This window comes from Henckelia pumila, chromosome 3 (assembly GCF_033568475.1).
Source record: "Henckelia pumila isolate YLH828 chromosome 3, ASM3356847v2, whole genome shotgun sequence".
Taxonomy (NCBI): domain Eukaryota; kingdom Viridiplantae; phylum Streptophyta; class Magnoliopsida; order Lamiales; family Gesneriaceae; genus Henckelia; species Henckelia pumila.
Genome location: NC_133122.1, coordinates 133,786,372 through 133,858,460, shown reverse-complemented (window position 1 = coordinate 133,858,460; position 72,089 = coordinate 133,786,372). Strand labels below are relative to the sequence as shown.

The 72,089-nt window shown below is 38.2% G+C and overlaps 2 protein-coding genes and 3 long non-coding RNA genes across 10 annotated transcripts; 3 read left to right on the top strand and 2 right to left on the bottom strand.

Annotated features, from left to right (window-relative positions):
- The first annotated feature begins 19,581 nt into the window (after nucleotides 1–19,581).
- On the top strand, nucleotides 19,582–24,141 carry LOC140892437 (uncharacterized). Of its 6 annotated transcripts, XR_012152827.1 has the most exons (9): nucleotides 19,582–19,903; nucleotides 20,008–20,230; nucleotides 20,323–20,440; nucleotides 20,555–20,737; nucleotides 20,968–21,055; nucleotides 21,137–22,470; nucleotides 22,849–22,944; nucleotides 23,034–23,077; nucleotides 23,972–24,141. It is a non-coding gene; the product is annotated as an uncharacterized lncRNA (long non-coding RNA). The 6 variants fall into 6 exon arrangements; XR_012152828.1 differs by having other exon boundaries at nucleotides 19,582–19,860; nucleotides 20,011–20,230; nucleotides 21,137–22,944; XR_012152829.1 differs by having other exon boundaries at nucleotides 19,582–19,860; nucleotides 21,137–22,944.
- A 4,979-nt stretch (nucleotides 24,142–29,120) lies between these two features.
- Nucleotides 29,121–29,876, top strand: LOC140889534 (uncharacterized). The gene has a single exon (XM_073297248.1). The coding sequence runs from the start codon at nucleotides 29,121–29,123 to the stop codon at nucleotides 29,874–29,876; it is 756 nt and encodes a 251-aa protein (XP_073153349.1).
- A 12,258-nt stretch (nucleotides 29,877–42,134) lies between these two features.
- On the bottom strand, nucleotides 42,135–44,618 carry LOC140893417 (uncharacterized). Its single transcript, XR_012153133.1, has 5 exons — nucleotides 44,484–44,618; nucleotides 44,019–44,123; nucleotides 42,994–43,080; nucleotides 42,696–42,744; nucleotides 42,135–42,314 (listed from the first exon to the last, which is right to left on the bottom strand). It is a non-coding gene; the product is annotated as an uncharacterized lncRNA (long non-coding RNA).
- Nucleotides 44,619–44,812: 194 nt separating this feature from the next.
- Nucleotides 44,813–46,793, bottom strand: LOC140893418 (uncharacterized). Its single transcript, XR_012153134.1, has 3 exons — nucleotides 46,673–46,793; nucleotides 45,362–45,556; nucleotides 44,813–45,091 (listed from the first exon to the last, which is right to left on the bottom strand). It is a non-coding gene; the product is annotated as an uncharacterized lncRNA (long non-coding RNA).
- A 3,514-nt stretch (nucleotides 46,794–50,307) lies between these two features.
- On the top strand, nucleotides 50,308–51,999 carry LOC140889532 (uncharacterized). Its single transcript, XM_073297247.1, has one exon. It carries the CDS (start codon nucleotides 50,308–50,310, stop codon nucleotides 51,997–51,999), a length of 1,692 nt encoding a protein of 563 aa, XP_073153348.1.
- Nucleotides 52,000–72,089: the final 20,090 nt, after the last annotated feature.

Below are 72,089 nucleotides of genomic sequence, written 5' to 3'. Positions count from 1 at the left end.
GGATTTTTCATTGATCTGTGATTGTCTGATTAGAATTTGTATCGTCAGGCATAGCAAGAGCTACAGTAGATCAACTTGATTGATCAGAATATTCCAATTGGTACTGATTGGGATATAGTGAATCAAGAAGTGCTGGAATAGTACTTAAAAATGGTATGCTATGATATAGCGATTCAAGTGCATTTAGGAAATTCTTTAGTCGCTAAGGAATCTCCAGGGATGCGGGAATCGAGACTTTTGGATTCTCCGGATCACGAAAGTGGTCATTAGTTTTCTTTTGCGATCGTAGTTGTTGGTAACGTTGCTTTGGCTACCAGTGACGGATTTTGATCTGAACATTGCTTGGTTTAAGCAATGATTTATTCAGTTTGCGGAAAAAGGATTCAGTGATTGTTCCAGGGTTGTTAGTGAACGAATTTTGGAGACTGTTAGTCGGAATGATCAGCTTGGGTGCTTCCAGCAGATTTCTCAAGAGTTGTTCTTGAGCGGTGATTCGACAAGTGCTTTTGGATTTCAATGAGCATTAGCATGATAGCATTAGTTGTTTCATGGGATGAGACAACAGCTGAGACTTGTGTTCCTGAGTCTGGCAGGATTGTTGTCACCGATATCCCAGTGCGTTCTGATATGCTGTGTCATTGAAAGGATTTGATAACGTAATTGACATCCGTATTGATAGATTCTGTACGGGATCGCGGTGAATCAGTTTGGTTATCCCCGCTAGAGAGCCAAGGGTTTGGTTATCTGGAACAGGATTAACCGGAATCGTTTTCGTTGATACTATCTCTAGTTCTGATATGGAAGTAAACATCTGATTGAGACTACTGCTGAGGATGGTGTGGTCCATCTGGGAGTTTCAGCATGATTTTAGTAAATTTCGAGACGACGACCTCGAAGAATGCTTTTAGACAAGAAATTGTGTATAAGGATCTTATCACAATTGGGGTTAGTAATCTTTGTTTGCTAGTTGTTGTTCTTTGGGAACATTTGTTGGCCAATGGCAGGGTGAGTACTGAAAGTACATACTATGATGCCAGGAATTGTCAGGATTTTGTTGTTACCCATGGCAGAATGACTAATGTAATCGAGTAGATGCTATCTACGATGGCGAGATTCGGATCAAGGTTTATCGCAATTATTCTAAGGATTTCAAATGGTTAGAGTCGCGTGCAGTGGTGCGATTGCTTTGCGAGTGGGTGGCCGGTGGCTGCCATTTTTATTCGCATAAGGTACTGTTTTGGAAAATATATTTTATCCTTCGTGATAAAAAGTAACTCACACGAGTTCTTGGAAAAAGGATATCTAGGATTTGACCGAGAGTTGAATCTAGGTCGATTGTTTAGGGCTTTTCGATAACATCAAGAGATGAGATGTTACCGTTAGACCAGTGAGATACAATGTGTTGTATCTTGTTCTCTAGTTGGACTGCGATGGAGTTCGTACATATCTATAGATAACTGCTGATTAATTACTATCTTAGCAAGGGTGTCATCGCTAAGATTTGTAGGCAGTGTGACTGATTCAATGGGCAATTTGGACCGAAGGTGCCGTGTTGTTGAGGTTATCGATGGATAACTGACGGTAGTCAATAGTGTTACACTATTTTATCAAGGATTGGGTCTGTCGAAGGTTATTCGACCCAATATTTGGAACCGGAACTATTGCTGAATTGGACAAGTGGTTTGTACTATATTCCGAGGTTTACCTTAGATTTCGAGGACGAAATCCTTTTAAGGTGGTGGGAATGTAGTGGCCCGTATCCAAAACTAATGAGTAATGAGTAATTAAATCGTATAATCATGTCGGGATTAAGTGAAACATGATTAAGGAAATTCCAGAAGGGTTAACGGATTCCAGAAATGGATCCAGGACACTCGAAAATGGCTTAGAGGGTTTCATGACTCGAGTGGGATCGGAACCACCGATCCAGGATCGGAGCCTCCGATCTTGGTGAGTTCGGAACCACATCGGAAGCAGGGAGATCGGAACGTCCGATCAGGATCGGAGCTTCCGATGGCTGTCGATGACAGTTGTGTGGTTGCATGTGGACCGAATTGACACGTAGCGAACGGAACTTCCGATCGGGGAACGGAGCTTCCGATCTAAACGAACGGAGCTTCCGATCGAGGAACGGAGCTTCCGATCGATGCCTATAAATATGAGGTCCGAGCTCCTCATTTCTTGCCAGTTCCGAGTTCCTCTCCTTAGCCTAGTTGCTCTATTTTAGGGCTTTGGGTACTCTTATTTTAGAGTTGGAGTAGGGAATATATTTTAGTATAGTCAGACAGTGTTTGACATAGTAGCGGAGCGGTGCTCGAGTAGCAGAGCAGCGCTCGTGTAGCGGAGTAGTGCTCGAGGCTGTGGAGCTGCAGCAGGGGTGTGCCCCTAGTTGTGGGATAGTCGCCATCAGTGGGCTAACGACGGACGCAGGTATAGCTATGGTCTCCTTAAATTATTTAGGAGTATGCAATAGCTTAGTTAAGGCTTTTAGAGCTTATTGAATGATGCATGGGTATTTGCATTGTAGACTTGATGATAGGCTTGGAACCTAGAGTGGGACTACTAGGACTACCTTAGAAAGGTACGTAAGTACTGACTGAGATTGCCAGTGGATATGCATGCTTATATGTTGCATTTATGTGTTTGCATGTTATTATTGTTATGCGGCATGTGCATATCATCTTGTGCCTGTACATCTGTATACCTTTCGAGATGAGCCAGTTAGGGTTGCTCAGCCCTGTTAGGACGTTTGATATCGAGTACCCCTAGGTACTGATACCGGAAGGACTCCGTGGTCCGCGTCTGTGATTCGGGAATGAGTGGTCGCACACAGTGGTTAGCTACCCCGATGTGACGAGCTTATATCCCAGGCGCAAGTTTGAGTAGTTTGTATACAGTTATCCCAGATATGGATACCCTGTCATTTGCATGCATCATATTTGTATGTTTATCCGTGCTTTCGTATTGAGCTTAGAGCTCATGTCCAGTATTTTCTGTATATTTGGATACCCTATTCGACGGGGCAGGTGTAGGTGCAGGATTGAGCACCAGGAGTCTGGAGTAGCCAGTGACCTTGAAGACAGCAGGATTAGCTGTAGGTTTTATTTAAATTCGATTGGGTTGTATAATCGAGTTTGTTTAGCCGGTTGTATTCCGCCGGTCTTTTTGCATTTAAGACTTCCGCAGCGATTTATTTAATGCATGCTTAATTATGCTCTTAACTCTGATTAGATAGTGGATCCGGGATGGGTCACTACATAACCACTTGGAAAATCCGAATAGGGTAGTTCGATCATTCATCATATGAATATCCATTTGCATGCTTTGAACATCTCTATGTTCCATACCAATGAAACGTGGTACTCGGCATCGCAAATGCTAGTCTCAATCTCGAGCGATCCTTATCCTTATTTGCGGACGGCTCAATTGACTAGGAACAGTTTAGAATATACAGTGACTATAAGATGTGTTTAATGATAGCCATCCCCATGTGCTACCACATCTTACATACACTATAGTATATTCAAGGTCTTTATCAAAACAACAATAGTATATCATAATATAACAATATGAAGAAAGTTAAAGTCAATGCCATTATAAAAGTGTAAATTATATTAAACAAAAGATTGTTTTACATAGAGTCATAAAAGCCCTTAGCCACAAGTTGGCTAACCGGGCACCCACTCTTTCAGTGACGACTCACCGACTCTCCCAATCGAGGTGGTGTCACGTATCCCACTCCTCTAGACTTTGAGCAACTATAATGAGTATGCTAGCACTAGGCGCAACGACTACGTCCTAGGCCACTCGACTATAGCTCCCAAACGTCTAACAAAAGGGCTGTTCTGCCCATCGAAAAAATAGTGCTGGCTCAATATGAATGCACATGGGAACAAAAGGAACTTAACCATATAATTCATTCAAATAATCAACAAAATACAGGTTCCATAAACTAGAACCAGTATCGATGCAATATGTGATTTTAAGGAAACTCGATAACCAACTGTCCCGAGTATGCTATCCCACTACGATGACTGCTTTTACCTTTCAATGTCGTAGATCCAACTCCGGACAAGCTACAATAAAAGATTGTATCAACAACTATACAACCTAAACAACAAACAACGGTTCAAGGAAGTCTCTTTACCGTTCTTCGTCCAAAACTCAACGATCAAATGTTGCTAACACAGGACTCGACAACTCCAACGAATCTATACGAAGATAAGAGATGATCAACTACAATGATCACTCACAAGCCAAAGCTTCAATCAATACAAAAACGGTTCGAAATCTCCAAAACTCAAACCGACGGCATAACGGCTATAAACTGAACAAACCGGAAACACAAACAGCAGTTCAATACTGATATAACCTCATATCAATGCCCAAAACAACAATAACAAAGCAAACCCATCAATCTCAAAATCCACATTTTCGAAAATGGCTTCCAAAAATCATAACAAATCCGAACGTCGCTCTAATTCAAAACCGACAGATAATAAACGATCAGAACTCCGCCAAGAACAACATACTAGAATCTAAATCGATTCTAACAACCTCCGAAAAACAAAACATATCCGATCGGAGAAATACTTACGGTATAACGGAGCTCTCGTTGCAGTGATCGCTAATCTGCCTTCAGAATTAATTTGTAGTGGACGGATCGAGCTCGGACTGGATTTTGAAAGCTTGAAGAGGGTTTGAGGCGTCTCTAATGGTGTTCTCGGTTTGGGGGAGGAAGAAGAGTGGATGACCAAGTCAATACAAATGTAGATAATATATAAAATCCAATAATTATGTTTTAGTCCCTGAAAAATCCAATTTTTGCAAAAAGGACCCTAATCAAAATCAAGTCGGCTCGTGAACTCTGTAAGCTCCGATTAACTCAAATAAACTCATTTAAGATAAAAACGGGGCGTTACAGAAGTTCTAGCCGTCGCATCAAGCCGAAATGTGGCACTCCACTAATGCTTTGTTATTCCTTTTTGCATCAATTCTCGGTGCTTAAACTCTTTTTTTCTCCATATTTTTCCTACAACCAATCAAAAATTATGTGGAGTGATCCGAATGAAACAAATTTTCAATAACTAAGCTTCAATGACATTAACACAAAATCATGCAAAACAAATGCAAAACAATGCAAAAAAAAAAAACACGTAAAAACGAAACCTATCACATCCCCATACTAACCTTTTGCTCGCCCTCGAGCAAAATAGATGATAAACTAACATGAAGACACAAAAAAAATTAATGAAACAAATCAAATTACAGATGATCCCATGGACTTTCTGCCTCAATTAACAACAAAATATCCTCGAGCCTTTTCGCAATACACCTTTTCGATTTCACGTGAATGTGTGCGTGATATTATTCCCGTGTGATACACTTCAAGTAGAATCAGTTATATGACTGCAAAATAACCGGAATAACACATTGTTGCAAATATCCCTCGCATGTATCCCTTCCTTCTAGCTACTCCTAGCAGTCACACCTCCCTCAATCTTGGTATATATAAAAAAATACGGGTGATTCATATTTTTAACGCACCATCGAATTTTACACCCGTTTATTCGCAACCCCGTATATTACCCGCAAACTTAGTTAAGATTCGGTTGGATTAGGATTTTAATCCCCTTGTCTATAGCCTGATTGGAGCTTTAACCCCATTTATTGCCCGCAAACTTAGCCTTGAACTTAGGGATTAGGATTTCAATCCCTTGTCCATGATCCGGATGAAGTTGTTTTTTTCACCTTTTTTTCACATGGTGCGCATAAAAAACACATTTTTTTGGAACAAAAAAATAACGAGACCATAATTGCACTATTATAGTATCACCAAAGTTCACAAGACACATTTTGAGTTCCCTAAACACGTAGTGTCATGCAATGGTCAAGCAGTCTCAACTTAATCACTCTTAGTACATTCCACAGGTTTAACAGTTGTGCATAATGATATTCACAGTACAATTCAAGGTTTTCAAATTCAATTCAACGGTAAAATTTTTCTAATATTCTTACTTATGTGTTGTTTTTCATTTACATCATAAGCTACCATGTTTTCATCCGATTTCAGCACATGTACGAGACTAAACAAAAGTACGATACTAAATTATGCATGCAAAAAGGAATAACTAAACACAAAATTTCAAAAATTACTCCCCTTTCCATACTAAAATCTTGCATTGTCTCCAATGCAAAACATCAACATGACTATGAAAAAGCACAAAAATGCAATAACACACAATGCAAACAAAACAAACCAAAAAATGAAACGGAAAACTCCTCTAATCAATCGTCGTCCTCATCGTAATGCTGCACATCCAACTTTTCCTGCTACTCCAAATTCTTAGGACATCAATATTCTCATATATTAACCGTGAAAGTCCAAAACTTTGAGGGATTAAACATGATCAACTCAATATGGCAAAAACTAGAATAAAAGTAAAATTAAATAAGCAAAATAAAGTGACGTAAAAATCTTGGGTTGCCTCCCAAGTAGCACCTGATTTTCAGTCTTCAGCTTGACCCTCAGAAACACTTATCAAAAAGCGGCCGACGCCCAAAATAAGTGTCATATGACACCACTATGGGTCTTTGTTCCATGTGCCCTCAAGATTGACTGGATGTAAACATGTTAAGCTCGGCATCTCAAAAACACTCCATAACAGATGATAAACATGGGAAAAGAATAACTCTGTGGGTTCTCGGAGAATAAATTCTTGTGAAATTGGTGTTGACGGTGTATCTGAATATATTGTCTCCTTTAGAACTTCTTCCGGCTGAGGTTCAATGGGAAAAGAAGAATTGAAAAACTCTATATCTTTAGCATTAATTGATTCTTACTCCAAATACTGGTTCTCTAAGTCATCATCGAACCAAACTTGGAGGATCACTGTTTGAGTATCTTTCTTCACTTCATGTTCTCGGTGATCATGGAAAATTGATCTTTTCATATTCTCTATCTGCTCGACAAGGTGGCACCGAGAATTGATTTTATTTTCTATAGCTCTCTCCGTCAATGCCATGTACTTGCTCACCATATCCTCTAGTTAATGTAAGATCAATTCAGAGCAACTTACCTCCTTTTGAAGCTCAAATGGTTGGTCTATAAAATATGGGTAATGAGTATCTTGTGGGTATTGGTGGTTTTGAATCTGTGGTGAAAGATCACAATATCGATTGTAGTCAAATTTTGCCATATCATCTAATATGTGTATCACACTATCATCATCTCGGCAAAATAGTATACAACCAATTTTCAAATCTCCATTAATTACCCATTTTTTGTCACAGCATCCAAACCATTAAGAACAAATTTAAGGAGAAAATAGTTAGAAAATTCATTATACCAAAAAGTGTCTGCTAAAGTATTGAATCTCTCCCATGCTGCGTAGAATGGCTCTCCATGTTGCTGGGTAAACTCGCGAATACTTGTCGATGGAACACCTCAATGTATTACACCAGATGAATTCCAGCAAAAATAAAATAGAAAAATGTAGATAACACATGAATAAAATAAAATAAACAAAAAGAATAAATTAACTAAAGAAAATAACAAAAAGTAAAAATTGTCAATTTCAATCACCGTCTGCGGTGCCAAAAACTTGGTCGAGCAAATACTATCATAGAAATCAACTTATATATATATATATATATATATATATATATCAATTAAGCTTGAATAAATCTCAAGTGCACGAGTCAAGTAATAATATAATGTACTGAGTACGAGTATCGATCCACATGGATTGATTTATGACAAAATCACCTCAATTATTATTCTTTAATTAATTAAGATGACAGAGAGAATGAATTAATAAACTAAAATAAAATAATGAAACAAAAGCAAAAATAAAGAAATTAAACTCAGGAAATAAATAAAAGATTGTTAGGATATCGGTTCACCTACCTTTTAATTATTTTCAAACGATTGAATTTCAATTCTCAAGCCATGCTTTTAACAAAATTCCTAATCTATCAATATAATCTGTCGAGCAATATTAATATAATTAACAAAATTTAATAACCAAGTGTCCTTGTGTTATTTAGCAATTGCAATTGGATTAGCGAATCGTGGAATCCTCTAGCTTTCGACATATTGGACTATAACTGATAAGTGTATTTTATACACTTAATTTATATATGATTTTAATTATTAATTGTTTGTTTCGAGCAGATTTATGTGGGTGTTTTGTTGTTTTTGTGATTGTAGGAAATTTTGGAAAATATGTGGAAAAGAAAAGAATTGAGAAAGAAAAGAAGAATAAAATAAAGGAAAGAAAAGAATAGAAAGAAGAAAGAAAATAAGGAACGTTCAGAGAAGAAAAGATTGAACAGTTAATGGGCTTTTTGTTATTGGGCCTTAAAAGTTTAGCGCTAAAACAAGCGCTGATGAGGAAGGGAAGAAGAGCTAACGCGCAAGATTTGGAAAATCGAGAGAATTGAGATTTCGAGATAAAAGGGCGCCCGCGCCTTCACTTGAGCGCCCGCCCGTCGATGTTATTTGGAAATTTTATTATTTCGGGCAATTAATCTTGGGCTTGATTTTGTGGGCTTTTGTGCACGCTATAAAAGGATTTTTGTGAGACTTGAAAAAAGGGGGAGCCGCCATAACATTAACGCAGATATTAGAGAACAGAGATTGATTGTGATCGTGATTTTCCTGAGAAGATTTCTGGAAGCTTAACTGAAGAACGAAGACGGAGTTTGATAGTCCGGACACGGCGTCGACGGCGGATTTGTGTCTTATCTTTTATTTAATTCTGAACATGTTTGAATTTATTATTTATTGTTTTCAGAATTTTAGTATGAACTAATTTTTATAGTCTAGAGGTCGGATGGAACCTGGTGTAGACGCTTTCATGAATTTTTGATTTTATTGAATTGGATTTCTTTTAGATTAATTGTTTTTTCTAGAATTGATTGTCTTTTCAATTATCTGATCAATAATTGATTTGTTATATTTATTTGAAATCATTGCTCGGGAGAGGGGATTTTGAATAGGACATTAGAAATTACACTGTTAATTATTTATACAGCTCGGGAGAGTGTATGATTTTAGCAGAGCTTTTAAAGAGAACATCGTTTTGTGTTAGATCACTGCGATAAATTCTTAATAGGGATATTGGAATTTAATTGTAGTTGATAAACATTATTTATTGCTCGGGAGAGGGAAATAATAAACTTAAGTGTTCTTGGCTATTAATTGATTGAAATTCATGAAGATTAATTAATTAAGATTGATTGTCGTTGAAACCAGGTGAAATCTATACCTCTAGACCATTTTTCTGTGATTGATTTTTAATCTGAAAGTTGTGTGCGTGCTTTTAAATCATCTGATTATTTATTTTATTGCAAAATTCTCAAAGTTTGATTTTCTAGATAAAGTTTGGACTATTCTAATTACAAGTACTAAATATTTTCATTTTACTCCCTGTGGGATCGATATCTGATTTAATCACTATATTAAAACTTGACACTCGTACGCTTGCGAGGAATTTTCACAAGAAGTTTTTGGCGCCGTTGTCGGGGAGTAAATTTTGATTATTTTTTAGTCTTGTTACCAATTAGTCTAGATTTTAATTTAGAGTTCTTATTTTATTTTTTTTAAGTTACTAATTAATTTTTTTCTTATCTTTTAATTGCAGTCTATGCGACGATCTCAAAGTTCTAATTCTCTACTGTTTGATCCGGAGATCGAGCGCACTGCACGTGCTTTAAGACGAGCTAGAAGAGAAGAAATTGAAAGAATGGCTGAACAAGAAGCAAATCAAGCTCCCCTAGTGCCTATTAGAGATCACTTCAGACCGACGATCCAGGCTCACTATTCTGGAATCGCTCGAAGAACTATCAATGCAAACAATTTTGAGCTGAAACCTGCATTGATCAACATGGTTCAACAGAACCAATTTAATGGGAGTGCCACTGCCGATCCTTATCTACACCTACGTACCTTTTTGGAGATAACCGATACGGTAAAAATTAATGGTGTGTCTGAGGATATTATACGCTTACGCTTGTTTCCGTTTTCTCTCAGGGATCAAGCCAGAAGTTGGTTGCAATCACTGCCGCTTGGAAGCATCACTACTTGGGAGGTGATGGCAGAAAAATTTCTTGCAAAATATTTTCCTCCTGCCAAAACCACCCAACTGAAGATCGAGATCAGCACCTTCCGGCAGATGGACACTGAACAGTTATACGAGGCGTGGGAAAGGTATAAAGAATTATTAAGACGTTGTCCTAACCACAATTTTGCAGATTGGGAACAGATCGAGTGGTTTTACAACGGACTGAATGCGCCTACAAGGATGAATTTCGATTCTGCTGCTGGAGGTACTATATTTGCGAAGGATCATGTTCAGGCTTATGATATGTTGGAGGAGATGACGGTCAATAGTTTCCAATGGCCATCGGAGCGTATAGGAGTAAATAAGCCAGCTGAAGTGTATGCAGTGGATCCTCTCATGTCCATCACTGCTCAATTATCTGCACTGACTACACAGGTAGCTTCTTTGAATAAAATTAATGTTGCAGATTCAAATGGAGTTGAAGGATCACCGGCTATAGAGCAAGTCAATTATATAAATCCAAATGGCTACCGAGGTTATGGAGCGTACAGAGGTAATCCTATTTCCAATACTTTTCACCCTAATTTTCGAAATCATGAAGATTTTTCTTATGCTAACAATACTAATAAGGGTGATGGTAAGTTGTCTTTGGAGGATGTGGTTAGTACCTTTGTGCAGGAATCAGGTAAGAGGATGGCAAGAACTGAGTCTCGCCTTGACAGCTTGGAGACGCACATGACCAACATGGGTGCTGTGTTGCAATCCATGGAAACCAGCATAGGGCAGTTGGCGAACGCACTGAAGGACAACAATCACGGCCAGTTCCCTAGCAATATTGAGGTGAATCCCAAGGAGCAGTGCAATGCCATCGAAGTGCGGAGTGCCAAAGACATTGGAGTCCAAATTCCTACTGTTGCGGATAAGAAACGTGAGGAAAAAGTTGAGGAGAAAGAGAAGGATCTTGAATCTGAGCCAAAACCGATGTATAAACCTTCACTTCCATATCCGCAAAGGTTCAAGAAGAAAGCATTGGACGAGAAATTTTCCAAGTTCTTGGAGATTTTTAAGAAGATTCACATCAACATTCCCTTTGCTGAAGCTTTGGAGCAAATGCCGAATTATGCGAAGTTCATCAAGGAGGTGATTTCCAAGAAGAGGAGGCTGCTAGAGAACGAGGTAGTGAATTTAACGGAAGAGTGCAGTGCGGTGCTCCAAAAGAAGATACCACAAAAGCTTAAGGATCCAGGGAGTTTTACTATTCCTTGTTCTATTGGTGGTTCTTATTTTAATAATGCACTTTGTGATTTAGGGGCCAGTATTAATTTAATGCCATTATCTATTTACAGGGCCTTGGAGTTGGGAGACATGAAATTGACTAAGATTTCATTGCAATTGGCGGATAGAAGCATTAAATATCCACTAGGAATTGTTGAAGATGTTCTAGTCAAGGTGGATAAATTCATCTTCCCAGCGGATTTTGTGGTATTAGATATAGAAGCAGATCATGGTGCTCCGCTAATTTTTGGGAGACCATTCTTGGCCATGGCGGATGCAAAAATTGAAGTGATGAAAGGGGAGTTGTCAATGGGTGTGGAGTGCGAACGAGTAATCTTCAACTTATTTACGAAAGCACCTAATCCACCCATCGAAGAATTATGCTTAATTGAACCGGTTGTGAAGTTGGAGAGCTGTCAAAGAGCTAATATTGCGGTTGAATTGTCAAAGAAGAAAGCGCCAAATTTACCAACAAAGAAAGCCACGAAGAACAAGAAAGCAAAATTTAAAAGGCGGTTCGTGGAATTTATTTGGCGAGTGAAAGAGAAGGGGAAGAATTAATCCCGTGAAAGTCGGGCTGACGACTTTAAACCAAGCGCTACTTGGGAGGCAACCCAAGCATTTTATTTTATTTTATTTTATTTGTTTTTATTTTCGGTTTATTTAATTTTTGTTTTTTTTAATTGTTTTAAGTTTTTTATTTTAAATTTTTGAGCTAATTTTTCTTAATTTTCAAAAATTTGCTGGCTCCAGAAATCTCAAATTCGAGCAAGAGGTGCGCCCGCCCCATTTATGGGAGCGCCCGCGCCTTACTGGACGAAAGTGTAGTTATTTTGCGACTTAAAGGCGCGCCCGCGCCACTCCATTCGAGCCCCCGCTCCTTCCCTTCGTCACTAATACACAATAGCTCATCCACGAGCGCAATCGCGCCCTCTCAATTGTGCCTAAGACAGCGCTAACGCGCATCCTCTACCACACAAGCGCTAACGCGCTCCCTCTACAGCGCCAATCTAAGCGCTATCGCTCTCCGGAACCGCGCTACACAGGCGTTATCGCGCACGTCAACCGCGCTTAATCTAAGCGCTATCGCTCTATCTGTCTGCGCTACACGAGGCGCTATCGCGCAACATCTGAGATTTAAAATCCTAATTTGCTCCTCACAGACTTCAAAAGTCACGATCTCTCTTTTGAGTCCCCTCTAAATCTCACATTTTGGCACAATCATCGAACATCTTGCACTCAACAAAATGTCATCATCTCTGGGATTTTGATCTTCATTACAAGGCCATTGTAAATCTGGGATTCTTAGAATTTGATCTTGCTCCATCCACGCCTCGCACAGAACATAGGAATCTACCGGGGTTTGGGACGTTTTCGTTCTTGAATGGTACAAATCTAAAATTTTATCTATTACATTTATGCCGTGATATAAGTTGGTGTGTTGAGGCTGTTTGGGTGTTTGAATTGTGGGGTGAAGAACATTTGGCAGTGAACTTTCTATATTATTGTCTTCATGCACGCCAAGTGTTTGTTAAATTGTTTGGGTTAAAGTTGTGTTTGCACATTGCTGGAGTCGGTTGAAGTTTAGTGTTGGGATTGTGAGAATTCCATTGTAATTGATTTGAGTTGAATTATTGAGTTTTTGAGTTACAATGCCACCGAAAACCAAAGGGAAAGGAGCAATTTCTTCGTCCTCTGCTGCTTCATATGATAGACACAGATTTTGGAATGCCACAGCAGAGGAATATTGTTTTGATGTAATGGAGCGAGCGATGCACAAAGAAAGAGGAATGAGTTTGAGAGAGCATAGTGCACCGGCGTTAATTGAAGCTAAGAGAATAGGTTGGGAGACATTTGTTAGGAGTCCACCAGATGCTGTTATATCATTGATTCATGAGTTTTATGCAAATTTGATGGTCAAAGACGTGAATCTGAAAGTTCGAGTTCGAGGGAAATTGGTGCCTTTTGATAAGAGTACAATTAACCGTCTCTATGAAATGCCGGATTTGGACATTTCTAATGATGAGTATGAGGTGTTTAAGAATGAGTCATATCCAGAGAATATTATAATTCAGACTTTGTGTCATGATGGGGCGGAATGGAAGAGGAATTCAAAGGATGAAGCTGTTACATTTCCATCCATCTTTCTTAGACGAGAAGCGAATAATTGGCATGAATTTGTGGCTGCCAGAATTTTGCCATCTGGGCATACATCTGATGTGACTAAGGTTAGAGCTGGTCTTGTGTACTGCATTGTCACTGGAAAATCTGTTGATGCTGGGAGGGTGATTCAGGAGTCTATTATTGCTGCAGTTAGGGGTTCCTCGACTATCAGTTTACCCCACTCGTCTTTGATTACTCAACTTTGCCGGTTAGCTGGTGTTGTGTGGGATGATACGGAGCAGATTCTTCCAATTCGAGGTCCTATAAGAATTACTGGTGCATTGAGACGGGACAAGAAGAAGAAAGCAGCCAGTACTTTTGAATAGGCAGCTGAACCACCGCAACCCTCGGAGCCACTACCACACTTTGAGCCAGCACCTTCCCATTTGGAAGGACCTATGTCACTACCGACGCATCCGGCCACTGAGTATTCTACTCGTGATGATTCTACGGCCGTGCTTTCTCAGATGAAGAAGCAGTGGAAGATGATGCAAGCACACATGACATATATGCATGACTTCACTGCCGCTCTTGCCCAAAATTATCCGCCCACTGTTGTGCCTTATCCAGTTCCTCCGCAGTGGTATTCTGATGATACTGCTGCTGCTGCACCTTTGTTCCATGGAGATGATGATGATGACGCCGAGTCCTGATGCTCGGTGTCGAAGGTATGAGTCCCTTGTTCTTTTTATTGTTTTTAATCATTAGGGACAATGATTACATTAAGTTTGGGGGGATGAATCAATGTTTGATTTAGTTTGATTTAGTTGTTTGATTGTTTGGTTGAAAGTTGAGTTTTGAATTTCATATATAAAATTTTTTGTTGAGTTTAGTTGTTTTTTGTTGAGTTGAGTTGAATTTAAAAGAAGTTGAGAAAGAAATGGATGCATGGCCAATGAAAAATATTTTTGTGCGATAACTGAAATCCATGATTGTCTGCCTATCTGACAAATATTTTTGAAAATATGGAACCAATTAGATGGACAATTTCCTATATACTCTGTGATTAATGCTTGAATCCGATTTTTGAGACATACAGACATAGATATGATTGAGGCATTGTTTGAAATTTTTGGGCCTAATTTTCATTGAATTTATCCTTAGTTGCCCATTTGAGCTACACGTATATTAGTACATTGAGGTACGAGAAAATCTGAATTTTTGTGAAAAATCATCGTTAACTGCTGATGATTATTCTTTTTTGCACTGATTGAGATTTGTATGATTTAATTGTGGATTGAGACTTGTCTAGAACTAGTTCGAACACTCTTCGAGGCAAAATACGGGCAAAACTGAGATTAAGAATGATTTAGGCAATTTTTTTTGAATTCGTTTGAGCCTTTCAAGCTACCTATTACTATTTTATCCCTAGTACCTTGTTTGAGCTTTATTGAAAATCGAATGGCATGCGTGTAAACGTGTGATAAACCCCAATTCGTAATTATTTCAAGGTCCTACATTGACTACCTGAACAACCTATACACTATGTCCTACCTTTAAAAGGAGTAATTTGAATGCTAAAATGTTTTATGCTCCTAGTTTTATTTGTGAGAAAAAGGATTGGTGTAGTGGATGAATTGAAAAGATGAAAAAAAAAGGTAGTAGAAAAAAGAGTTCAAAAATGTGGTTGAAAAAGTTGTGAAAAAGAAGAGATTGTGAAAAAGTTGAAATGAAATGAAGTGAATTGAAATAGAATTGAATTGTGAATGAAAAAGGAGTTGAAGTTAGAATGAGCATAAAAATATGAATTACTCCTTATTTTGAATTCTTATCCTTCATTTGTAGCCATGAGCCAGACCTTACATTATAAGCTGAATAAGTCCTAGTGACCGAGTCTCAGTTGCCCAATATACTAGTGGAGAAGAGTTGCGAGAATTTAGCCTATGGACTGTTGATTGATGCTTTTAATGATTATGAATTTTGATCGAAACACGCACACACTATTATTCTTTGCATTTACCTATTTGTGAGTGTTTTTTATTAATATCCTATATTTGATCCTATGCTATCCTTGAAAAGTCCTCATGATCTATGAATGTTTGAATTGAATTCGGATGATGGTGTTTTGAACTTGAGTTGCGGAGATTGTGAGTTTATGCGGTTATTATTTTGTGATTGGCTAAAACTTTCAAGTGTTAGTAGGTTGGATATGATTTGGATTTGATATTTTTGAAATCATTTATGAGGCCATTGTTCCATAATATTTCTTGACTATTCTTGTTGGTTTTTGATAGAATGAGTTTTTGGAATTTAATAGTTTTGCTCGGGACTAGCAAAAGTCTAAGTTTGGGGGTATTTGATAAGTGTATTTTATACACTTAATTTATATATGATTTTAATTATTAATTGTTTGTTTCGAGCATTTATGTGGGTGTTTTGTTGTTTTTGTGATTGTAGGGAATTTTGGAAAATATGTGGAAAAGAAAAGAATTGAGAAAGAAAAGAAGAATAAAAGAAAGGAAAGAAAAGAATAGAAAGAAGAAAGAAAATAAGGAACGTTCAGAGAAGAAAAGATTGAACAGTTAATGGGCTTTTTGTTATTGGGCCTTAAAAGTTTAGCGCTAAAACAAGCGCTGATGAGGAAGGGAAGAAGAGCTAACGCGCAAGATTTGGAAAGGCGAGAGAATTGAGATTTCGAGATAAAGGGGCGCCCGCGCCTTCACTTGAGCGCCCGCCCGTCGATGTTATTTGGAAATTTTATTATTTCGGGCAATTAATTCTTGGGCTTGATTTTGTGGGCTTTTGTGCACGCTATAAAAGGATTTTTGTGAGACTTGAAAAAAGGGGGAGCCGCCATAACATTAACGCAGATATCAGAGAACAGAGATTGATTGTGATCGTGATTTTCCTGAGAAGATTTCTGAAGGCTTAACTGAAGAACGAAGACGGAGTTTGATAGTCCGGACACGGCGTCGACGACGAATTTGTTTCTTATCTTTTATTTAATTCTGAACATGTTTGAATTTATTATTTATTGTTTTCAGAATTTTAGTATGAACTAATTTTTATAGTCTAGAGGTTGGATGGAACCTGGTGTAGACGCTTTCATGAATTTTTGATTTTATTGAATTGGATTTCTTTTAGATTAATTGTTTTTTCTAGAATTGATTGTCTTTTCAATTATCTGATCAATAATTGATTTGTTATATTTATTTGAAATCATTGCTCGGGAGAGGGGATTTTGAATAGGACATTAGAAATTACACTGTTAATTATTTATACAGCTCGGGAGAGTGTATGATTTTAGCAGAGCTTTTAAAGAGAACATCGTTTTGTGTTAGATCACTGCGATAAATTCTTAATAGGGATATTGAAATTTAATTGTAGTTGATAAACATTATTTATTGCTCGGGAGAGGGAAATAATAAACTTAAGTGTTCTTGGCTATTAATTGATTGGAATTCATGAAGATTAATTAATTAGGATTGATTGTCGTTGAAACCAGGTGAAATCTATACCTCTAGACCATTTTTCTGTGATTGATTTTTAATCTGAAAGTTGTGTGCGTGCTTTTAAGTCATCTGATTATTTATTTTATTGCAAAATTCTCAAAGTTTGATTTTCTAGATAAAGTTTGGACTATTCTAATTACAAGTACTAAATATTTTCATTTTACTCCCTGTGAGATCGATATCTGATTTAATCACTATATTAAAACTTGACACTCGTACGCTTGCGAGAAATTTTCACAACAATAACTATCAACATGTACCCAACCTCATATGTCTGTGCAAGTTCTAGATCCATGAATTATATTACTCTATCATGTTATAAATCTCTTTTCGGTATCAATTATAGCATATAAAATTAATTCGCAGGTGCTCAATCTTCAAAGATGCAATAAGCAAAATAATACAATCAAGAATGCATAAAAATCAAATTCAATCTTCAAAAAGAAACAAAACATAGTTTTGGGGGTAGGATCCCCTAAATCCCAAAAAAAAGAAAAGAGAAAAGAGAAAACTAGTTTTTTTCGGATGTTGTTCTTCCTTGAGTTATTCAAGTTTTTCTCCCTTCTCCGCTCTCGTTTTCTCTTGATCCTTGGCTGCCTCCTCATCTCAATCTGCGTCTGATGTCATGTCCAAGATCCCTCTTAGCATTCTTCTATCTTCTTTTTATATGTCCTTGAAAGCCCGTCAAATAAAGCCCACGAATCAAGACTTTTAAAATATCAAAAATTCTACATTTTTTTCCTTCCGTGTCGCGCCTAGGCACCCAAAAATCTATCCCAGGCCACTAGAGCTTCGTTTCCAGCACGCAAAATTCTTAAAAAAAATCATATTTGTAGTTCTAGCCGTCAGATCGAGTTAAAATTTGGACAACAGCTTCACAACATCTTGTACTATATTTTGAATGGTAAATATCTGATTTGGATCAATCTATAGTCAAAAATAATTTTTGGACCATTAATGCTTTGTGATTTCTTCTTGCGTCAATTCTCGGTGCTTAAACTTTTCATTTTCTCCATTTTTTACTACAACCAATCAAAAATTATGAGGAGTGATCCGAATGAAACAAATATTCAATAACTAAGCATGAATGACCTTAACAACACAAAATCATGCAAAACAAATTCAAAACAATGCAATAAAACACGTAAAAACGACACATATCAACACACTTACATATTGATATGAGACGGAAAACATATTATTTACTAAAAATATAATCAAGATTAATTCTCAAGTATAAATTGACTATTCCAAAAAATAATTACTTTAGTGGATGTGAGAGGAAATATTATATTTCAAAAAAAAGTTCTAAAACTGAATTGCGACAAGAGCTTCGATCTTAATTTACTTTACATTTGTGGATTTCACAAATTTTTAGTCAATTTGTGTCTAGGCTTTCCCGAAACTGAATCTAATACATTTAAAACTGAAAAAAAAACTATTATCAGCTGTGAGTGAGAGACGAGGATATTCCGAAGACATCATTTCGCAAGTGGTATGAGCACTATGAGTTTCTACTGATGCTATTTGGGTTGCTCCTACTGTCTTCATGGATTTTATGAAAAGGATTATCTAAGATTTTTTGGATAAGTTCTTTGTAGTGTTCATCGACGACATCTTGATATATTCTCTCAGTGTTGAAGAGCAAGCCTATCATCTCCGTGTTATTTTGCAGATTTTGAGGGAGTAATAGTTGTACGCTAAGCTCAGCAAGTGTGATTTCTGTGTTGATGAGGTTGTCTTTATTGGTCATGTGATTTCTCGAGATGGTGTGGCAGTTGATCCTAGCAATACAATGGTTATTCTGAATTGGTCACGTCCGACGATAGTCTTTGAGATCCGTAGTTTCCTGGGGTCGGCAAGTTACTATCGCCGATTTGTCGAGAATTTCTCTCAGATAGCCAGGCCTTTGACGCAGTTGATGAAGAAGGATGTTTCCTTCATGTGGTCTTCCGAGTGTGAAGGCAATTTCCGCGAGTTGCGATGTTGTTTTATGACAGCTCCAATTTTGGCATTGCCGTCTGGATATGGTGGTTTTGTAGTCTACACCGATGCTCCTCTCTAGGGTTTGGGATGTGTGTTGACTCAAAATGGGCATTTCATTGCCTATGCATCCAGACAGCTAAAGTTGCACAAGGAGAATTATCTCGTACATAATTTGGAGTTAGCCTCCATTGTCTTTTTATTAAAATTTGGCATTATTATTTGTACGGTGAGAGATTCAAGATCTCCAAGGATCATAAAAGTTTGAAGTCACTACAACAAAAATGCTCATACACAACACTTAAAAGACAACGTTTTTTTCCAAAAAGCGTTTTTGTTTTTAAATTAAAACTCTTTTAACGAAAAACGTTGTCTATATATATTTTATATTCATCAAAGACAACACTTTTTCAAAAAAGAGTTGTCTATGAGCGTTTTTTTTAGGTCAAAGACAACGCTTTTAAAATTGTTGTCTATGAGAGTTTTTTTTCTGTGTACAACAACGCTTTTTAAAAACTGTTGTGGATGAATTTTTTTATTTTATTTTAAATAAATAAAACTTAAAATACATCTAACCAACCCTTCACGTTGAAAAAATAAACCCAATATCCCCAAACCCTTGTCGCCATTTGTCCCTCTCGTTTTTTTCTCTCTTTTGATTCTAACTATTTCTTTTCCATCATTCACGATTTTTGCCTCTTAGTCGCAAAAATCTTGTAGTTGACGAGCTTGAAAAAGGCCTTGACGAGGGACATCTTGTAGTTGACGAGCTTATTCGAAGTCCGGAACCTTGTTCTAGTACTTGGCGAATCCGGCGACGAGGCAGTGGCCATAAGGTCTAGGGCTTTGTGACATCAACACATGCCCATCGGTGCCATTGCTCACCCATGCTTTCTGTCACAGTCTCTCGCAGCCAAGCCGTTCGTGTTCAATTCTTCTGGCCTCTATTTTAGCCCCTAGCTTGTATACCCCTCCTTTTTTCCCTTCATATGTATGTGGGGGAGGATTTATATCTTTTTAATGGATTTTTGTTTACTTGGGCTTCTGTTTTTGTTCCCTTTTTGTAGCAGGACACAGGTGTCGGAGCTGGCAAGAAGAGGTGGCGAGAATGGGGGAAAATTTTGAATTCGGTAATGTCGGCGGAAGGAAAATGAGAGATGAAGAGCACGAGAGTAGAATTGGGATTGATGTTATGGACGGAGCCTCGGGATATGAGCAAGATACTATGGACAAACCTTCAAGGAAGAAAAGATACCACCAACACACTCAGCAAATCCAAGAAATTGAGGGGTGTGTATTATTTATCTCATTAATTATAATGTTTATTTTGTTGGTAATATTTTTTGTTGATTTTTTTTTTTGGATGTCTTTTTTATTTTTAGTCTCTTCAAGGAGTGTCCTCACCCTTATGAAAGGAAAAGAATGGAGCTTAGCAGAAGGCTTTGCCTGGTTTATAAACAAGTCAAATTTTGGTTTCAGAATAGAAGAACTCAAATGAAGGTACGTACTAGGAAAGCCTTTTTGCCTCTTTAATTTTCTTGTGCATAATTGGCGGGTCTTTGTTAGTATCCTAATCCCAGCCGCCCCAAACATGAAGCTGCTATAAATTTGCAGAAGGTTTACTAAAGCTTCCGAAGGAGGAGAAAGCTAGCTGATTGTGCAGTTATTGTACAACAGAGTTGGTGGAAGCTACTGGATTTTTCAAAATTGAAACACAGTTCCATAACTTTCTTTGACATCGATAAGCATGAGACTGCGATTTCACGGTGGTCACGGGGGAGAACAAGAGCTGCTAAGGTAATTTTTTTGCTTTTGAATATCGTTTGATGTCTCTAGCTAGCAATCTAATGATGACTTTTGCAAGTCGAAAAGGGTTTATCCAAGAATTTCAATGCCCAGAAACTTTCTTTGCAACATTGGCTCGAAGCTCTAAATACATTGAAACTCTTTTACTTTCTCGAGTCTAGACTAGGTAGCCAAGTGATCAAGAATTCATAATGATTTATTCCATTTTTTTCTTTTAACAGATTGATTCCCTTCATCGGTATGGGCACAATCTACATTTATATTATGCAAAATGGTTGGATTCTCAAAGAAATAGCCCTTATTTCAATGGTATATATATACGTTCACATGATAATTAATTAGATATAATTTTTTGTTGCTACGTGCTAATAAACAATGCAATTTGTGCAGGCTTGATGTAGGAGAAGGAAAGGATGTTAATCTCGTTTTATTCTTTCATGGGTCTAAACCGAATAAGTCTTCATAGGTACTAAAATTTGAGATTGACACATCACATCTCTACCTTAATAATGGTAGAAGAGCTTCTCAGTCAATTAAAGTAAGCTTCAATAATAGTATTGTATCATTTTTCCAAGTTTAAGTTTCTAGAGTTTTTATTAACACTTTATAATTAGATTGAAGGAACCATTATGGAGGGATCTTTACTTGGAGTTAGGGTTCGAGCTCCTTTTATTTTATTTGAAGTTAATTATCAACTATATATAGGCTCCAATTATGAACAAACACATTTGCTCATTTAATATTAAATAAATTTCTATCTAGTAATGTTGATGAATTTGTCAGACTTGGTAGCTATTGATCGTGATTTGGATTCCAATTCGGCTCTAAAGTATGTTCGGACCTGTTTTTAGCTTGACTAGTCTTTGATACTTTTAAAGACGAATCAAATGATATTTGAGTTTGCTTCAGAGTGAGATTCGAACCTCGGGACCCTTTGAGGATATCTTTGTATTTTCAGTTGATTTTATTTTATCAATCAAAATGACCATTAATATTTTTTATCAGGAGCTGTCTTGGTGCTTTCACTATTCCATGTTCCATTTGATAGTTTACAGTGATGATCTTATTTATTCTTCTTTCGATCTGTTAAGTTTGTGGTGGTTCATTTTGAGCAGAAAGAGGTAGAATTTGTGTTCAATGACATCCTAGAGCCACCCGGTGTGTATTAAGATTTCATCTTTTTGTCTCGAACTGTCATGCAAGTGGAAAATACATCTATCTCGCAATTGGGTTTTGATTAGTTTTGTGGCTTGTTTAGCCGCTGTTGTTTCTTCTAAGATCAGCTTCATTTGGTATGATCCTCTATTTTTGTTTTATTATTATTATTATTATTATTATTATTATTATTATTATTATTGTTGTTGTTGTTGTTGTTGTTGTTGTTGTTGTTGTCATTTTGAGCTTCTTAAATGATAATTTGATTGCAAATTTATTGTGAGATTATTATAACTTGTTTCTCTGAGCTGTTTATTTACCCTTTGTTATGGAAATGAATTCTACAGTGAGAATGCATGTCTTGTTGTTTTTTTCTTGAATTCTTTCCATTGTGTTTACCAAGTATTTATGTGCAATTTAGGCTTGTTTGGTTTTTCATTCGTAATTTATGACTTATGATGAGGAGTTTGTGTTGTATTGAACAAGTAGATGGTGGTCTGCTTAATCTGGTGTGGTGACTTCAGAGGTATATATGCTTTAGATTCCACCACTGCAATGTGACTCTCAAGGTTTGCGTTTTAGATTCCTGAATTTGTTCTCTTTGATATGCAAATCTTGGATCCTTAGATGAGTTTGGGCTTCTAGATCTATGTGAATAGGTTGTTCTTGATCAGGGATGAAACTTAAAGTGAAATGTTTTGGTTAGGAAGAAATTACAAGTTTAGACAATGGCTGATCTTATTGTAATCTTTGAGCATGATGTTTAGCTAATAAAATTTGTTTGGATCAATGAACTTAGTTTTTGCTGATCTGAAAGTATTGATGCTAAAGTTGCTTCAATGGATGTGCTGCAAATCAAGTCAATTCAGAGCACCTATTTTTCGAATTAATGGAGTAAAGATTCGGGTGTATTGCTGACAATCTTGTGGTGAAATGTAAAATTGCAGCTGGAGAACTACAATTCTTTCGAGGATGTTATCTATTGTAGGCTACACCTTGATCAGCTCTTCAAGAGAACTGGCAACTAGACAAAAGCTTTGAAGGTAAATCACAAACTTATACATATATTCAGTTTCAATTTTTTAATTTGCATAGGAAGAACACTTTATATTCTTATGCTTGTGTTAATCAGGAACGCCTAAGATTGCGAAACCGAAGAAGCCTTGTGACGTTGAGGTAATTTAGAAGGCTTATAATTGTTGTGATTGGGATAATTTTCAAGTTTAGATAGGTGTACACTATAGACATAAACAATTGGAACCTGTTGTCTCGTATGAAATCTTGGATTTGTTTCATTACAATAATAAACAAGAGGCAAAATTTCATTTTTTATTTCTATGTTTGTGTGTTGTATTCAATGTATTACAGATACCTTGCGTCGATATTGTCACATTGACACCTTCCTTTCATTTCTGTAAGAACTGTATTGTACCAAGAGAAACATTGATGACAAAAGTATGATGTCTTTATATACAAGAGGCAGTAACAAAGGCAAAAATATTGCACTATGAGCTCATGCATTCTAACAACGGTATGAAGGTTACTTTAATGCTTGTAGCCATTTCTGCCTCTTAGTTTTCTTTTTCCTTTCTCTTTTGTTGTCTTCTTTCTCATATATAATAGAAGATTCTACATGTTCACCACTGTGCTCAAAGCTTGTAGGATTCGTACATGATCATGTAAACTAGATCACAGTTTTTAGATTCTCTTCTGATACCATGTGAATAAGGATCAGATGGGGCAACAGCCCCTGTTGGCCCCCCTTTGTTCTGCCATTGTGATGTGGACTTTAAATGAATCTATCTGTTTTCATATCTCTAAGTCTGAGATGTCATGACTGGTGCAAAACATTATACTTTTCAAGGTCATGGTGCTCCCTTCAAATGTGCTTTTGTGAAAATATTTTTTCCCCAAGAGGTGTACCTATTGCATTTTTCACATATACATCAAATTAAAGTGTTTGGTTATTGCATCATATTTGTTTGTTCTTAAATATTTATGTTTATTTTTCATTTTGATCTATTAATATTTGTTTTATGTTTTTTTGTTCTTATTTTTAATAATTTACAGTATAAAGATACAAATTAAAGAAAAAGAGACTGTTGCGGCTTTTATGAAAGTTCGGGACGCTAACATGTGCTGAAGGAAATGATCAAAGTTTTTCGAGATTATTGAATAGTTTTTTCCTAGAGTTCATTGATTTAGAGTTCATTTATTTTTTATATTTGAATAATATATAATATTGGAAGATTGTATATTAAATTTTATGTTAGAAATTTTTGAATTTCGAGTGATTTATAATATTGAAAATTTGTGATTTAATTTTTTTTGTTTTTTATTTTGAAAAAGACAACGCTTTTTTATGTGTTGTCTTTACCAGAAACGACAACACTTTTTATGTGTTGTCCTTATCAGAAACGACAATGCTTTTTATGCGTTATCTTTACCAGAAACGACAATGCTTTTTACGCGTTGCCTTTTCCAGAAATGACAACACTTTTTATGTGTTATCTTTTCCCAAAATGACAACACTTTTTCTGCGTTGTCTTTGAGCGTGGTTTTTCACATCACTGGCTATGACAACGATTTTTTGGTGACATTAACAACGCGGAAAAAGCGTTTTATTTCTCTTTTTTTCTTGTAGTGAATATTTGTTCACTTAGGCTAAGTTGAACATGAGGCAGCCTCGCTGGATGGACCAGTTGAAAGACTATGATTGTGAAATCAAGTACCATCCAGGATCTTTGAATCCGGTTTCTTATGCGCATAGTCGCAAGGTGCATTTGAGCTCCCTTCGTACTGGTGCAGTTTTGCGAGTGGTAGAGGAGTGTTGTTCCTTGGGTTTCACTTTTTGTCACAAGAAGGATCAAGGAGTTCACGTTTCTTCAATTCTTTTTCGAGCCAGTTTTATATACTCGGGGTAGAGAGGCCCAGAGTGCTGATCCAAAGATACATAAGTTAGCCCGATTGGCTCAAGGTGAGAATACTTTTGGTTTCCATCTCCAGGATGATGGTTTATTGTGTCTTTCTGGGAGAGTGGTAGTACCTGATGATGCCACACTGAGAGAGGAGATCTTTGTCGTAAACTCATAACAGTAGATTATCTGTTCATCCAGGTAGCATGAAAATGTATAAGGATATACGAACGAGATTCTGGTGGAAAGGGATTAAGCTCAACGAGTAGAAGTTTGTGTCGCAATGCCTTTTTTCAGCAGGTCAAGGCATAGTTCTGACAACTCGGTGGTTTTCTCTAGAGTTTAGAGATTTTTGAGTGAAAGTGAGAGCATGTGACGACAGAATTTGTCACCAACTTGCCATTGTATTCCATGAATTGTGATGTGATCTGGGTTGTTGTTGATTGACTGTCAAAGTTCACGCATTTTCTTCTGTATAATCGGGATTCACTTTCGATCTTATGGAACGTCTGTATGTGCAAGAGATTGTTCTTTTGCATGGGATTCCATTGAGCATGGTTAGCGACAGAGATCCACGGTTTACCTTTAGGTTTTGGGGTAGCTCCCAACGTGCTCTTGGTATTAATTTGAGTCTAAGTACAGCTTATCATCCGGAGACATATGGACAGACTGAGATGAAAATTCGTATTCTCGAGGATATGCTCAGACCTACTGTAATGGATTTTTTTTCCAGCTTGGCATGACCATTTGGCATTGTTGGAGTTTGCATATAATAACAGCTACCATCGCAGTATTGTCATGACAACATTCGAGGCTTTGTATGGATGTCGTTGTCGTATGCCTTTATTTTGGGACGAGGTTGGCGAGCGCTTAGGATAAGGGTCCGGAGCTAGTCCAGTAGATGACCGATGCAGTAGAGTTGATCTGGTGGAGAATTAATGTTGCTCAGGATTGATAGGCTAGCTACGTTAATACTCATCATAGACCCTTGCAATTCCAGCCAGGAGAACATGTCTCTTTGAGGGTTTCACCTTTCAAGAAAGTGATGAGGTTTAGGTTTAAGGGCAAGTTGTCGCCGAGATTCATAGGGCCATTAGAGATTCTTGAGAAAGTTGGAGATGTGGCCTATCGTTTAGCCTCGCCACCTTATCCTGATGGAATTCATGATGTGTTCCATGTGTCCTTGCCGAGACAGTACCTTGCGGATAAGTCGCATAATCTGCATCCGACCAAGGTGCAGTTGGAGCTATACTTGTCGTATGTAGAGAGACCTCTAAGGATCCTTGACAGGAAGGAGAAAGTGCTTCGTAACAAGCGCTTATGGTTTAGTGGAAGCGTAGATGTGACGCCTAGAATTTCTATAATTTGAGTTTTGTGCCTAAACCTGTTTTAATATTCGTATTTTTTAAATTTTTGGTATTTAATTGCTTAAATCAATTTTAAATTTTATATTATTTAATTATTTTAAATTTTCGGTGTCAGTCTCTTTTAAATTTAATTTTCCCGCGCTCTTGATCTATTTCTTTTAAATCTCTGCGAGGATTAGTATTTTAATTTCCGGCTATCGAATTCGAGCTTTTATTTTGATTTGGGAAATCCTAGTGTGTATTTTGGGGCGAAGTAATTTAGGGATGTAAAGTTATCACCTTCGTTTAGCACTTTAAATTTAAATTGAAATTTTTTCACCTAGGTTTGGATTTAACCATAGCTTTTAAATTACACACACACACAAACATTTTAACTCACGCACACCACCTCGCTCACACACAGAGACACCGAGCAAAGCCGATTCCTTGTTCTTCAAGGTGAGCTCGACATCTTCAATTCTTCACAAGAACCTTCGAGCTTTGATTTCTTCCCCAGAAAATCGTTCCATGCCCAGCTAGGAGTGAAGCTTGAGCTCGATTTCCTTTGTATCTTCCCATTCCATTCCAGCTTTTTCCTCTCGGCCGCAGCTTCCTCTCTATTTTGGGTTCATCGATTTTCTTGCTTATTCTAGCTAGGCAAGATTGCGGTTCATTCCTCGCATTTTATATACGATTATTGTGTGTTGCAATTGATGTTATATGTTGCATTTCTCTATTTTAGATTTTTTTTAAAAAAAAAGAAATGAAACGATGAATGCGTGCCCTGTGTGTTTTTGCTCATAACCGAAGGTTCCTGCCTGGGGAATTTTTGATTTTTAGTTGGATACTACGTGTAGATTAATGGATTTTAAAAGCCTTGGATTGAATAGTAAGTGTGCTTAGCCTTTGTTTCGAAAATGGCAGTTCTATATTTTCTGATTTCGATATCTTTTGTGCATTCGTTGATGGTGCTTGATGGTGTGATGATGTAGGGGTAACCACGGGTGATATGCAGTTCACGTGGTAGCAATAGAATGAGTCGGATTTGATTTGAGATTTGTAGAGGGGCTGTTCGATTTTTTTTTGTGACATAGGGGATGTTCTTAGGTTGCTTGGGAGTGTGCTTTAGCGAGGGGTGTTGGCAACTGTTAAGGGGTTGTTGGATGAGTTTAGATGTTGGCTTTGATGTTAGGATAGTGGTTTTAGGATCGAGGGACAAATTGATAAGCTTTGAATCGGATTTGAAGAGGTAATGTGGAGCAGATTTTGGTGACATTATGGACTGCCCAGAAATGTGGGTTCGTAACAGGGTTAGAGGCTGAACTCGAAGAAGGGATCGGGTTGGTTGACGCTTTAGGGAGTTAGGAAAATGACGCTTCAAGCCGAATTCAATTTGGATGAGTTTTCCCTATGTTTTAAGCCTTGAGACTAAAGAGGGGCAGAATTTTAGGCAAACGGATTTCTGTTTGGGTTTGAGCTTTTAAGTCAAGAATAAAAACAGACTCAGGTTAAGGGTATTGGAATGGAATTAACTTAAGAGGTTAGAAAAGTGTTGTTTCAAGAAAAATCTCTTTTGGGCAAGTATCAAGCGAGTTATAAGATTGTAGGACGTACCGCTCCTTTCACCTAAGTGCTTTAACCATGGTTTAGACTCCCGCCCTTGGTACTTTCCTAAATCACCATTTCCAGTCATTCACCATCGAGTCCTTTGCATGTTCATTGAGTCAGTATCTTCGTAAACTTTACATCAACATGTGCATGCTAAGTCTCAAATTCAATAAAGGAAAGAAATATTTTTGAACGAAGTGAGATGGTTGTGACTACATATTCATGTTTTCGTTTGGGGATGAAAGACATTTTGGCCTCCCTTACCAAATCATTATGGGTTTCCTTACCTTAGCATGTGTTTGTGTGGGGCCGGAGCTATTTTGGTCTCCCTTACCAATATAGGGCAAGATCGGGTTGGGTTTCATCTCGACCTCCTTGCGGCATTGTGCCCTATAGCCATGATCATGATCGCAATCACAGAGTCACAATTCATGGATCGGAATTCACTCAAAATTCTTATGACCATGTTCCAGTACATTTTTATGCTATTCATTGAGTTATTTGACTTAGTCTTGCACATGTCATATTCATGCATTTATTCTTTATACTTGTTCATTACTTTTAAGTTCAAGGGCACAAAAAGTTATTTTGTTACGTACTATTTTAAATTATGTGTGTGCTTGTACCTATGTAGTACTCGTTACCCCCCCCCCCCAATAGTCTTGCTGGGTCTTTTAGACTCACCCCACTTCTTCCTACTTTTAGGTGAGGACGAGTATCAGTGGACTAAGGGGAAGGATCCCCTGGGTGAGGTTCCCGGAGGCGCAGGCCTGTGACCGTGGCTCCATTTATTTTTCCGCTGTGTCTTTTCAATTTGAATGTCTGTAATAAATTACATTTCTACTTTCTTGTTTTATTTGGTAGCAGGATGTGTTTCCCTGCGTAAGAACATTTGTTATGTATCGCTTTTATTTATGGTTGTTTGGTGGGGGTGCTCAACTGTCATGTTACTTTGCTTTTGGGACTTGTGGGAATGTTTGGGAGATTTTACTTAAAATATTTTGAATTGGTGTCTGTGTTTGGTGGTTAGTTCTATAAACAAACGGGTCATGCCGAAATTTTTAGTAAATTTTTGAAAACCCGCGTATTATTCTTTTTTATTTATTTTAGTATTAGTAGCTAGTCGTTTCGGTTGGTATCAGAGCACAGTCTTGGTTTGGTCTGTGTCTACTACCGGTTGCCGAAACTCAAAGGGATCTCGCCTCGAAGTCTGTAAGATTTAAGTGCATTTATTACTATTTGTTTAAGTTCATTTCCGCTTATCCTTTTAATTTTTGAGCTTGTAAAATTTTAAGGAAAATTTTTCCTAAGCCATGAAATTTTAATGTGGGAATTTGAACTTGCATACAGATGGCCACTCATCGTGGATATGCTCTACAACCACCGCATCCTCCACCATCGTCACCTCCACCAGCTGCGGATGTTGGGATGCAGGTGCTAGAGGGCTTAGCCCGTATCCTAGAGCGACATGTGGACGCTCCGAGGGCTGGACTTGGGACTGTTTATGAGCAGTTCAGGAAGATGAATCCGAAGGACTTTGCTGGCACCACTGATCCACTAGTAGCGGAGGGATGGATCCGTTCGCTTAAGGTGATCTTCCGCTATATGCAATTTGGAGATCCGGATCGAGTCCGTTGTGCTGTCTTTCACCTTCAAGAAGATGCTGCCCTCTGGTGGAAGGGAGTTGAGAAGACAGTGGACACGGCTACCTTGCCTTGGACTGAGTTTAGGAGACTTTTCTTTGAAAAGTATTTTACTACGGATGTGAGGGCCCGTTTGGAGACTGAATTTTTGAGCCTGCGTCAGGGAGACCTATCAGTGGCTAAGTTTGTGGTGAAATTTGAGCGAGGTTGCCACTTAGTGCCTTTGATTGGGGACGATGAGGCGGAGAAGCTCCAACACTGTATAGTTGGGCTACGACCCACTATCCATGGAGATGTGCTCATGGCGGAGCCAGTTGACTATGCTTCGACGCTCAGACGATCTTTGAGGTCTGAGAAGACTTTGAAGGATATCAACGCTGAGGCGCAGAGTAAGAGGCCGCTACCATATCATGGTTCACAACAGCATCATGGGAAGAGGCCATTCATTGGGCAGCAGCGTTAGCAGGGACCCTCTAGACCTCAGGGGCATCCAACCCATAGGCCCCAGGGACATCATGTTCAGCGACCCCAGGGCTAGCAGGCACCGAGACCTGCTCCTCCCAAGGCTGGGGAGAAGCCTGTATGCCTAAAATGCCATCGTTCTCATCATGGACAGTGTCTGGCAGGTGCCGTAGTTTGTTATCGATGCAAAAAAGCCAGGACAAGTGGTTTCAGATTGTCCATTGCGCGCCATGTCGACTCAAGGGAGGGTGTTTGTGATGCAGGCGGAGGAGGCCGATCCTGATACTACGCTCGTCACAGGTAATATTTAGAGAATTTAATTAAGGGTGATTTAATTGATTCATAGATACAATTTTTGATTTTGAGCTTTTCTTTTTGGAATGAGAACTTGTTTTAGGATTGCATGCTTCGTGTTAATTGGTCGTGTTGAAATATATAATTTTGATTATAGAATTCGTTGGCTTAGAATGAACCTAAGTAGGACTTGCCTTATTTGCTTTCAATCTTTCCGTGGTTGTAATCACCTTTAATGCAGGTAGAATTTTAGTAGCCGGTGTGGCCACTAGAGCCTTGTTAGACTCAGGGGCTACCCATTCTTTCATATCGGAGGCTTTTACCCGCAAGCGGAGTACTGAGTGCGGGATCTGATTTGTGGATTCACCGTGACCATCCCATCAGGGGAAGAACTGTCCACAAGGAGAATGGTGAGGAATCCTGAACTTCTATTGCAAGGGAAATCAGTAGTTGCAAACTTGATAGTATTGCCCATGCCTGAGTTTGACTTGATTCTCAGGATGGATTGGATGATGAAGAACGCAGTGGTGATCGAATTTCAGCAGAGGTCAGTGTTGGTCAGACCAGAGGGAGAGGAACCGTTTCAGTTTGAGGCTACTAGGGGTTCGAGGAAGACACAGATCATATCTTTTATGCAAGCTAAGCAGATGGTGCATGAAGGATGTGAGGCGTTCTTAGCCAGCTTATCATTGACAGAGTTTCCAGTGCATCCAAACCTTTCAAATGTGGACATTGTTAGGGATTTTGAGGATGTTTTTCCAGATGATGTTGTGGGCATTCCGCCTGTTAGAGAAGTGGAGTTCTCCATCGACTTGGTACCCGACACTGTGCCAATTTCTATGGCACCATACAGATTGGCTCTTACGGAAATGAAGGAGTTAAAAAAGCAGATTCAAGAGTTGCTTGATAAGGTTTTCATACGCCCTAGTTTCTCTCCATGGGGTGCACCAGTCCTTTTTGTGAAGAAGAATAAGGACCGAAGCTTAAGGCTGTGCATAGACTATTGGGAGTTGAATGGGGTGACAGTGAAGAACATGTATCCACTGCCCAGGATTGAGGACCTCTTTGATCAGTTACAAGGAGCCTCTGTGTTTTCGAAGATTGACCTTCGATCCGGTTATCATCAGCTGAGGGTGAAAGAATCGGATATGTTCAAGACAACTTTTAGGACTCGTTATGTTCACTACGAGTTCCTTGTGATGCCGTTCGGGTTGAAGAACGCGCCAACGGTCTTCATGGATCTTATGAACCGCATGTTCCAGCCGTTCTTGGACCAATTTGTCATCGTCTTCATTGATGATATCCTCATTTATTCCAGGGATAGAGAGGAGCATTCGCATCATTTGAGGACTGTACTAGAGGTACTCCGAGAACGGAAACTGTTTGCTAAGTTTGAAAAATGAGAGTTTTGGTTGGAGAGAGTAGCATTCTTGGGACATGTCATTTCTGAGAGAGATGTTGAGGTGGACCCCTCCAAAGTTCAGGCAATAAAGGAGTGGTCAGTACCTAGAAACGCCTCGTAGATTCGCAGTTTTCTCGGATTGGCTGGTTATTACAGGAAATTTATCAAGGGCTTTTCATTCATTAAAGTGCCCTTGACAGCATTGACCAAGAAGAATGCTAGGTTTGTTTGGAGTTCCGAGTGTCAAAGGAGCTTTGATGTATTGAAGAAAGCTCTTACGACAGCACCAGTATTGGATATGCCATCAGAAAAAGGTGATTTCGTGGTTTACACTGATGCTTCCAAGTTGGGATTGGGAGCAGTTCTTATGCAGCGTGATAAGGTTATTGCTTATGCTTCTAGGCAGTTGAAGGAGCATGAGAAGAATTATCCTACACATGATCTGGAGTTAGCGGCAGTAGTGTTCGCTCTCAAGATTTGGAGACACTATCTTTATGGAGAAAAGTGCAAGATATTCACGGACCATAAGAGTCTCAAGTACTTATTCACCCAGAAGGAGTTGAATATAAGGCAACAGAGATGGCTAGAGTTGGTGAAAGACTACGATTGTAAGATCAGTTACCACCCGGGTAAGGCTAATGTGGTCGCAGATGAGTTGAGCCGGAAGACAGCAGTTATTGCTTCCATGTCAGTGGCTAGACCGTTGCAGGATGAGATCTAGAGGTTTGGATTGGAGTTCTATGCTGAGGGTAGGGCTCCCAGATTGACAGCCTTGTCAGTGCAGACCACATTGTTTGACCGTATCAGAGTTGCTCAAGCAGATGATGAGCAGCTGAGAAAGTGGAGACAGAGAGCTGAGGAAAAAGACAGTGGTTTGTATTCTATAGTAGATGAGATTGTGAAGTTCAGAGATCGATTTTGGGTTCCCGCAGGCGACTCTCTGTGAGCTACTATCATGGCAGAGGCGCACACATCACCGTACTCTAATCACCCAGGTAGTACGAAGATTTATCGAGACCTTAAGCGGTTGTATTGGTGGTCGGGCATGAAGCGTGACATCGACCGATTTTTGTCAGAATGCCTGACATGCCAGCAGGTCAAGGCGGAGCATCAGAGACCTGCAGGATTGCATAAGCCACTCCCTATTCCAGAGTGGAAATGGGAGATCATTACTATGGATTTCGTTGTTGGTTTTCCAAGGACATTGAGGAGTTTGAATGTTGTTTGGGTTATAGTAGACCAACTCACAAAGTCGGCGCACTTTTTGCCAGTAAGGACGACCTTCACGATGATGCAGTATGCGGAGTTGTATATCCGAGAGATAGTCAAACTACATGGTATCCCTGTTTACATAGTGTCTGATAGAGATCCGCGGTTTACTTCTACGTTTTGGAAGAGCATTCACTCAGCCTTGGGGACGAAACTCTTGTATAGCACTGCCTTTCACCCGCAGACGGATGGACAGTCTGAAAGGGTGATTCAGATTCTAGAGGATCTTTTTAGAGCTTGTGCCATTGACTTTCAAGATAGTTGAGAGTCAAGACTACCATTGGTGGAATTTGTTTATAACAACAGCTTTCAAGCCAGAATTGGTATGACGCCTTACGAGGTACTCTATTGGAGACCGTGTAGATCTCCGGTATTGTGGACCGAGATTGGGGAGAAATCAGAGTTGGGACCAGAGATTATTCAGTAGACTGCCGAAGTTGTAGCCAAGATCCGTGACAGGATGAGGACTGCACAGAGTCGGCAGAAGAGTTATGTTGATCATAGGAGGAGAGACTTGGAGTTCTCGGTGGGAGATCATGTGTTCATCGGAGTAGCACCGCTGAAGGGAGTTATGTGGTTTGTAAAGAAGGAAAACTGGCACCGAGGTTCATAGGACCCTTCAAGATATTGGATAGGGTAGGGGCATTGGCTTATTGTGTGGCCTCGCCGCCTAACCTTGATGGGGTCCATAATGTCTTTCATGTGTCGATAATGATGAAGTACATCTCGAACTCGTCCCATGTGCTCAGTTTGGAACCACTTCAGCTATATCCTCAAATGACCTATGAGGAGAGGCCCATCCTGATTTTTGATAGATAGGAGAGAAGACTCCGTAACAAGTAGATTCCAATGATCCTGGTGAGATGGCAGAACCACACGGATGAAGAGGCCACTTGGGAAGCAGAAGCAGATATCAGAGCTCGCTATCCGAAACTATTTGGTGAGTCTCGAATTTCGAGGACGAAATTCTGTATTAGGGAGGGAGGAACTGTGATGCCTAGAATTTCCATAATTTGAGTTTTGTGCCTAAACCTGTTTTAATATTCGTATTTTTTTTTTAATTTTTAGTATCTAATTGCTTAAATCAGTTTTAAATTTTATATTATTTAATTATTTTAAATTTTTGGTGTCAGACGCTTTTAAATTTAATTTTCCCCCGCTCTTGAGCTATTTCTTTTAAATCTCTACGAGGATTAGTATTTTAATTTCCAGCTATCGAATTTGACCTTTTATTTTGATTTGGGAAATCCTAGTGTGTATTTTTGTGCGAACTAATTTAGGGATGTAAAGTTATCACCTTAATTTAGCACTTTAAATTTTAATTGACATTTTTTCACCTAGGTTTGGATTTAACCCTAACTTTTAAATTACACACACCCACAAACATTTTAACTCACGCACACCACCTCGCTCACACACACACACACACAACGATCAAAGCCGATTCCCTCTTCTTCAAGGTGAGCTCGGCATCTTCGATTCTTCACAGGAACCTTCGAGCTTCGATTTCTTCCCCAAAAAGCCGTTCCATTCCCAGCTAGGAGTGAAGATTGAGCTCAATTTCCTTTGTATCTTCCCATTCCAATCCAGCTTTTTCCTCTCGGCCGCAGCTTCCTCTTTATTTTGGGTTCATCGGTTTTCTTGCTTATTCTAGCTAGGCAAGATTGTGGTTCATTCCTCGCATTTTATATACGATTATTGTGTGTTGCAATTGATGTTATATGTTTCATTTCCCCATTTTCAATTTTTTTAAAAAAATAAATGAAACGATGAATGCATGCCCTGTGTGCTTCTACTCATAACCGAAGGTTCCTGCCTGGGGAATTTTTGATTTTTAGTTGGATATTACTTGTAGATTAATGGATTTTAAAATCCTTGGATTGAATAGTAATTAGTAAGTGTGCTTAGCCTCTGTTTCAAAAATGGCAGTTCCATGTTTTCTTATTTCGATCTCTTTTGTGTATTTGTTGATGGTGTTTAATGGTGTGATGATGTAGGGGCTACCATGGGTGATATGCAGTTCACGTGGTAGCAATAGAATGAGTCGGATGTGATTTGAGATTTGTAGAGGGGCTGTTCGATTTTTTTTTGTGACATAGGGGTTGTTCTTAGGTTTCTTGGGAGTGTGCTTTAGCGAGGGGTGTTGGAGACTATTAAGGGGTTGTTGGATGAGTTTAGATGTTGGCTTTGATGTTAGGATAGTGTTTTTAGGATCGAGGGACAAATTGATAGGCTTTGAATCAGATTTGAAGAGGTAATGTGGAGCATATTTTGGTGAAATTATGGACTGCCTGAAAGAGTGGGTGCCCGGTGAGCCAACTTGTTGCTAAGGGCTTTTATGACTCTATGTATAAACAATCTTTTGTTAAATATAATTTACACTTTTATAATGGCATTTACTTTATCTTTTATCATATTATTATGTTGTGACATACTATAAGATGTTTAGATGAAGACCTTGAATATACTATAGTGTATGTAAGATGTGGTAGCACATGGGGATGGCTGTCATGAAACACATCTTATAGTCACTGTATATTCTAAACAGTTTCTAGTCGATTGAGCCGTCCGTTAATAAGGATAAGGATCGCTCGAGATTGAGACTAGTATTTGCGATGCCGAGTACCATGTTTCATTGGTATGAAACATAGAGATGTTCAAAGCATGCAAATGAATATTCATATGATGAATGATCGAACTACCCTATCCGAACATTCCAAGTGGTTATCACTTATCGAGTGGATAAAGTCCGCGGTTTTGGTTGTACACCATTAGTCCTTATTACTTGAAACATCATTGAGACTCTATATGCTAGTGCTGTGCTTTAACTCGTTTACCGACTCTATTAGGGTCATCAGGTGTCGGGATTGGGTACAGTTACGACACATATAGGAGTCGATGCTTTGTTGTTAAGGATTCACAACATACTTGCGAGTGTGGATATCCTATGCAATCTGAGGAGATATTAGTGTGACGAATCTCTGGCTAGAGTACATGATGTGTTTTAAGAAATGGTTTCTTAGTAGCACATGCGATGTCACTATTTGATCTTCAAGATGCATTGCATAGTTATCGAATCTCGAACGGCTCTCGATTTACCAATGGTTGTTGATTCGATCGGGATATATGGATTAAGGGACCGTACTGTACGCTAACCAAAATCTATTGGTTCTTGCAGGCACTATCAGTGATACCTAGGGAATCATGGGGCGATGTTGCTAGGCGCTCTTACCATGATTCGATGGGCAAGTCGGAAATTGTTGTTCCGAGTCACAAGGAGTTGTGAGCCCACGGCTAGCTGTATCCCTGAACCATTGAGGGTCACACTAGTAATGGATTTTTAATCCCCGTTGAGATAATTAAATTTAAAGAGTTAAATTTAGTGAATAAAGAAGTGGGACTTCTTATTTAATAATAGAGGGAGTAAGATTTCCTAAAATGACATAGTGATGGACATTTTTGGAAACCACTGAATTCGGATTCAGAAAATTTATCTTGACTTTAAAAGATGCAGAAATGGTTTCTGTGCACATTGGTGAAATTGGTTTATCAATCTGAGTCACGATGAATTTTATATTAATTTCTGAACATGCGGGCTTTGCTTGTCAGGCTTGAACTTATGACTAATGGGCCCTAAGCTGTTAGCAGCCCACATTATAAATAAGTTATTGCAGTACAGAAAATCCAGTCTGTGAATTTTTGAATTTGCAGACTGATTTAACAGATCATATCTGTTCTATCTCATCGTAGAAACTTCTGATAGACTTTCTAGTGCAGTCTATCAGAGGGATTAAACTTCTGTTCGTGGACCTGATTGAAAAATTGTTCGTTCATCAGTTCCTGGGATATACAACAAGAGCAGTTTAATCGTTGGTGTCCATAATCTCGCTTCGAGATTTTAAGGTAAAATTTATATTGTTTAAATTTTATATTATTAATTTTAATCGTAGGAATTTGATACCCATATGGAATCGTTCCATATAAATTTTTTAAAACTTCCGCTGCACCGGGTATTACTTTCTTTTTTGATCCGGAGAACGACCGTGTTCCAACAGTGGTATCAGAGCCAGGTTGTTCTCGGATTTTACGATTAAAATATTGTTCAATTGTACAAGCCTCGATTTTTCAGAAAAATAAAACGAAAAAAAAAATTTTAATTTTCCGGGGGGACTGCCCGCTGCCCTGCGCGCAGAGTGTTTGCACGCAGGTGGGCCGCGCCGAGCGGCCCAGCGAAGGGCTGGGCCCCCGGCCCGATTGTCGGGGACTGCCCGGGATCGTCCCGGGCAGCCCAGAAAAATTAAAATTTTAATTTTTTGAAATTTTGAATTTCAGCCCGTTAATTGTTATCGAGCCTAGTTTTTGGCCCGATTGAAAATTGTTTCAGTTGGTACACTAGGCAATTAGTCAAAATTGTTTGAGCCCAAAATTTTTAAGAAAAATTAATTTTTGTATAAATTTTGAATTTTGGAAATTTATAAATTTAATCCAATAAATTAAATCTTTAATTATTAATTTTGGTACAATTGATAATAAAATATGATTTTATGTATAAAATTGGATTTTATATGTAAAATATGATTTTTTGTATAAACTAGATAAAATATGATTTTATATATAAAATAAGATTTTATGTATGAAATATGATTTTATCTATTTATATTTATTGTCATTGCATGATATCCAATAAATTAATTTTTGAATTAAAAGTTATTGGATAAGGATGATCGATTGTCATGACCAATATTATAGGTGTATGTTAGGTTGTTTACATTTGGCTTTATTATTGATTGTTGGGTTTTATTAATGGGCCAGGTTTATGGCCCAAATTGGATTTTATCATTTGTAATAAAAGTGGGCCTGGTTTATGGCACGTTCCCACCCCTATAATGTATCCCTTTATTTGTCATAGTAATTTATTGTAAATTCACTAGAAATAGTGGGAGATATTGAAGATGGAGGTGGGACCAGCAAGCAATGATAAAGACTGAATAAATGTAAATTGGAAGCACAATGTAATAGGATTGCATTGCATATTTGCATATCACCTAGGATTGGACTTAGACTCGTGATTGGCAACCACGGGTCGATTAGTAATGGAATCGATCATCCTAAAATATAATATATGATATTATCGTTGTATGCATGTTTAGACTAAATTGTATGAATCCCGCAAGCATACAAATTTTAAATGATGAGACAATTTTCAAAATTAAAAATCCCTCATTTTAAATATAATTTAAAATTGATATCAAGATAAATAAAGGAAATTTAAATATTGTTTAAATGTTCTTACCTTCCATCAACGATCAATGTATGAGATGCTACCCGCGGATACTGTCCGGCTCATATTATTGGGGGGGCCCGTTCGTCAGAAATCTGTACATTGGATCGACACATGTTGTAAGTTGGATGGAACTCCCATCGGATTGGCTCATATTACTGGGGATCCACATGGCGACCGTTCATCACAACTTAATATTGATGGTTCATCTTGACGTGTCATAATAAACGGCGTCATATTATTGGGCCCTTATTGGATATGAGGTAAAAACATGGAGGTTGCTTTGGAAGCAATTGGTCTCTACCATTTGAAAATTATGGTTGGCTGATATTATTCGAGACTATAGTTTGTCAATTGGACTCCATGTTCCCACTAAAGAAGATGTTTCTCGTTTTCACTAGAGGGTAGTGAAATCGTTAAAATAGTGGGAGTGACATTCATAAAATAAATTTCGCTTTATTTTATGTCTTAGTAAATTAATTAAAAAATCACTGATTATTGTCTGTTTCTTTTCAGTATTTCATTAAGATGAATTCGCGCAATCCACTATTCTCTATTCTCGAACAAAACAAACTGACTGGCGCAAACTATACGGAATGGTTCCGTAAGTTGAAGATTGTCTTGACCTTGGAGAAGATGTTCTACGTGTTAGAAAAATCTCCTCCGAAGAAAGCACCAGCTGATATAAGTCCGGAAGAGTTGGCCAAACTTGATAAATGGTGGGACCATGATATCAAGGCCAAATGCTATATGCAAGCTTCGATGTCTGATGAACTCCGGAGGTGATTTGAGGATACCGTGAATGCTGCTGACATTCACGCACAACTCAAGGAACTTTTTGGGGCTCAATCGAGAGCTGAAAAGTTCTCTACTATAAAAGAGTTAATGACGTGTCGCATGCGTGAAGGAACTTCGGTCCGTGATCATGGGGTACGCGTGATTTGGCTCATTCAGAAGTTGGTAACGCTTGAATTGGTATTGGAGCATGAACTCAATGTGGACTTATTACTTCTCTCTCTTCCTTCATCGTTTGAATGTTTTGTGGTGAATTTCAATATGAACAAGATAGAGGCATCCCTTGAAGAGATGGTCAATATGCTTGTAACTTATTAAGCCACATTAAAGAAGGATAAACCGGTACTCTTGGTTGGCTCCTCTTCTCACTCTAAGAAGGGGCCAAATGGAAAGGGTAAGAAACGTTCTGCCCCACCAAAGAAAATAGTACCGAAGAAGAAGGGCAAGACAAAGGCTTCTAACGGGAACAAAGATGATGATACTTGCCATCACTACAAGAAACCCGGTCATTGGAAATGTAACTGCAAGGAATATCTCGAGCAGTTGCGAACTGCACAGGGTATGTTTTACATTGAAATAAATGTTTCACTTAATACTACTTCTTGGGTATTGGATACCGGATGTGGATCTCACATTTGCAATGATTTGCAGGTGATGACAAGAAGTCGTAAGCTTAGGATGGGTGAGACCCAACTGAGGCTCGAAAATGGTTCTAGAGTTGAAGCCAAAGCTGTGGGAGACGTTTATTTAATTTTGCAGAACGATTTTAAGTTATTTTTGAAAGATGTTTTATTTGTTCCAGACTTGATTAAAAACATTATTTCTGTTTCTATGCTTGATAGAGATGGTTTTTCTTGCAATTTTGTGAATGAGATTTGCAATATTTACAAGAATAAATGTTTAATTGGAAATGAACAACTTGAAAATGATCTATATAACTTAAAATTAAAAGACGTTCCAATAAATTATGTTGATAAACTGGTAACAACGAACAAAAGGAAAATCGATAGTCAAAACCCGGCAAATCTTTGGCATGCTAGGTTAGGTCATATTTCCTCAAGGCACTACAACAAATATGCTAATTAACAACACTAAAAAGACAACGGTTTTATACACAAACTGTTGTCTTTTGGCCTTTAACAATGGTTTTTACAAAAACCCGTTGTCGTTGACCGTATTTTTAATAAAAATGACAACGGTTTTTAAAAATCCGTTGTCTTATATTGTTCAAAGACAACGGTTTTTAAAAACCGTTGTCAATGAGCGGGTTTTTTATGATCTACGACAACAATTTTAATTAACCGTTGTCTATGAGAGTTTTTTTGAAGGTCTAAGACAATAGATTTTTTAATCTGTTGTCGTTGTTATTTATTTATTTATTTATTTTTAATATTTTAAAAAATATAATACTATTTTAAAAAATATAATACATATAATAACCCATAGTACTACACGCCTGCCTTAAGAAGAAACGAGAGAAACCCAATCCCTAGCCAAACCCTTCGCCCCCTTCAACCCAGCTCACCTCCGGCGCCGATCGATCGCCAAAAAATGGTTGTCCGACCTCTTTGAATCTAGCCCAAGCCTTGGCAACGCTAATCGTGACTTCAATCGTGAGTTTAAAGCTTGGATCGGAGCTTCAGTGTCGCGACTTTCACTATGTAAGTTTCGTTGCTTTCTTCTCTTGCTTCGGGCTCATGCTTCGTGGTATTTTTAGTAGATGTTGAGGGTCTAGATTTATTTTTGTTTGGGTTTTCGGTGAATGTCAAGAAAAGGGTGAAAAACGAGACTGTGTTTTGTGTTTTTTTTTTCGGGTTCTTTCATTAGCTCATCTGTTTGGGCTTTTTTTTTTTTTGGGTTCCTTCTTGTTTGGGCACCTCCGAATGTCGAAATGTTCATAGCATAGACGAAGCACATAATATTTGTTCTTTACTCTCATTGAAAATAAGCCAAAAAACTCAGATAAAGAAGCAACACTGAGAATGAGATGTAGTTGTCGTTTATGATTCTCTAGGGTTTCCAAATATTTCCCCGAGGCAGTCACGATTTCAATCTACCGTGAGCATTTTCTGAATTTTGTGTGATGAAATGAAATAATTTTAATACGGATTTCTTGCATAACTATTTTTGATTTGTTTTGTTAGCAGGAATTTACAGCGAATCGAGCTACCTCGTTGAGTATATCTACGATAAAGCTGAATCTTTATGTAAGTATGAATAATCAGCTTTGGCATTCTGCTTATCATGTTTTTTTTTATATTAGTTTAGCGATGGTGTTATCTTATTCCTCTTTTGTGCATCTGAAATTCCTGGATGGTTTTACTGCCTAAAATTATGGTTGTTTGTTTATTAGTTTAATCTGCATATGGATTTGCAATGTATTCGACAGAGGCTTTTGCATGGACCTTTTTTTTCCTTGCATAGTTGATTGGATACTGTACGAAATAAAGGTGGCTTATTGGTTTTTATTTTGGTATATTAAATTAAAAAGTTTTTGCTGTCAAATTTAAACAATATTCTCTTTTATATATTAAATTTTTGCTAATACACTAGTAGAATTATCGTCTTTTACTTCGCATATTAACTGAAGTCGTAGATAGATAAGTACCGAAGTAGATGCACGTGAAGTAATAGGGTATTGTATTACTTCGCTTAATAACCGAAGTCTTAGACACAAAAATACCGAAGTCTTTGGTCGGTTCACGGAGTCAAAATTGGTTCAAGATTGGACCGTTTCCGAAGTAAAAGAATGTCTTTTACATCAGAGATTTCCTTATTTGACGAAGAAATAGCATATATATTACTTCGGCATTTAAATTGAATGATGAAGTAATTGTTATATTTAACTTCACATGTTATTTATTGTAGTGAAGTAAAAGAAAAATTTTACTTCTGCACTTTCCTTAAGTGACGAAGTAATAGAATATATATAACTGTGGCATTTATATCGATTGATGAAATAAAAACACAATATATATATATATATATATATATATATATATTTCTGAAAATTAAAATATTAGATTCATCAATTATCCATCCAAAAACTAAGAACATCCGTATATTTACCAATCCACAATTATGAATCCACGAATCCACGACTATAGCCCAAAAATGCATGTATCCATAAGTATTTTCACAAACTAAAAGTGTTCTAACAAATATATTCAATAATCCATAAATAAAAAACAAAGATTTATCCCAATGTGCACGACTAATTTAGGCACCTACAACCAGACATTACTTTACATCAGGACTATAAAACACTTTACAAGACGACAAGTATTGGCCATTTATATACCTAAGAATATAGTCGAGGGCCTCCATGTCCTTGACTTGAATACTGGATGGAATTACTTAACCCCCACATAAAACGGATGGTCTGCAAACTCCATAATCTGCAGAAATAAATCGATGGAAAGAAAAATGAAAATTATAAATCCAAGGCAACTTCAGGGGTGCAAACTAAAGAAAATCAACTAATTAGGTACTTAGGAAAAGAAGAACCAAAATTAGATAAAGTTTGACTTGGCAGTGCTTGATCCATGAAACTAACTAATCCGAACAACTAAATTGCAAGAGAAAATGACAGAACGATAAACACTTTGAAAGAATCAACCTCTACTTGCTTTCCAATTTCATTTCTTCCTATGAATTTCAAGCCAGATTCTTTTAAAATACCAACCATCTCTCGATCACATGTAACGATCAATACAAAAATTATTTAAGTAAAATTTCAATCAAATAGTTTAGTTTTCCAAATTTTCTCATCAACTAACCTCATATTTGTGTCGATGCCATTCACCCACATGCTCTGAATTATGGTAGCTGCAGGAAAGCAAATACAATTAGAAAGTTTAAAAAATAATAATTATACAACAATCAAAATGTTTTTAATAGCCATGTGCATTCTCTTGAACACTCGAACAGCTGAGCTTTTCGAGTACTGATATCTGAATCAGGAGACTAATTAAAGATCCACTTGTACGATCCACTTACCCCATTTACTAGTCAAAATGATATTATTTCGAGGGGATCTCCATTCTTGGATATATAACGATAAAGAAAACTACCAACCTTAGCCCAAAGAAGCTTAACGGCTGAACAACCACGAGGGAATAATCAATTAATTCCGATTATACTCAAAGCAATAAATCAGTTTATCTGCATATATAGCGTGAAACAATGACTTCAATCTGAATAATTTTATGCCAGACCAATAAAAATAAAAACAAGGAAAAAATACTAATTAGAAAATCATAAATTGGCTATAACTAAAGTACTACTATGTTTTAACCCATTGTTGGTTGTCTTTCTCGAAGAATTTTAAAATATGAATCAATATAAGGAACATGTAAATACCCAAAATTTAATGGAAAAAGTTCTAAAAGCTCACAAATAGTTCAAATTCTTCAATTTGCCAATAGAATCGGGTATGTCACCAAACAGCTTGTTGTCGGACAGATCAAATGTTTGAAGCTTTTCTAGTTTACCAATGACATCCGGAATTGGACCTGTAATATCATTATTTTGCATTAACATACAAATTCCCAAATGGAAGAAATATTCAGGTTGTATTTATTTACAATGGTTCTAACTTCGATGTAGCAAAACAAATTATGTGAAAGATCATGCTTACAAATTTTTCAGAGTATTTTCAGTTTCTTCAATATTTTTCCCCCTGTTGTGTTAACTTTGATATAGCAAAACAAATTATATGAAAGATCATGCTTACAAATTACGCAAGGAATTGATCATGCTCACATAATTACCTAAATTTTTCATTTACAAGTTTTGTGATTTAATGAAGAATAGGTTAGTGAGTTGGGGAGAAGCCTTCAATTTCATGTATAATTCTTGTCAAGTTTCTCGTGTCGTGTGATTATCGTAGGAACAGAAACATACACTCTTTATTGAATCTGGGGAACGTTATTTGGAAATTAATACAAATGATTGGAGTTCTTGGCATATCAAGAGAAGCCGATCCTCACCAATTTATTTTGTCTTTTATATGCAATACCTCAGAAAAAATTGGACCATGGATCAGATTTGTTCCACAAACGATACCCAAAGTTTGACATCGTAGAAATGGGGTTACTCACAAGTCATAACGACATGCTATGGACCATATTGGATGGCTTCTTCCATCTTCTTTTTCATCTTGTACTGTAACGTAGCAGGGGCACAAACTAGTGGTGTTTGATCACCTGCAGATAGACAACATGGCATCTAAAAAACAGCTTCTTTGTATGTAATGTGCTACCTCCCCTTCAATACAAAACACTCTAGGAAAAAATTCCCATGAAACTAAAAAAAACAGTGGTAGCAACGCAAAACAAACTAACTTCTCTACTTTCAGAAGCAAAATCAGGTCACACAGAAGTAAATGGAAAGGATTGACAGATGAACACATAATAGTCATTTTTTATGTTTTTCTCAAATTTCCTGCTATAATCGTTTTAACACTGGACATGACACATGGTTGCCGATGACACTTACAAGTACAAAAGTATTTGCTGCCAAGAACACCAAACTTGCAACCGAAAGCTAAATAAACACATTCTTACCTCAAAATTCCAGCAAATAACCCCAAATAAACCAATGAGTTTGAGGTGGATCCAAGCCAAACCTTTCCACTTAATCTGCATCTTGCTCCATGGCAATACTTTCGAACAACATAATTTGCATTCACAAAAGTCCAATTTTCCAATGATCAATACTTTCGAAGAGCATGAACAAAAAAAACATCTTTATCTGAAATTGAGCTCAGAAGTACAAACTTTTTTTTGCCCCGAGAATTTCTTTATATTTGGAAGGGAATGTTGGTCTCAGAGAATCGATAAAAGCACAAAAGTTGTTGAACGCACACCTGAATCACGACAAATCCACATAAAAACCAAGAAAAAAACTCGAGATGAAAGCTGCCAAAACCGCCCCAATTACAGCCAGAGGCCATAGAAATATTGCTAGACCAGCAAATGGAACACAAACAGTTTCCAAGAATGGACCTTCTTAACCCAGTGAGTTAAGAGTCTCACTGTATTTCCATTGGTTTCTCGTTTTCGTACACTTCCTCACTCAATTCATCCATGTAGGAGAAGTACGAATGGAAGCAAAAATCCATGAAATCTTGAACTACCGTACAAATGTCTTCGAGAGTCGAATAACAACCATCCTGGTATCATAAAGCATAAGCAACAAGCAAAGTTCAATGAAAAAGAGAAAACTAGTCAGATTATTGTCTTGTAGTTAGTTAATTCTTAACCTTCTAGGTTATGCAGTAAAATAAAATTTTAAAATGATACATGAGATTAATCTTAAAACCATTCTTAAAATTTCAAAAAACCACGACAACATGAAGGTATAATCAGACAGAGAAAAACCATGACAATCATCAATCATCTTGCTCGAAGTGATTAATGTTAAATAAAAATCTCATACTGACCAAAAAAACAATGCTTCCATTTCTCGGTCACTCTCTCTCCGACAACCTCGAAGGTAGCAATCAATGGAGCAAAAACCCATATCATATTCCACCAAGAATACTTCTAACTATTGCAACGATAGTCCAGAGGATCAAAAGCGCACCGACAACGAAAGCAATACAAGAATCTTCAAAATCCACCCTAACCTCTTGCTTCTGCATTTTGAATTCAAAGACGAGAAATTACAGAGCAAAACTCGAAGTAGGCATGGTAACATATGCATTGTGTAACATCGATAAAGCCAATAGTTAACTATATTGCTACTATACGTACTTTGCCACACAGTAGTAAGTCCAAATAACATGTGAAGGCCAAAGACCAATAACCACTGCTGAATTTCCAACTGCTATTATGGTGAAGGCAACGGACATATAATCAACCCTTCTCCAGTAAACAATAACCCGAGTCCACCAAATATATGTCAAAATGGGTTTTCGCACAGCCAATGGTGAAATGATAATTCTTCAAGAAATGTGTCGCAATAAATTTTACCACAAAAGCTAAGGAGTGTGTTCTCTCCCAACTCAGGTCAATCATGACTAAGACTCAAAAAACTGGTCAAGACATAGCATTTCAGATTGTAATGAAGATTAATTAAACATATTCCTAATCCCAACATTCCACTAACTTCAAGAAATTAATCTGATAGCATTCTTATGGTTGCTATAATAATAGGTTTCTTTTATATTTACTGGAGAAACTCATTCTAAAAACTAATCATGCTAGACATGGTTGAAACTTGCATTTATTAAAAACTACTACAAGTTCTATTTTGGGCATTGGTCTAGGCTAGTCTCCCAGTACCCAAAACCAACCATTAGATCCTATTGCCACTTATATTCCAATGGAAAATCATTTGACGCAGGGTGCCCAAATCACAGACAGACAACGTGCGTATGTGTGTGCAGGAGTCCAGAGCAGAACAAGCAAGAACTTCAAACAAAAAAAATTACTCGAGGTCCATAAAAAAATTTAAGCTGCTACAACACACCAAATTGCATCATTACTGGGTTTTCGTTCGTGAAAGTGCGCGATAGCAAAAATGCAACCAAGATGGTGGGTGTTCCCTTCACGTTACAGGGAAATTGAAACCAAAAACCCTAAAAACACGAAACGCAGAGCATCATTGTAGAATAAACAGCGCTAAAGTGAACAAATAGGAGGAAACCCAAATTGATGAATAAAAAAAACTCGATTTCAGGTTAAAAAATAGAAATACTCATCCAAAACATTTAAAACCCGAATCGAAGGGAAAAGAGAAGGATTCTTACGTTGGGCTTTCCAATGGTTCCGCTGGCGAGCAGCTCCGGAGGTAGTGAACGGCTGAAGTTGTAAATCGACGGGCCGCTAGGGTTGAAAAGAAAGAGATGGAGTTCTTGTTTTTACCGATCGCAAGTGAAATGAGATTGATAAAATATTGAAGGTTAAGAGTTGCAGGAATTTACTTCACCACTTATCATTAAAAATTTTATTTTTTCACTTTTTACTACATTAGAAAAAAATATGCCGAAGTAATATGTTCTCAAAGACTAAGTGAACCCCGTGTTTTTGTAAATGCTGAAGTAAAAAGTGTGATTTTACTTCGCATGTTTTTTTACTGAAGTTGATTATTACATATTACTTCGGAATTAATTATTGCCGAAGTAATTTGTGCCGAAGTAAAATGAGAATTTTCTACTAGTGATAGTATATATCGTGCATTGCTCCGGATGTATGCATATGGTACATGGAGTGAATACAAGAGTAAGCCTTTAGTCTTTTGCTTTAAGTCACTACAAGATATGACTATGCCTATTTGTAAAAGGTTTAAATAGAGCTACCACCCAACTACCAATTTCAGATATTCATTGCCTTATCTACAATAATAATTGATCAAGTTTTATAGAATCTGGCATTCTACACAGCAGTTAATGCTTGTACTGCATTTGCAAAAGAAATTTTACCTTCTGGAGTTGCAATTTGATTCTTAGAAATATGTCGTTGGGTGTTTATAGGCAATAAGAATCTTTCTTCTTGTTGTAACTCTATTTAATCTTTTGCAAATAGGCATACTCATAACTTATAGTGACTTAAAGCAATGGTAGTTCTATTTATACCTTTTTCAAGGGAGTTTCTTCTCTTCGTGGATGAGTTTGTAGAGAATTCTGTCACGCAGGTGATGCACACCGTCTTCCACAATTGGTTCCTGATCAAGTCCTAAAGCTGAAGAAGCTGACTGTGCTTACTTTGGCTGAGTTAAGCAAGGTAGGATCCATGAAATATTTTTGGGTGTGCTTGAGTGACCATAAACGATGCTGGAGATTTTGTTGTCATTTGATATGTCCCTTGTTTTGTCATGGTGGAGACTTTACTCTTTAAGTTGATAAGATTGTGCTTCTTGTTTGAATTTGAAATGAGCAAGTATATATGATGTATCTAGATGCAAAAATGTTAGCGCAGATGTACTTGTTTCCTTTATTTTTTTGGGCTTATTTTTTTTTTGGGTTCCTTCTTGTTTGGGCACCTCCGAATGTCGAAATGTTCATAGCATAGACGAAGCACATAATATTTTTTCTTTACTCTCATTGAAAATAAGCCAAAAAACTCAGATAAAGAAGCGACACTGAGAATGAGATGTAGTTGTCGTTTATGATTTTCTAGGGTTTCCAAATATTTCCCCGAGGCAGTCACGATTTCAATCTACCATGAGCATTTTCTGAATTTTATGTGATGAAATGAAATAATTTTAATACGGATTTCTTGCATAATTGTTTTTGATTTGTTTTGTTAGCAGGAATTTACAGCGAATCGAGCTACCTCGTTGAGTATATCTACGATAAAGCTGAATCTTTATGTAAGTATGAATAATCAGCTTTGGCATTCAGCTTATCATGTTTTTTTTTATATTAGTTTAGCGATGGTGTTATCTTATTCCTCTTTTGTGCATCTGAAATTCGAGAATGGTTTTACTGCCTAAAATTATGGTTGTTTGTTTATTAGTTTAATCTGCATATGGATTTGCAATGTATTCGACAGAGGCTTTTGCATGGACCTTTTTTTTCCTTGCATAGTTGATTGGATACTGTACGAAATAAAGGTGGCTTATTGGTTTTTATTTTGGTATATAAAATTAAATAGTTTTTGCTGTCAAATTTAAACAATATTCTCTTTTATATATTAAATTTAGAATTTTTTGCTGTCAAATTTAAACAATATACTCTTTTATATCTAGATTTTGGCAAGTCTTGTTTGAATTAGTTTAATTTGATTTTTTTTTCCTTTTTGTTAAATATCTATGCTAGTGAGGATATATGTATGTGCATGGGCCTCTGTATGCCTTTCCTTGGTTAGAAAATCCTGTTTTCTTGATAAATCCATGGCCAAAGGCTTATAATTTTCCGATGACTTGAATCCTTTGTCTTTTTTCCCCATTCTTATTTATATGATATTTTTTTAATTCTGTTGTGTGACATTGGATGTGTTTTTGTGTTCATAAATGATTCTTTTGATTCCTGCCAAAGTCTAGAAAGAATCCAAACTGCTTAATGGAGAACCTGTTTGGAATTTATACGTGTTTAGGTTATGGTCATGGACATAGACATTTTCTGCTGTTTTTATTGATGACTATCGGGTTTCAACTGATCTGGTTTGACCCTATTTATTTTCCTTTATCTTGTTTGGATACTTTTTTTTTTAAACATAATATCGAGAATTTGTATATTAGCTGGCACTGTTTAGGGGGTATCTTATGACATTGCCATTCCTTTATGGAGGAGACAGTTTGGTCTATAGCAAGTATTCTGTCTGTTGAATGGTGTACTAGTGGATTTTGTTACGAGAATGAAGTATTTTTTTTAATGATGTGAGTTTTGTAAGAAAATGGATGTGTGGGAAAAACTAAATTTTAAAATGAGTTTATTGTGTGAACACTCCAGTGATGTTTATTTTTCATTTGTTGTAAATGTTAGAGCTTAGAGGAAAACCCACTGAAGCTATACGAGGTGGAAGGTATTTATCAGTGCCTAGATTTTAATACTGTTGTGTCTTCTTTGGCCTGAGCCTGATATCATTGCACATGGTTCAAGTGTCAAACAGGTTAGCTTTTACGATGATGATGTTCGCTACTGGCAACATTGGCGTAATCGTTCTGCTGCTGCTGAAGCTCCATCAGCTGTCAATAATTTTTATCATACTTCTTTAAAATTACCATGCTTATAGATTTCATTGCATAAATTTTTAAATGTCCAAAAATTATATTTTCAATCAAATAAATTATAGAAGCATGGTCGAAAAATATAAATATTTTCCACAGGAAAATTAAAAATACCATTGGACATTAAATATACCATTTCTGGACATTGAAAAACAATCATGTTCTTCATTTGTTATTGCTGATTATTGAAGTATAACCATCAAATTTGTTGCTTTCAGAGCTCATAGAATCATTTTTTTAATTTCCAGAAATGATATTTTCATAGAAATCTTTAAGCTGAATGTTCCTATTTTGTTCATTAAATTGACAAATAGCATTCCTCATCTCAAAATAACAATCTTCTCAACCAAATGAGATGTAATGATAAATTTTTATGAGAATTAATGTTTTGTTACTGTTTTCTTTGCCATTGAATTCTTTTCACAATTTTTCATTATGTTTTTGGTTGAATATCAAATCATAAAATTTATTTTTCTGAGAAATTCGCTCCTTTTCACTCAAATATTGCAGCTTAGTAGAATCAGTTCTTTCCTTATTTTTCCAGAGTCCGTTGATTGGTGGATTAGATCAATATTTAAGGATTTTATTATAAAGAATAGAAAATTAGTGTTAACTGGTATATTTCTTCAACAAACTAGAATGATAAAACATTGATTAATTTTTTTTAAGTTTTGAAGGATTAGACTCAGTGTTGGTTGCTTATTTGTATGAGTAATGGACAAAGCTTGGATGTCAAAGAACGGATTATCACATGAATATGAGGCTGGGGTAGAATCTTTTCTGCAATTTGCAATGCAAAATGCCAACGATCCAAATGAAATACCTTTCCCCTGCACAAGATGTGGTAATCTACAGATGAAAGATGTTCGCACTATAAGGGCACATTTGTGTTGTAATGGCATGGATTTAACATATCATACATGGATTTGGCACGGGGAAAGATCTACGGTCAAGAACCCAATGAATGATAGTGATCAAGTAGGACCAGATGAACACAAATATTTTGCCGAGGAAACTATAGATATGGTACATGATGCATATGATAGCTATGCTGAGAATCCAAGCCAATTTCATAAGATACTTGAAGATGCCGAGAAACCTTTATACTCTGGATGCACAAAATTTACAAAGTTAACAGCACTTGTGAAATTATTTAATTTGAAAGCAAAGTATAGTTGGAGCGATAAAAGTTTCACTGACTTGCTTAGTTTGTTAGGAGAAATGCTTCCTGATCACAATGAATTGCCTTTATCCTACTATGATGCAAAGAAAAGCTTCAGTGCATTAGGAATGAATTATGTGAAAATACATGCTTGCCCTAATGATTGTATCTTGTACCGGAAAGAGTTTGAGGACTTGTCCAATTGTCCTATTTGCGGTATGTCTAGGTGGAAGTTGGGTAATAATTCTGTGGTGAATGAAGGTATTCCTGCAAAGGTTCTTTGGTACTTCCCACCTATTCCAAGATTTCAAAGATTATTTCGGAACAAAGAGGTGTCTAAAGAGTTAACTTGGCATGCTGATAAAAGAATTTGTGATGGATACTTGCGTCATCCAGCTGATTCGCCGGCTTGGAAAGTAGTGGATCAAAAATGGCCGGATTTTGCATCGGAGTCAAGAAATCTTAGATTGGCCATATCAGCAGATGGGATCAATCCCCATAGTTTGATGAGTTCTGCATATAGCTGTTGGCCAGTTGTGATGATCACTTACAACCTTCCTCCATGGTTGTGTATGAAGAGAAAATTTATGATGCTGAGTTTATTGATTTATGGACCCAAACAACCTGGAAATGATATTTACGTTTATTTAGCACCTCTAGTTGATGAATTAAAATGCTTATGGGAGATAGGTGTTGATGCGTATGATGCATATCGGAAAGAATATTTCTCGCTCAGAGCTGTCTTACTATGGACAATCAATGATTTTCCTGCTTATGGGAACATGTCAGGTTGTGTTGTGAAAGGATATCAAGCATGCCCTATCTGTGGGGAAGAAACATATTCCACCAGGTTGAAGCATAGTAGAAAAATTTTATATATAGGACATCGAAGGTTTCTTCCTAGAAATCATCCTTATCGAAGGCAAAAAAAAGCTTTTAATGGGAAACAAGAGTTTAACCCCGCACCAAAACCATTAACTGGGCTTGAAGTGTTGGAAAGAGTTGATAAGATTAACTATCGTTCGGGAAAAATGAGTGGGAAGCTTCAGCGCGAGGAGTTGGAAACAAAATCATGTTGGAAAAGAAAATCTATATTCTTTGAACTAGAGTATTGGAAACATCTACATGTTCGACATGTGCTTGATGCGATGCACATTGAAAAAAATGTTTGTGAAAGTCTTATTGGTACGCTACTTAATGTTCCAGGAAAAACAAAGGATGGGGTAGCCGCTAGACTAGACTAGACCTTGTTTGCCAGCAGCTTGTTATACACTAAGTAGGGCTGAGAAAAGAAAACTTTGCAATTCTTTGTTTGGAATGAAAGTCCAGACAGGTTACTCATCCAATGTTAAAAATCTGGTGTCAATGAAGGACTTGAAACTTGTTGGCCTCAAGTCACATAAATACCACACTTTGATGCAACAATTGTTTCCAATTGCCATCCGTGATGTCTTGCCTAAACATGTTAGAGATACTATCATCCGGTTGTGTGGGTTCTTCAATGTTTTATGCAATAAAGTGATAGATGTCTCAAAGTTGGATGGTCTGCAAAGAGAGATTGTTACCCTATTGTGTATGCTTGAAAAATATTTTCCACCATCGTTTTTCGATATAATGGTTCAGTTAACTGTCCATCTTGTGCGGGAGGTAAAATTGTGTGGACCTGTTTGGTATAGGCAGATGTACCCATTTGAAAGATTCATGAAGATCTTGAAAGGCTATGTGCGAAATCGCAATCGGCCTGAAGGGTGTATAGCCGAATGTTACGTTGCTGAAGAGGCTGTGGAATTTTGCTACGACTACATGTCTAATGTTCATACAATTGGGATCCCAACAAGGCATCGACAATTACAACTTACTAGGCCTTTATCTGGTGCCGTAGTGCACTCCACTAGCCTTGATGAGTTGCATCAAGCGCATCGCTATGTGTTGGAAAATGATGTTGACGTTGATCCATATATCGAGTAATTTCTCTAACTTATTAGTAATTTCTTTCAACTTTTTTGATCTATTGGTTAACATAAACACATTTATTATTTTTATTAGGGAACACATGACATTTCTGAATGAAAAATTTCCCAATAAAGCTAAGTCCAAAAAGTGGTTACAAGATGAGCACAACCGCGCGTTTGCTAACTGGTTACGTGACCGTGTAAGTGTCATAAGCATTGAAATATAAGTTTTGAAGTTCGTGATAAAATTTATCACATTTTGAAATATAGGTTGGAAGTGTTGTTGGTTATTCCACCTGTCAAATATCAGAAAGATTGAAGTGGATAGCCCGTGGACCTAGCAATCAAGTGTTAAAATACTCTAGCTATCTGATTGATGGGGTAACTTATCATAAAAAAGAGTGTGATGATACACGAGTTGTTCAAAACTCTGGAGTAAGCTTAATTGCAAAAACAATGCAAGTTGCCAGTGCAAAGGACAAACATCCAGTTGTGTCAGACATGATTTTTTTTGGAGTCATTCAAGAGATATGGGTACTCGATTACCACAACTATCAAGTTCCGATGTTTAAATGTAATTGGGTTGAGAATAATAACGGCATTAAAGTTGATGATCTTGGTTTCACGTTGGTGAACTTGAAAAGAGTTGGATTCAAATCTGACTCTTTTATCTTAGCCATTCAAGCAAAGTAGGTGTTTTATATTGAAGATCCTCAAGATCCTACATGGCATGTTGTACTTACTACTCCTACCAAAGAGTACATTGAATTCATATCTGAGGATGTGTTGGAAAACTCTATAATTCATTATCAATCTTTTACTAGAGGATGGAACCATTGGATGTTGATGAAAAAGATGAAAATGAACCACCATGCATTCGTGAAGATTGTGATGGAACTTGGGTTGACAATGCATAATGTAACCCACTGAAATCCTTTTTTTACTGTTTAGTATATAAATCTCGTTAATCTATTTTCTTTGTATTTTATCTTGAAATTTATAGTTCGTTTTCATTATCACTCTTTTTTTCTTTGTAATACATATGCCTAACAAGATGTCAACTTTTGCAGGAACTGTCATTGGGGAAACTTGAGGTCTGATTTGGCATTGAATAATCTTCTAATTTCTGGCACTATGGAAGCTCGTGAACAGTTTCGTAAGGGTTATCACAATGGTAAAGCTGCTGAAAACAATGAGGCAGAACCGGTGGAATCTACTGAGACCGAGATGACAAGAAGTTCTAGAGGACGTACACGTTTGGATAAGGTCGATAGGCAAAGGGTGCAGGGAGTTAGAAAGGATGTAATGTTCAATAAAATTGGACAGCCAATAGGAGAGTTTGCGGCTGAAATGTAGAGTTATATAGGAGTTCTCGCTCGAGAAAAGATTAAGATCAGTTACAAGACTTGGAAGCAAGTTCCAAGTGATGTTAAAGAATTAATATGGGAATCAGTTAATGTAAGTAAGAAGTATTTGACAGTTTAAATAAATTAAATGTTATGTATGGGTTGATATCTACTTTTCTTTACAGCTGACATACAATATTAGCCCAAGCTGGAAGAAGGGCTGTTTGCATTCAGCGAATAGTAAGTGGCGGTAATACAAGGCGCATCTAACTGAGAAGTTCATTTTCTCGAAGCTTGATAAACCAGAGGAGTTGAAAGAACCGCCAAGTGGCTACGGTATTCCACGGGATGATTGGAGTTCTTTTGTAATCACTTGCATGTCCGTTGACTTCATGGTAAGATCGATTATTAATTAGTTCTTAAAAACAATTTAACATGTCATTATGATATATACCGATACATTAACACATTTGGAGAATTATATAACTAGAACTTAAGTGCTGAGCAAAAGAAGAGAAGAATGCAGAACATATACCCACATCGGCTTTCCCGTAAAGGTTATGCACAATTTACTGATGAAATAGTAAGTATTTTTTTCATAGCCTATCTTCTATAACAATGGCAATCATTTGATAATTAGCTTTGAATAATTATTGCCCCCTACAAGAAGAAACGATAAAAATAATATTTTTTATCTTGTTTGAAGGCAAGTGAATTATGTGATGATGATGATGTCAATCGGGCTCTTATTTGGAAGAAAGGACGGGTGAATAAGGAGGGTGAAGTTGAAGGAGATGATCTGAAAATGAAAATAGAAAAGATTGTATGTAATAAGTACATGAATCCAATAGTATTTATTCAACTAAACTGGTTTGTGGTAAAAAAATATTTCTTGTGCTTGACAGGATGAATATGTGCAAAAAAAACGGGATGGTAAATTGCACTTTGAAGGGTCAAAAAAGGATATCCTTTCAAATGTACTTGATTCAAAAGAGCATGCTGGATGTGTCAGGGGTGTTGGAGGTCATATAACTCCAACTGTCTACTTTAATGTTGGTACATTATGGAAGAGTCCTACTGGTGATGGCCACTTATTGATGCAGCATAAAAAGGAGTTGTCAGAGGAAAAACTATTGATTTCAGAACAATCTACTCGCCTTGCAGATCAAGACGAACGCATAAAAAAGTTGGAAGAAATGTTCAAAAATGGTGCATGTGCCTCTGAGATTGAAGAGAAAGGTAGTTGCTCCGTAAAGTTACATCTCAGGAATGAAGACAAAATCAAAACAGAAAAGAGTGCCCCATATTATGAAACTTTCATTGATGATGACATGAAAATTCTGAGCAAAGACGATTTCTTGCAGGTTGTAACGCCCCGTTTTTAACTTAAATGAGTTTATTTGAGTTAATCGGAGATTGCAGAGTTCACGAGCCGACTTGATTTTGATCAGGGTCCTTTTTGCAAATTTTGGAATTTCAGGGACTAAAACGCAAATTTTGAGTTTTATATATTATCTACACTTATATTTAAGTTGAGAAGTCTCCTCCATCTTCCTCCAAGCCGTCTCCCTCCATTGTAGGCGCCCAAATGAGTTTCCAAGCTTTGTGATTTCATTCCAAGCTCGATCCGGTTGGAATTTATTTCTGAAGGCAGATTATCGATCACAGCAGTGAGAGCTCTGTTATATCGTAAGTTTTTCTACGATCGGATACATTCTAGTTTTTGGATGTTGTTAGAATCGATTTAGATTCGAGTATGTTGTTCTCTACAGAGTTCTGATCGTTTATTATCTGTCGGTTTTGAATTAGAGCGACGTCCGGATTTGTTATGATTTTTGGAAGCCATTTTCGAAAATGTGGATTTTGAGATTGATGGGTTTGCTTTGTTATTGTTGTTTTGGGCATTGAATTGAGTTGTTATCAGTATTGAACTGCTGTCTGCGTTGCCGGTTTGTTCAGTTTATAGCCGTTATGCCGTCGGTTTGAGTTTTGGGTTTTCGAATCATTTTTGTATTGATTGAAGTCTTGGTGTGTGAGTGATCGTGGTTGTTGATCAACTCTTGAATTCTTACAGATTCGTTGGAGTTTGTCGAGCCCTGTGTTAGCAGCATTGTTCGTCGAGAGTTGGACGAAGAACGATATAAAGAGTTTTCCTTGAACCGTTGCCTTGTTGTTGTTAGATTGTGTAGTTGTTTATACAATCTCTTTTGTAGCTTATCCAGAGTTGGAGCTACTGCATTGAAAGGTAAAAGCAGTCATCGTAGCGGGATAGCATACTCGGGACTGTTGGTTCTCGAGTTTCCCTTTTTAAATCACATATTGCATTGATACTTGTTCTAGCACGTGGAACTTGTAATTGTTGATTGATTGAGTTTTGTTATGTGGCTTATGTTTATGTTTCTGTTATGCATTCATCTTGAGCCTACTTTGATTTCAGCGGGCAGAACCGCCTTTTTTGTTAGACGTTTGGGAACTATGATTGAGTGGCCTAGGTCGTAGTATTTCGCCTAGTGCTAGCATACTCATTATGGTTGCTCAAAGTCTAGAGGAGTGGGATACGTGGCACCACCTCGATTGGGAGAGTCGGTGAGTCGTTACGTGATCTCATCCTCGGGATCCCAAAAGCAGAGCAATACTCCCGTGTTTATCAGAATCGATATCATGGTTTTAAAGACATGCATATCATTAACTTCGACTTGAATATGTGGTTTGATAGCATGTTGTATATTCATTACTTGATATGTTGCTTTTACTGGGATTATCATTCTCACCGGTTATCCGGCTGTTGCTTTGTTTTGTATGTGTACTTGGCAACAGGTGGGGCAGGAACAAGTCAGAAGAGGCATGGTTAGCTTCGAGGGCAAGTAGTAGAAGTGAGACTCGGTTTAGAAGTCGAATTAGCATGTTTATCTAGTTTAAGATTGAAGCATGTTAGAACTCGAACTTGATATGTTTTGTTATTCGAATTAGTTGGTATTCGGATTGTAATCTGAAATCGAAGTATGTTGTTGTTGTATCGATTTAGACTTCTGGTTGTTTTTAGGCCTTCTGAAAGCATGACTTGTTATGACATGTTTCCCTACACCCTGTTATTGCATTTGTATTTGAAGGCATGTCGGACCAAGCGCGGAATCCTTTCTTTTTTTTTCTGCAGCCTGAGCATTTTCTGCCCAGGCCTTCCGCGCGCGGGCGAGGTGTTCCTCGCGCGCGCGCGAGGCCTCCTTTGGGCCTCGGGATCGTTTGCCCGCTCGCGCGCGAGCTTGGTTCCTCGCGCGGGCGCGCGGCGTTTTTTTTAAAAAAAAAAAAAAAAAAAAAAAAAAACTTTGACTTGTTTTACTCTTGGATTCTTGTTCGCTTAATTGTTGTTTAATCCGAGATTAGTGGTTTAGAATCGAGGTCTCACATTAAGTGGTATCAGAGCGTTAAGATTCTTGGTCGAACTAGAGTGAGCGGGGTAGATCGAGTCTGTGTGTAATGACTCCTCGCATGTGTTTGAATTATTTAATTGTGTACTTAATTCCATGCGAGCATGCTTTATTGTTTGAGAATTATCTGAATTACATGGTTGTGTGATTTAAATTAATAAAGCATGATCTACTTGAGATATAACTGTTTCTGTTCTCGACTGGTATTCGGTATTCCAAGCGGTTGTAAGGGCACTGATGGTAGCGATTGAGATATCTCGTGTGCTAACCTTTGATTATCAGATGGGTCCTCGTCGAGTGATAAACAGAAACACACCACCAGTTATCCCTGCGACTGAAGAAGCTAGCACTGAGGTTGATCAGTTGGATGCTTCAGCAACTCCTATGGAAACCTTGCTGAAGAGGTTTCAGTCGTTCAATCCGCCATTGTTGATGGGTTCAGAAAATCCAGTTGACTGTGAGAGTTGGTTGGATGATATGGATCAGTTGTTTAATTCCATTGACTACACAGATGACCGCCGAATCAGGTTAGTAATTCATTAGCTGCGTGGTGGTGCTAAGAGCTGGTGGATCATGACAAAGAAAGCAATTGAGAGTAGAGGTACAGAGGTTACTTGGACTCTTTTTAAATCTGAGTTTTATAAGCGGTTTTTCCCTATCTCGTATCGTAAGGATAAGGGAGCAGAGTTTGCAAATCTGAGGCAAGGGAATCTGAACATTGAAGAGTACGTGGCTAAGTTCGATAGTCTGTTGCGTTTTGCACCGCTAATTGCCGGAGATGAAGAAGCTAAGGCAGATCAGTTCATCAACAGGTTGAACCCCGATGTCTTCACGTTGGTTAACACCAACAGGCCTAGCAACTTTGCGGATGCCATGAATTACGCAAAGGGAGCAGAAGCAGGCTTGTGGAGGCAAAGAGGTAATCAGGGGGCACCTCAGCAGCAGAGGCAGTATCAGAACCAACCATCTCAGTACCAGAATCAGCCACCTCAACATCAGAACCAGCAGCAGAGGTATGAAGGTGGAAACAGTGGGGGAAACAGAAAGGATCAGTACAAGGCAAGAGGTAAACAGTTCAAGAGACAGGGGAACAGTTCGTCCAGTTCCAGTGGTTCGAAGCAATTCGGTTCAGGACCGAGTTCTGGGTCATCATCCTTGTACTGCAGCAAGTGTGGAGGAAGACACTCACCGGATCAGTGTGTGGGAGTCTTCGGTAATTGTAACACATGTCAGCAACCGGGACACTTCTCTAAAGTGTGCCCTCAACGTAATAGAGATAGAGCTCAGAGTGGGAGTTCGTCTAGACCTGCAGCTCAGCCGGAGAGGCAGTCGTCTGCAGTGCACTCTTTCCAACCCCAGCAACAGCAGAACAGACAGGGAGGTAGCTCTAGTGCAAATCAGCCTCCGAGACAGCAAGCACGAGTCTTTGCATTGACAGAGGATCAAGCTCAGGCAGCACCTGACGATGTCATAGCAGGTAACTGTTCGATTTTCGGTCATTCTGCTCATGTCTTGATAGATACAGGTGCTTCCCATTCCTTTATCTCTGAGAAATATGTGTTATTGCATGCTTTGCCAACTGAATTGTTGCCTACAGTAGTAGCTGTTACTTCACCTTTGGGTGTAGGAATTGTTTCTGTCCGACTAGTCAGGAACTGTGAACTTTGTTTCGAGGGGAATTTGTTAGAATTCGACTGTATTGTGCTTGGGTTGTCAGATTTTGATTGTATTGTCGGTATAGATGCTTTGACCAAGTACAGGGCAACAGTTGATTGTTTTCTGAAAGTTGTCAGGTTCAGACCTGAAATGGCAGACGAGTGGAAATTCTTTGGTAAGGGTTCTCGATCTAGAATTCCTTTGATTTCAGTGTTATCTATGACTCGTTTGTTACAGAGAGGTGCAGAAGGATTTTTGGTTTATGCGGTTGATGTACTGAAATCTAGCCCAGCTTTGGTTGACTTACCAGTGGTTAGAGATTTTGCTGATGTGTTTCCGGAAGATGTTCCTGGATTGCCACCCATTCGAGAGGTTGAATTCAGCATTGACTTAGTGCCAGGTACTCAACCTATTTCAAAAGCTCCTTATCGTATGGCACTTGTTGAATTGAGAGAGTTGAAGGAGCAGCTTGAGGATTTGATTGCCAAGGGATACATCAGACCTAGTGTATCGCCTTGGGATGCTCCTGTTCTATTCGTTCGGAAGAAGGATGGTTCTATGCGGCTTTGTATCGACTACCGTCAATTGAATCAGGCTACAGTTAAGAACAGGTATCCTTTACCCCGAATAGATGACTTGTTCGATCAACTGCAGGGTTCTTCTGTCTACTCTAAGATTGATCTGAGGTCAGGCTACCATCAGCTGAGAGTGCGAGAGGAAGATGTTCCTAAGACCGCATTCATAACGAGGTATGGTCACTTTGAGTTTATAGTCATGCCGTTCGGTTTGACTAACGCTCCAGCTGTTTTTATGGGTTTGATGAACCGTATCTTTCAGCGTTATTTAGATGAGTTCGTCATTATTTCATCGATGATATTCTTATCTACTCGAAGAACCGTACTGACCATGCAGAGCACTTGAGAATCGTCTTGCAGATTTTACGAGTTGAGCAGTTGTTTGCCAAGCTATCGAAATGCGAATTCTGGTTAGATCGAGTTGTCTTTCTCGGTCATATTATTTCTGAAGATGGGATTTCTGTCGATCCCAGCAAAATCGAAGCGGTTATGAATTGGCCTAGACCTACATCAGTACCTGAGATCCGAAGCTTCATGGGTTTAGCTGGTTATTACCGTCGTTTCATCGAGGGTTTCTTGTCTATTGCCAAGCCTATTACCCAGCTGACTCAGAAGAATGCGCCTTTTGTCTGGACTCCAGATTGTGAGGCTAGCTTTGTTGATCTAAAGAGGAGACTGACCAGTGCTCCAATTCTTACTATTCCGAAGGGTACTGGAGGTTTCACAGTGTATTGTGATGCTTCTAACCGAGGTTTGGGTTGTGTTCTTATGCAGCATAAGCATGTGATAGCGTATGCATCGAGGCAGCTGAAACCGCACGAGATTCGTTATCCTGTTCATGATCTTGAACTTGCAGCGATTGTATTTGCTTTGAAGATCTGGCGTCACCATCTTTATGGTGAGTCTTTCGAGATCTTTTCTGATCATAAGAGTCTTAAGTACTTGTTTTCACAGGCAGAGCTGAATATGAGACAGAGAAGATGGTTAGATCTGTTGAAGGATTTTGACTGTGAGATCAAGTATTATCCAGGGAAGTCGAATGCAGTTGCAGATTCCTTGAGCCGAAAGCTTTGTTCTCTATCTCTTTCAACTATCGGCGTTTCTCAGTTGGTCGATGATTGTTGCACTTCTGGTTAAGAGTTTGAAACAGATAGGGAGACTATCAGAGTGTTTGCTATTCAAGCCAAGCCGGAGTTGTTTGTTGCAATCAGAGAAGCACAGAAGTCTGAGCCGAGCATTCAGATTTCGGTAGAGAAAGTCAGAACTGGGCATCAGCCAGAATTCCAGGTTAGAGATGACGTTTTGTTTGTGAATAACCGTATTGTTGTGCCTGATATTTCGGAGTTGAGACAGCGTATTCTCCGAGAGGCTCATTGCAGTCGGTTTAGCGTTCATCCTGGAGGTCGTAAGATGTACAATGATCTGAAGAGTCAGTTCTGGTGGAAGAGAATGAAGGACGATGTTGCGAGATTTGTATCTCGGTGTTTGAATTGTCAGCAAGTGAAAGCAGAGCGGAAGCGACCAGGTGGTCTTTTGCACAGCCTATCTGTTCCTGAATAGAAATGGGATCACATTTCTATGGATTTTGTCACGAAACTACCACGATCCGTTCGAGGATGCGATGCTATTTGGGTGGTGATCGACCGATTGACGAAGTCTGCGTGTTTTATTCCGTACAGGATGACGTATCGTCATGATCAGATGGCTGAGTTATATGTTAGCAATGTTGTGAGATTGCATGGTGTGCCGAAGTCGATCGTTTCAGACAGAGATCCTAGATTCACTTCTCACTTCTGGCACAGTCTTCAGGGGGCACTTGGTACTCGATTTCATCTGAGTACAGCTTATCATCCTCAGACAGATGGACAGTCAGAGCGGACTATCCAGACGTTGGAGGATATGCTGCGAGCGGTAGTGCTAGACTTTGGCACTAGTTGGCAGGATTCTTTGCCTCTTGTCGAGTTTTCTTACAACAACAGCTTCCAAGCGAGTATCGGTATGGCGCCTTTTGAGGCTTTGTACGGTAGAAAATGCCGATCTCCGTTGTTTTGGGATGATTTATCTGAGTCACCAGATTTGGGGCCGGATATGCTTCAAGTTATGGCAGAACAGGTTAACTTCATTCAGACCAGAATGAAGTCAGCTCAAGATAGACAGGCGAAGTATGCGAATGTCAGACGTCGACCTCTGAGTTTTGAGCAGGGAGACCGTGTATTCCTTAAGATTTCTCCGTTCAGAGGCACCGTCAGATTCGGTAAGAGAGGAAAGTTATCTCCGAGATTCATCGGTCCGTACGAGATTCTCGAGAAGATAGGCGATCTTGCCTACAGACTTGCACTTCCTCCGTCTTTATCTGGTATTCACGACGTTTTTCACGTCTCTATGCTGCGAAAGTATCAACCAGATATTTCTCATATCCTTCAGCCTGACGAAGCCGAGTTAGACGAGACCCTGAGCTATTTTGAGCGACCGATTCAGATCCTTTATCGGAAAGAAAAGCAACTCAGAACCAAGTTGATTCCATTGGTGAAAGTGCAGTGGAGCCGTCACGGCGTTGAGGAAGCGACTTGGGAGACAGAGTCTGACATGAGACAGCATTTTCCAGAGCTATTCGGATGACGTGAGTTCTTCTTACTGTCTTTTGATTCTTTATTCTATCTTTGAGTTGTGGTTCTCGTTGATTTCGAGGACGAAATCTCTTCTTAGTGGGGGAGAATTGTAACGCCCCGTTTTTATCTTAAATGAGTTTATTTGAGTTAATCGGAGATTGCAGAGTTCACGAGCCGACTTGATTTTGATCAGGGTCCTTTTTGCAAATTTTGGAATTTCAGGGACTAAAACGCAAATTTTGAGTTTTATATATTATCTACACTTATATTTAAGTTGAGAAGTCTCCTCCATCTTCCTCCAAGCCGTCTCCCTCCATTGTAGGCGCCCAAATGAGTTTCCAAGCTTTGTGATTTCATTCCAAGCTCGATCCGGCCGTTGGAATTTATTTCTGAAGGCAGATTATCGATCACAGCAGTGAGAGCTCTGTTATATCGTAAGTTTTTCTACGATCGGATACATTCTAGTTTTTGGATGTTGTTAGAATCGATTTAGATTCGAGTATGTTGTTCTCTACAGAGTTCTGATCGTTTATTATCTGTCGGTTTTGAATTAGAGCGACGTCCGGATTTGTTATGATTTTTGGAAGCCATTTTCGAAAATGTGGATTTTGAGATTGATGGGTTTGCTTTGTTATTGTTTTTTTGGGCATTGAATTGAGTTGTTATCAGTATTGAACTGCTGTCTGCGTTGCCGGTTTGTTCAGTTTATAGCCGTTATGCCGTCGGTTTGAGTTTTGGGTTTTCGAATCGTTTTTTTATTGATTGAAGTCTTGGTGTGTGAGTGATCGTGGTTGTTGATCAACTCTTGAATTCTTACAGATTCGTTGGAGTTTGTCGAGCCCTGTGTTAGCAGCATTGTTCGTCGAGAGTTGGACGAAGAACGGTATAAAGAGTTTTCCTTGAACCGTTGCCTTGTTGTTGTTAGATTGTGTAGTTGTTTATACAATCTCTTTTGTAGCTTATCCAGAGTTGGAGCTACTGCATTGAAAGGTAAAATAAGTCATCGTAGCGGGATAGCATACTCGGGACTGTTGGTTCTCGAGTTTCCCTTTTTAAATCACATATTGCATTGATACTTGTTCTAGCACGTGGAACTTGTAATTGTTGATTGATTGAGTTTTGTTATGTGGCTTATGTTTATGTTTCTGTTATGCATTCATCTTGAGCCTACTTTGATTTCAGCGGGCAGAACCGCCCTTTTTGTTAGACGTTTGGGAACTATGATTGAGTGGCCTAGGTCGTAGTATTTCGCCTAGTGCTAGCATACTCATTATGGTTGCTCAAAGTCTAGAGGAGTGGGATACGTGGCACCACCTCGATTGGGAGAGTCGGTGAGTCGTTACGTGATCTCATCCTCGGGATCCCAAAATCAGAGCAATACTCCCGTGTTTATCAGAATCGATATCCTGGTTTTAAAGACATGCATATCATTAACTTCGACTTGAATATGTGGTTTGATAGCATGTTGTATATTCATTACTTGATATGTTGCTTTTACTGGGATTATCATTCTCACCGGTTATCCGGCTGTTGCTTTGTTTTGTATGTGTACTTGGCAACAGGTGGGGCAGGAACAAGTCAGATGAGGCATGGTTAGCTTCGAGGGCAAGTAGTAGAAGTGAGACTCGGTTTAGAAGTCGAATTAGCATGTTTATCTAGTTTAAGATTGAAGCATGTTAGAACTCGAACTTGATATGTTTTGTTATTCGAATTAGTTGGTATTCGGATTGTAATCTGAAATCGAAGTATGTTGTTGTTGTATCGATTTAGACTTCTGGTTGTTTTTAGGCCTTCTGAAAGCATGAATTGTTATGGCATGTTTCCCTACACCCTGTTATTGCATTTGTATTTGAAGGCATGTCGGACCAAGCGCGGAATCCTTTTTTTTTTTTTCTGCAGCCTGAGCATTTTCTGCCCAGGCCTTCCGCGCGCGGGGGAGGCGTTCCTCGCGCGCGCGCGAGGCCTCCGTTGGGCCTCGGGATCGTTTGCCCGTGCGCGCGCGAGCTTGGTTCCTCGCGCGGGCGCGCGGCGTTTTTTTTTTTAAAAAAAAAAAAAAAAAAAAAAACTTTGACTTGTTTTACTCTTGGATTCTTGTTCGCTTAATTGTTGTTTAATCCGATATTAGTGGTTTAGAATCGAGGTCTCACACAGGTATTGCCTACGCTACTGTTATTATGTAATTGAATGAATGTCACCCGGGAGTTGAATCAATTTATAACATGATGAAACTTTGCTTTATAGGGCAAGTTGGTTACGTTGACACTGGAATCTAATATTATAGTTGCATACGGTACAATTGTTCATGTCAATGGAGGTGGTAACTTACTTCATGGAGTTCCATTGCCCGTAAATTTTATGCGCATCGCCATTGATGAGGCTGTGGAGAAATCAGCACAGCTGCCATTCCCAATTCCAAATGAATGTGATACTATTGGTGATGCTGTAGGTTGTCACGTGGCTTGGTCTGTGCACTTGGTATTGATGCGGGATGAGGTAAATATGATATTATAGTTGGACTTAACTTGTCCAATAAAATTTAGTGAACTGTACCTAACATATACATCTACATTTGCAATTTTTAGAAGCATGGAAAGAAGAAAAATGTGAAGTAAACAAGTAGTTGTGTTTTGGCATCGCATGTACCGAAGTCCTTGAATATGTTGCATTTTTTCTGCAAGCATGCTCTTGATGAGGAAAATAATATATTAATCAATTTAGATCATGATTTGTTTGACGAAGAATAAGAACTACTTGTGCACCTTGAAGACATAATTCCCTTTTATGAGTTGGAGCCAGTATCTGCCAATTGTATGGTTATTTACATTTGGTAGGTGTTCAATTAATATGAACTTTTATACCTTAATTTTTTTAGTATATACGTTGTACATACTTTAATTAATTCAGCATAATAACATTTTTCTGTTGATAATGGCAGACATCTTTACAGAAAGATGAAAAGTGATAACAAGGTTGAGAAATATAGGTTCATGAATCCACACACCATCCAATTCATTCCATTTGTGACCAACCTTGACAGAAATGGTAAAATTGAACACTTCAATGAAAGATCGACTGTTTTGGCAGATATGTTGAGTGGTTCATCGAGAAATCAACTAGTTTTGGTGCCAGTTAATGTTGGGTAAGCAAATGTTATAATATCATATGAAATTGATTTTTGGAAACTATTTAGGGAAATGTATGCACTAATAATATATTGTTACGCATAGGTTTCATTGGATTCTCACTGTTATTGATCCTTACATAGAGATGGTTTATTTTTTGGATCCACTGAGTCATCGTAATCGTTATGAGAACTGGAAATATGTAGTGAATATGTGAGTACATATTTTTGTCTTTATCGAGGACTTAATTATGTAATTCAACATTGATGTGTTAATATTATGTATGAAGGAGCTTGAAATTGTTTAATTCAAACAAAGAAAGGAAAGGCAGAAAACGGGCAATATGGAAAACAGTAAAGGTATGTATGCATGTGTACTTCTGATTCATCTACAAATATTATTTGTAGATGAGACATTATGCTTTCTTCTATACAGGGTCCTCGACAACCAGATGCAAAACAATGTGGTTATTATGTGATGAGATTTATGAAAGATATTATTGAAGGAAATGTTAACAGTGAAAAGCATTCACTGTCCGCTATAGTAAATCTTCTCAAATAATTGTCTTGTTATTTTTTTCCAAATCATTTAAATTTATTTGGGTAATAATATAATTTATTTGTGGTTTGAAGTTCGTGAAAACAGAATACTCAATGGAAGAAATTAATGAAGTTCGTTCCGAATGGGCGAAATGCATACAAGATTATATTCATTACTAGGTACGTATATTTTCTACTGGTGAGTCCACTTAGTTGCTATTTCTACTGGCCAAGTCAAGGCTCCTTGTAGAATATTTTCCATTTGCATGTTTTGCATTATAGGTTTGTTGAATTATGAAGTGGTATAACAAGATGGTTGGCAGAGTATTCTTGTTTGTATCTCCAAGATTTCTTGGTTTAATATTTAAGTGTTGTGTTTAATTTGGTTATATGCAAGATTAATTTGGTTCAAATCTTGCATTTTTAAACAAAGTTTTGTTCAAATCTGGCCCTCTCAATGGAGGCCAGAGATGTGGCTCTCTAACTGACAGCCCCCCTGTCTCCCCCTCTGAAATTGATGAATCCAAGGTCTTAAAAATTCTCTCATACTTTTTTTATCTGTTTGTTCATTATAAAGTCATGGTTTGCATTTATTTACTCATCCCGTTGTAGTTTCTCTCTGTTTTCTGTGGGAGTTGAGATTCCTTTCCTTAAAAAGAAAAACAAAATTGTTTATTTTCTGGTATGGTCACAAAAAACAAGTTTTTGATGCTTCTGAGACAAAGGGACAGCATATTTCAGCTTTCTCTTTAATCAAAAAACATACTCCGAATATGTGAAAAGAGCAACTCGTTCCAATATTTTCCTTATTATATACTCACCAAGAGTCCAAGACATTAGATTTTATTGATATTAATAGGATTACTCGAACTTGTTTAGATATTCTTAATGGTGTTCATCCTATTGGTTCTTTTAATGATACCTATATTATTCTCATCCCCAAGGTGAAAATCCTATATCGGTTCATGAGTTTCGTCCAATCAGTTTTTTTAATACGGTGGCTAAAATTGTTTCTAAGGAGATGGCTAATTGTTTGAAGCGACGTTTAAATGTTCTTATTGATCCTGAGCAAAGTTCTTTAATTTCGGGAAGTTCATAATTGATAATATTTTAATTGCGTTCAAATGCCTCTATATCCTGCGTAAACGGAGAACATGAAGAAAAGGTCTTATGGCTTTAAAATTAGATATGAGTAAAGCATATGACCGTGTGGAATGGGCGTATTTACAAGGTGTTATGGAGAGAATGAGTTTTTCAGATACCTGGATTCGTAGAATTTTATATTTCTAGAGGCATACTCGGTTTTCTATTTTGTGCTCAAGGCCTCTATATCCTGTTATCTTTTTCTATTTTGTGCTCAAGGCCTTACTGCTTTGATCAATATCATTAAGCATATCTAAACAAGCATTAGATTTTATTGATATTAATTTCTTCGAAATGGTTTCACCCTGCTTAGTAAAGGTACTAACTTTGATTATTTGGAGGTGCCTACTTTAATCCATAATGTACAACGCAAAGTGTTGTACTGTTGCTGTGAAAATATCGCGAATTATTTTGAAGGGATGAATGTTCTTGAGTTATGTGGTTGAATTGTATTCTATCACGTTTTCGTAGATTGGGATGTAATTAGTTAATGTTAAAGGAGGAGGATTTTTGGGGATCTTATGTAATTTTTGTTTTCGACATTATTGATAATTTAAGAAATTGAGAAATTAGAAGTTTTACCCATAGGAGTCGCTTCAAATTGATGTTTTACCCGAGTCTGGATCTTTTGGAGCCAGGACGGGGTTGTGTTTCCAAGATGCTCAAATTCTTGTAGGGAACTCTAAGATATTTTATGTAGTGTTGACGTCTGAAAATGTATGCAAATGAATTGAATATGACCACAATATGTAAAGTATTAAAATGTGCCTGTTATAGGACACTAATGTGCCCTAATTTTGTAATTGGCTTGTAACACTATTTGGTATTTGCTGTTACTTGTAGTTTTGGCTGTCGGGTGACTGGAAGTCATGTCGGGCATGGGCATGAAGTTGTGGAATGAACTAGCTGTTTTGGGAAATTGAGGAGAAGCTCTTTGTTTCAAGATCGAACTCTTAACAATTGAGGAGAAGCTGTTTTTGAAAATCGTGATCGAAAATATTTGTAAATTCGGTCAGTTAAGTAGATCTATATTTTTTGTACAACTTCCATGACATGTTGGGTTCGAAATTACTAGCGCTAAAATTTCTTCAAAAGTATTTAGATGCATGTCACAACTTTTGAGAATTGAAGATATATATTATTTCACATATTTTATGCTTGTAGTAAATATTTTATTTTGTATGGGTATATACCACTAATTAAAATAGACAATTGTTTTTGAATTCATTGTGAATAATAACTGTTGTGAAAAGGCAATTTAAGACAATGGTTATAAATTGTTGTTAAAAATAATATACGACAACGGTTTTAAAACGTGGTTGAATAATAAGGAAACGACAACGGATATAAGCGGTTGCATATGTGTTGTCGTACACCTACATAAGACATCATATCTAAAATGTGGTTATTTCTCAACATACGACAACGGATATAAAGTGTTGCAAATCTGTTGTCGTATGCCAACATATACAACGGTTTATAACTGTCGTAAAAGACAACTTAAGACAACGGTTATAAACCGTGGTCAAAAAGTGTGTACGACAACAGATATTTAATGTTGCATATCCGTTTTCATATGTTGGAATCCACAACGGATATAAACCGTTGTCATATGTTATACTTACGACAACACATAAAAGTACAACGGTTTTTCGACCCCTACGACAACGGATTATATCCGTTGTCGTTTCCAGTTTTTCTTGTAGTGAGGAGGATGAACAAGCTAGTGGGAGAGGGAATGTTTGAAATGTCTGATATTAACTCTCTACCTACTTGTGAGTCCTGCCTGAAAGGAAAAATGACTAAATCTCCTTTCAAAGGAAAACCTGAGCGTAGTCAAAATCAATTGGATTTGATCCATACACATGTTTGCGGACCATTTAGTATTGGTACAAAATTTGGTCACACCTACTTCATTACCTTTACTGATGATTATTCTAGGTGTAGTAGCCCGTGCCCTAATTGAGTAATTAAAGGATTAATGCTAATTAATTGAATTAGGTATCGGACGGATCGGAAGCTCCGAAGGCACGATCGGAAGCTCCGAACAGGATCGGAAGCTCCGATGAGCGATCGGAGGCACCGATGTTATTACGTCAGGCATGACGTGTGGTTGGATCGGAAGCTCCGATCAGGACCGGAAGCTCCGATCACCCCTATCCGGAGTCATCAAGTGATATTTTGACATGTGGCAGATCAGGATCTTCGGAAGCTCCGATGACAGGATCGGACGTTCCGATCGAGGTTCGGACGTTCCGATCAGGGATCGGAAGTTCCGATCGTTGTCTATAAATAGAAGGCCGAGACTTCACTTTCATTTGCCAATTCCGAGTTCTCCTTTCCTTTCTAGTCCTTTTGGAGCTGTTCTGGTCTTCTTAGTCTTGGTCCGGAGGTCGGAGAGGCGTTCGGTAGTCGTAGCGGAGTCGTGCCCAAGTTCTGGAGGCATCGACATCAAAGGGCTAACGACGGACGAAGGTATAGCTTTTGCTTCCTATAAATATTTAGGAGTATGCAATAGCTTAGTTAAGGCTTTTAGAGCACTTTAATGATAGTAGTATCATTTGGCAGTGTAGAGCAAACTATAGGCGTGGACCTAGAGTTGGTAGAGCTTTCACTGTATTGAGGTACGAAAGTACTGTTCGAGATATCCTGACTGAGTATGCATGTATTATATGACTGCATGATTTATATGCCATGATATTATGCTGCATTCATTTGCATCTTGCTGTATCTCCTTCGAGATGTCTGTTAGTAGGGTTGTATCCTATCCTGTTAGTGGATGGACTTCCATCGATTTGGGTCCGGCGTATCCACGGTTATCTCGGTATGGGAGCCACATCCTGAAGCGACGGCACAGCGTGCTACATACCAGGGCCCGGTCTGTCTCTGTTATCTGATCCTTGACCTCGAGTCTATAGGGAGTTCACTTTGCATGCATGTATACTCATACTCTCGCACTGAGCGTTTTATGCTCACGTCTCGTACTCTGTATTTTCTGGACACCCTATTCCATGGGGCAGGTTTGCGATTGGACGAGGAGGGTGGATCCAGGAGGGGCTAGTCAGTGGTTGGCCAGCTGGAGCTTCGTCTAGGTTTTATTACTGTTGTTTGGGTTTATACAGCTATTCGATTTGGTTGTATATTATTGGATAAATTACAGATTCCTTTACTTGGGATTGTATAATGTTATTGGATTCCGCAGTTTTATTCTGATATCTGTTTTATTAAGTTAATTGCATGCCTAAATTCTGTTTAGTAGGTGATCCGGGTAAGGGTCACTACATTTATGGTATCAGAGCATGCAAAAGATTTCTTGGGATTTAGTCTCATCTTGAGGTATTTTTGTAGATGTCAAATCGTGACGACCAGAGTTCTCATGGCAGTGTGGGTGGGCGTTGGGGTGATGCCGACCGGGAGCCTCGTCGAGAACGGCGTCATCGTCATCATGACGACGAGCGTTTCACTGTGCGTCGATTCTTAGCTATGGGTCCCAAGCCCTTAGTTGGAGGTGAGTCTCCGGAGGATGCGGAGAACTGGTTAGACCGCATGGAGACGACTTTTCAGACTTTCCAATGCACCGAGGAGCAGAAGGTGGAGACCCTTGGCTATCTTCTGGATGGGCGTGCGCGCAGGTGGTGGAGGTTTACTTCTGCACCTTTTGTTGCGGCGAGAGGAGTGGCCACCTGGGCCGAGTTCCGCACAGCTTTCCAAAAGCGGTATTTTCCTCCTGCACTCCGACAGTCGAAGGCAGGCGAGCTACTGAGTCTGCGACAGGGAACCATGTCTATCGATGAGTATCAGCAGAGTTTCTTTGATCTGCTATCCTATTGCCCCGAGATTGCTGATAGCTCAGAGATGAAGTATAATCTGTTCCTTCAGGGCCTTAACCCTGAGATCCATGACCGTGTGGCGGTTGGCGACGACATGTCCTACGAGGGTTTGGTGAGCCGTTGTCATCAGGCAGAGGACAGCATTCGGCGGAACAGGTCTTTCCCTCAGTCGAGGCCTGCTAGTTCTTTGGGTCCCCGTGCCCAAACTTTCAAGAAGTCTGGATCTTCTTCTTCCTCTGGTTCTGGAGGTATTGTCCGTTATGGTAAGAAGGAGAAGTGTGATCACTGTGGGAAGAACCATCCATCCGACAAGTGCCGTAGAGCTTCTGGAGCTTGTTTCCGTTGTGGAGAGACTGGTCATATCCGGAGAGATTGTCCAATGTCTGGGGGAGGCGGTTCTGGTTCTGGTTCAGGATCGGGTTCTCAGGCCACCGTTCAGCAGAGGTCGCAGGGACAGTCTGCTGGGAGTTCTCATTTGAGGCCACGAGCTTCTGGCCAGGTGTTTGCCCTGAGACATGATCAGGCTGTGGAGGAGAATGAGAAAGTCATCGCAGGTACATTTATGCTTTATGGTATACCTGCTCTTGTACTTATTGACACTGGTGCATCTCATTCTTTCATTTCTGCACATTTTGTTAAGAGGCATAAGTTACCATGCATTGCACTAGACGTAGTGATGTCTGTTTCTACTCCGACGGGCCAATCTGCTTTAGCTAAGCGTCTAGTGATGGGTTGCCCTTTAGAGTTCGAAGGGAACATTCTGTTAGCAAATCTCATGGTCCTGGCGATGGACGACTTTGATTGCATTCTGGGAATAGATGTGCTGACTACCTATCGAGCTTCAGTGGACTGCTATCAGAGATTAGTACGCTTTCATCCGGAGGGGAGTGAGAGCTGGTTTTTCTATGGTGAGGGAGCGCGACCCCCGATGCCTTTGGTATCAGCTTTGAGAGCCTGTCGAGCTCTAGAGTCTGGCGGGGAAGGCTACCTTATCTATGCAGTTGATTTGTCCGCTGAGAGTATTGGGATAGAGAGCATTCCTGTTGTGGATGAATTTCCAGATGTGTTTCCTGATGAGATTCCGGGTTTTCCTCCTGCTAGGGAAGTCGAGTTTGGCATAGAGTTGATGCCGGGTAC

Coding starts and splice junctions, on each gene's coding strand:
- LOC140889534 (XM_073297248.1), top strand. CDS start 29,121: ATGGCCACTCATCGTGGATATGCTCTACAACCACCGCATCCTCCACCA.
- LOC140889532 (XM_073297247.1), top strand. CDS start 50,308: ATGGACAAAGCTTGGATGTCAAAGAACGGATTATCACATGAATATGAG.